General features: G+C 51.2%; 2 protein-coding genes across 2 annotated transcripts in view; both read right to left on the reverse strand.

Annotated features, from left to right (window-relative positions):
• LRRC58 (leucine rich repeat containing 58) overlaps nucleotides 1–1,366 on the reverse strand; it is a 12,879-nt gene extending 11,513 nt beyond the window's left edge. The window contains exon 1 of the mRNA XM_086622721.1: nucleotides 855–1,366. Coding sequence (XP_086478847.1) covers nucleotides 855–1,366 — 512 coding nt within the window. The remainder of the gene's footprint in view (nucleotides 1–854) is intronic.
• Nucleotides 1,367–8,912: 7,546 nt separating this feature from the next.
• Nucleotides 8,913–26,328, reverse strand: FSTL1 (follistatin like 1). The gene is made up of 10 exons (XM_086622733.1): nucleotides 26,314–26,328; nucleotides 22,946–23,050; nucleotides 21,578–21,707; nucleotides 19,980–20,012; nucleotides 18,280–18,410; nucleotides 15,351–15,469; nucleotides 13,552–13,664; nucleotides 11,017–11,127; nucleotides 9,206–9,303; nucleotides 8,913–8,957 (listed from the first exon to the last, which is right to left on the reverse strand). The coding sequence occupies exons 1-10, from the start codon at nucleotides 26,326–26,328 to the stop codon at nucleotides 8,913–8,915; spliced, it is 900 nt and encodes a 299-aa protein (XP_086478859.1).
• Between the last annotated feature and the right edge of the window lie 44,722 nt (nucleotides 26,329–71,050).

A 71,050-nucleotide genomic window follows, 5' to 3' on the forward strand; every position in this document is an offset into this window, starting at 1 on the left:
CCTCAGAAGCACCTATCTCAGGTCAATGCGGGCGGTCAACACCCGATCCCACCTGAGATGTGCTCCCGCCCCACCAATGTTCCTAACTGCCATGATTCAGCCATAGGTTCCTACGCCATCAGTCTGCCGTGGTTTGGGCCAGCCCCAGGGCCGGACGCACCACTGCACGCGAGCACAGCCTATACTCCACGCTTCAGGAGATCCCTCGGCTGATCTGTCAGATCTACATGAGCCGGATGGGTGGAGAGAAACACTACAGAAACCCAACCATGCCAGCAAGCACCCTGATGAGACTGGAGCTGTATCAGCAGAAAGGCCCTATTGTTTGCAGAAGCCACAACCAGATCCTTATTCTCCTGTGCAGTCCCTCGTGCCGCTGGGAGCTGCATGAGACCAGGGGTTTATTTTGTTCTCTCCTAGAGATCTGTATCAAAGCAAAGCCATGGAGCGCCTCTGCACCTCCACACTCCTGCCAACCACGCGGTCACTGGCAGAGCCTCCCCTGCGCCACGGCAGCCCAAGGACTAGGAAAATCCTGAAAGAGTCGCCCGTTTTGCCAGCCCAGAAGGCCCATCGGCTGCTCAAGAAGCGACTTTGGAGTTTCAACAACTCAACCTGAGGAAGAGGAAGAGACGCGTTGGCAGCAGCGGTGCTTAGAGACGTCTGAGTCCGGACAGAACTCACTCCCCCGGTGGGAGCGGGACACGCGGCGCTGCCGGCGGAAAATTCTGCCAGCCGGAAAATCCGGCTGGGTTCGCCTGGCAGCCGCCGGGGCTCTTCCCGTGCCCTCCGGGCACCGGCCCGGCCCCGGCGGCGCGGGAGGCGCGTCCGGCCCGGCCCGGCCCTGCCCTCACCTGCGGAGCTCCTGGATGTCGGGCGGGATGCCGTGGAGGCGGTTGCCGCCGAGGCTGAGGCTCTGCAGCCCGCGGAGCCCCAGCAGGGCGGGCGGCACCTCGGCGAAGCGGTTCCCGCTGAGGTTGAGGACGCGGAGGGAGCGGCCGAGCGGGGCCTCCCCCAGCGCCTTGGGCAGCGAGCCGGGCCCGCCCAGCCGGTTGTTCTTGGCCAGCAGCGTGTGCAGGTGCGGCAGCGCCAGCAGCTCCGCGCCCAGCTCCGCCAGCCCCGTCCCGCTCACGTCCAGCACCTCCAGCGCCGGGAACCACTGCGACAGCCCGGCGGGCAGCGGGCCCGACAGCCGCCGCGGCGACAGCACCAGCCGCCGCGCCTCCGCGCTGCGCCGCGCCGCCAGCTCCGCCGCCAGCTCCGCCTCCGCTTCGCCCTCCGCCGCCGGGCCGCGCCGCGGCGGCTCCGGCTCCGGCTCCGGCTCCGGCTCCAGCTCCAGCTCCGGGGCCGCGTCACCCGCCGCCATCCCGCTCGGACCGACCGGCGCCACCGCCCGTGCGTCACCCCGGGGACTCCCCCGCCCCGCCCCGGAATCTGAATAACGCCTCCGCCCCCCCGCGGCCGCAGCGGGGCGAGCGCTCTTATGCAGGTTGCGGGGCGCCTGCGGGCTGGCGGCGGGGAGAGAGCGAGCCGCGCCGAGGCCCCGGAACGAGCATGGGAGGGCGGGGCGGAGGCGGGCTGGGGGGGCGGCTCGTACCGCCCGTACCGGGCGGGGGAGGGCACCGTTACTGCCCCGCGGGGCCGTTACCCTCACCCTGGCTGTGCCGTATACGAACAGGCAGCTGGAGATTCGCGATTCCAGTTCGTCGCCCGTTGGACACAGACGAGGAGCGTTGTGATCGGGAATTGCGCCTTGGAAGAGCGGTGTGATCGGGAATTGCCCGTTGGAAGAGCAGTGTGATCAGGAATTGCCCCTTGGAAGAGCAGTGTGATCAGGAATTGCCCCTTGGAAGAGCGGTGTGATCAGGAATTGCCCCTTGGATGAGCGGTGTGATCGGGAATTGCCCCTTGGATGAGCGGTGTGATCGGGAATTGCCCGTTGGAAGAGCAGTGTGATCAGGAGTTGCCCCTTGGAAGAGCGGTGTGATCAGGAATTGCCCGTTGGAAGAGCAGTGTGATCAGGAATTGCCCGTTGGAAGAGCGGTGTGATCAGGAAGAGCGGTGTGATCAGGAATTGCCCCTTGGAAGAAGCGGCAGCCGCGTGCGGTGACAATGAGAAGATGTGCAGCCAAGGGGAACGTTTGCACTGGCAAAGTCCGGGCTTAAGAAACAGACTTGCTTCCTTGTGATGCCTAGAGGAACCAAAAGAAGGGAATGGCAATCTCCCACTTGCTCAAACCACTTCTTGTACACAAAAGTCTCTCATCTTAGAGTGGAAGAAGCACAAACAAACCACGGTTGTTGGCTACTACCAGCCCAGAGTTTAAAAACAATGCACGAAGCAGCTGAGTGGGAAGGTGTCCAGAAACCCATGGTCCACTTGTCCTTCCTTTGGTGTTCCAATGAACTCTGGATTATTTTACCACTACAAATATTTTGAAGTGACAGCTCCCGTTCCCTGTGCACAGCTTTCAAGAAAGCGTGTGCCGTAGTGGGTGGGAATGAACAGGTCACCTTCCAATGGACTTGTTTCATCTGTTTTGTAAGTCCCTGAGGATTCACACGTGCAACCCAATGTGAACTCAGAGGTGGCTGCACAAGAGCAGACACCGCAGAAGTGCAGTTATTACTTTCAATATAGTTATTTCTTTTCAATATAATTCTGCCCAATCTATAAAGGTTGTGCTGTTTCAGCTGGATCAGGATAGTTTGTGGGAGGGTTGATGTTGGCACAAGAGTAAAGTCGTCTGGATTTTGCTCTTGCCTCCTGCAGTGCTTTAAGCCTGTGTTCTCCCAAAGTTCTGTGAACTAGTTCAGTTTTTTTCAGGAACTGAGTTGTCTTACGGAGCAGTTTGCTCCTGTCTTCAGAATGGGAGCTAATAAATACCTCACAAATGCAGTTCAGAGTCTTATCGACCACTTAAACAGCATATTTCCCAGTTTGAAGCTCAACAGTGCTGGAGAGTTGTGAAGTAGTGAAGTGTACGTAGCCGTAGTGAGCAACTCGCTAATACTCCAGTGTGCTTAACTCCACGAATGGACAGGTCGGAGTTTTTGCCAGGCCTCTGCTAGCAGTGGCCAACAGACTCTTTGCTTTTCCTCTCTCCCACCTCAGAATTTCTCTTCAGTAAGCACACATGATGCACAGGCAAAGCATTCATAGTGCCATCTAGCTAAATCTGTAGCCGACACTTCCTCTCATTCCTTCCTAAAATCTTGGGAAATTCTAGCGGTAGAAATTAAAGTAATAAAGCAGACCCACGTGGCATCTGAGCAGTGAATGGGCACGGAATGCCACAGTTAATGCTGCTTACACAGCAGCTGGTACAGAGCTGCTACCGAGGCCAGTTGGTGTGAAAAGTAACATGTAAGAGGTAATGTTTGTTTCATTTGCTTTTTTTGGGGTTTTTTGGTTAACAGCTTTGTTAAAAAAAAAAAAAAAAGTCACGTAAAACAGTCACCCAGCCTTCTCTTCTGCTGAACTGTCGTTTGCACAGAAGAGCTCATAGTAGTAGAAGCTGCCAGGCCCAGTAGGGTTATGGGGAGAGATCAATGGCAAGACATTATCCTCATGTTGTAGGACACCACTAAAGGCCATTTCATCGTTCAGTCCAGCAAAGGTGACATGAGCCATTCAGCCCTGTCGTCATAAGGTCATACCAGAAACAGAAGGGACCTCAGGAGTCTCATGAGCCTGTTCTCCCAGCTTAGGGTAGGACCAGCTATACCTTCCATTCCTGATAGCTGTTACTCTAGTGTGTTCTTAAAATCCGTATGTCGGGGGAGTTCCTGGCTGCTACATGGGAAGCACCTGTGCCTTGTCGAGACAAGTGCTGCGAGTCACGGTGGTCAGCCGGAGACCACATGACCTATGGGAGGCTTAAAGACGGGGCACTCCCAAGAGGGAGTGGGGCAGTTTCCTCCTGGAGACTGGAGTGGTAGGAGCTCCTGAGAGAGTGTGAGTTGGAGCTCTCTGTTGGATTGAGATAGCAGCGAGTTTGGATCAGCCTTCTGATTGTGAGATATGTCGTGGTCGCAACAGCTGTTTGGTTGTGACCCACTGTAAGAAGATACAGGCAGTCCGTGACATCCATACAGGGAGGAAGTCTGTGGAATATCATAGAAGCGTCTCCCATATCTTTGCTAACCATGGCATTCAAAAGCATTTCCTAATACCTCATTTTGATCTGCCTTGACTGCCAGAACTGAAGCTAATGTCCCAACCACCACAGCGAGACGGGTATGTTCCATCTCAGGGGTCGGTATCATGTCCAGTGCTATTTAACATCTTTGTCAGCGACATGGACAGTGGGATCGAGTGCACCCTCATCAAGTTTGCAGATGACACCAAGTTGTGTGGTGTTGCGGACATGCTGGAGGGAAGGGACCTTGACAGGCTGGAGAGGTGGGCCTGTGAGAACCTCATGAATTTCAACAAGGCCAAGTGCAAGGTCTTGCACATGGGTTGGGGCAATCCCAAGCACAAGTACAGGCTGGGTGGAGAATGGATTGAGAGCAGCCCTCAGGAGAAGGGCTTGGGAGTGCTGGTTGATGAGAAGCTCAACATGAGCCGGCAATGTGCGCTGGCAACCCAGAAAGCCAACCGTGTCCTGGGCTGCATCCAAAGCAGCGTGGGCAGCAGGTCGAGGGAGGGGATTCTGCCCCTCTACTCTGCTCTCGTGAGACCCCACCTGGAATACTGCGTTCAGCTCTGGAGTCCCCAGCACAAGAAGGACATGGAGCTGCTGGAGTGGGTCCAGAGGAGGCCACGCAGATGATCCAAGGGCTGAAGCACCTCTGCTATGGAGACAAGCTGAGAGAGTTGGGGTTGTTCAGCCTGGAGAAGAGAAGGCTCCAGGGAGACCTTCTAGCAGTTTTCCAGTACCTAAAGGGGCTACAGGAAAGCTGGAGAGGGACTTTTTACAAGGGCATGTAGTGATAGGACAAGGGGCAATGGCTTTAAACTGAAAGAGGGAAGATTTAGGTTAGATCTAAGGAAGAAATTTTTCACTCTGAGGGCGGTGAGGCACTGGAACAGGTTGCCCAGAGAAGTTGTGGCTGCCCCATCCCTGGAAGTGTTCAAGGCCAGGTTGGATGCAGCTTTGGGCAACCTGGTGTAGTGGAGGGTGTCCCTGCCCATGACAGGGGGGTTGGAACTGGATGATCTTTGAGGTCCCTTCCAGCCCCAACCATTCTATGATCTTGGTAGCAGTCTCCACCTGAAGACATACATTTAGAGCTTTCCTTAATTGTGCCTAAGGCTTATAATCTGTCCTTGTGAGTCACGTTTTCAAGGTGCCTTTTTACTTGCCTCTGGATTCTTTCCACCTGATCCATCCGTTTTGTGAAAGGCACTGTGCAAACCAGAAGGTACCCAGCTGAGGCTCCCCCTGATGCCACACAGGACAGAGCGATTGCCCTGTACTTCTGTGTCTCTCTATATTCTTCCCCTTCTACAATGGTTTGCCTTTCTTTCAGCAGCAAGACCCTAACTCGTGTTCACCTTGTGATCACATCACACATGGAGAGCTGCTAGGTTTTCCGTTCCCAACAGCACAGGTGGAGCGTGTGCTGGGGAAGCAAATGGGGAGTACCCAAAGGATCGTGGAGCAATCTCACCAAGAGCGCTGGGGCTGCAGGCTGCATCTCTGCCGCTTGCTTGCCACGTGTAAACGTACCAAAAGACAGCTGATTTTTTTTTTTTTTTGAAGAGGAAAACGAGGAACATGGCTTGTGAGAAAGAAAACAAAACACGTGTTATTTTTAAAATTTTGTTTCATTTATTTGGCAGTAATATCCAAACCCCCCTGCTTCAAAAAAATTACAAAATCAAGTAAAATAAGTGCACTAAGGAAACCTACAGAATACTGATAAATTTCACACACGTACAGGAGGGAATATAGAGGGAGGAGTGGGACTTTGTTGCTTAAATTTGGCTTTTGGGGAAGGAAAAAAAAAAAAAGCGCCTTCCCTGCCCCTTGCAGTCTGTACAGCAACTGTCCCAGAGAGCAACGGGTGGAATTTGGCACTTCCTTTCCCAGCAGCCGAGTCACCCAGCAGAAGCTGGCGAGTGGCCAGCCTGCTGCGGGGGGTACAGCCCAGGCATCGCTCACCCAATGGCTGCCCGTCCCCTCGGCGAGGGGAGGCGAGACGGTCTGGTCCCCTTTGGGGACTGTAGCCCTTAGAGCTGGGGTGCATTTTGCCTCCGGGGGCACGAGGAACAGACTGTGCAGGCGGCAGCTCTTTTCGTGGAGGCACATTCCCCGCTGCCCTGGCCCATCCTGGGAGATGTCGTATGGCTTGTCAGAGAGCTCAGCTCGCCTTGCCCGACACGGCAGCCCGTCCCTCTGCCCGCGGTGCAAGTGCAAGCTCCGTAAACCTCAGCTGCCAGCACCCATCTCTCCACCTCTCCACACATCCACAGGAGACAGGAGGGGACAACAGAAAGTATCACGCAATGCAGCCTACAGAAGCCCTTCAGCCATGGATTAGCCTCCCCTTCCTGCACATGCTCTGCTTCTCCCAGTTGGAGGTTTTCCTGACTGGACAGTAAGATGTTAATCCTCATCCAGGGAAAGCCGTTAAGGCAAGCTGTTATGTTTTCTCTAAGGCACTTCAATGATCCAGGCTGGAAGGAAGCGAGCTGGGAGGCACGAACTGCCTTTCAGAGCAGGGTCGGAATAAAGCAAAACATGTATTAACAATGTTCTTGTGATTCTAGATCCAGCACACAAAGCTGTTCTGCTCACGCTGTCGGAAGAGGAGCGAGGTTATGTCTAATGGGTGCTCCTGTTCCACCAACCACTTCCTCCAGTGCCACCAGAACACAAACAATGACTCCGTCCCTGCGTAGCATTGTCCACACTACCCTCAGCTCCTGTGGACTAATTCTCCTCACCTTCAGAGGTGACAGTGTCTCAAATCCGGACCCTCATGGGAAAAGAACCTGCCACCTTCTGTATTTATTATGCCAAAGCCTCTGAGCATGGTGGGGCAGATTACGATTCTCACTGGAAATGAGGCACCGTGCCAAAGTCAACGGAAGTCCTCTGGGTTCACATCAGGAAACCAGCTCAAAGACCAGACAGATTTTAACAAATCCAGCTCACAGGCAAGACCACAGGAAGGACCACGCTTTCTTCTTGTCCTACACGTGCTAGGTACCAGCTCATTCTTCCTCTCCAAGGAAAGCACTGTGCAAAAGGGGAAAGATTGGGACAGAAGTCCTGGTCATCTTCACTCAAGCAGAACATGCTTTTGCAGGTGCGAGTGGAGTTTCGTTTCAGTAAGCACTAGGGACTGCAAGACGCCTGGTGACAACTGCTGAAGTTGCTCACAAACAAGAAGATGGAAGTCACAAGCAGTCATCTCAACTTGGGGCAAGTGCAACTGCTTGGGATGCACAGCAGGGGCATGAAGGGAACGTGGAAACAGGATGGTCAGGTGTGTGAGAAGTGCGTTTGACAACTGCAGGAGAAAATCAGCTGGGCTTGAGGCTACAGAGGTGACTGTCAAGAAAACAGCTTTCATTTACATCCAGGACCAATGTTTTGAGGAACAGATCAGACAAAAATGATGCATGAAGGGATGTGAGGGTACTCAGAGATGGTCTGATCAGAGACGCTGTGAAATGTGTCAGTAATGAGGCTTTCGGCCCTGACTCCGAACCCAGACCTGGAATCAAATAATAATGCTGCTGCCTCACTCCAGAGGGAGACAGAAAGCCCAAGATGACGGCTAACAGCCCAGACTTCAATGTAGTTAAGCATTTTAAAATAGCCCACTAATGGGATTGCTTGGTCCCTCTGTCTCCAGGCTACTTGTCACTTCCCTCTGGCCAACTTAGAGAGGCCTAAGCACGGACTTTGAGCACACCGTTAATGGTAGCTAAGGGAGCAAGAGCTAGGGAGCTGCAGTGTCAATCCATGCCTGGTGAAACTAATTCCATCCAGCCCTGTCTCTTCTTCCCATGAGGGACATTGCTATCCCCAGGTGAGAAAGACCCTGTAGGGCAGGGCTCACGAGTTGCTTGTGGTGCTTGCGGTGATGGAGCGCAGCGCGATACGAACTGTGCACGGGCATTACAGCACTGTCAATAACAAAAACCCACCAGCTGGGTTTTCTTGAAAGATCTAGAGCTACAAAGCATATAAAAGCTGAATTACTAACATAAGGAAATAAAGTAATTTAAAAAAAAAAACACAAACAGAACAAAAGGGGGAGTCAGCATGTGAATGTGATAAGAAAAACTATATGATAGCACCTCTAAGGAGGGGGCAGGGAGAGTTAGAGTGAGATGAGGTCAAAAGGAACCGCATTGTGTTGGAGCCTACAATGTACTGGAGGAGCTGCTGGGGACAGTCCAGTGGAAAGCAAGGAGGAATGTGCTGGACTCACGCCAGCAGCATGGCACCACGACTTCCAGGTGTCACACCAGGCTGACCAGCTTTGAGGCGCTCGAATCAAAAGGAGAGGGTGAACAGGGCAAGGTCCTTGGCTAAGGATGCCCTGCAGCACATGTGCTCCGCCACGAAACTGTCGGGCCTGGATTTCTGCAGCCAAGGCTGTGCTGACAATTGTTATTGGTTGAAAACCCCCTTTTCTATCCAGCACTGACCTCCGTCCTTTCCCCAGATCCAGGGGAACAAGAAATCCCTGTAAGCTCTTGGGGGGAGCAGCTGTCTGCTCTGGGAACAAGGCCCCAGCAACGAAGCTCCCTGAACAGGTGGGCTCTGCTCCCCTTTCCCGGCCCCATTCTCTGTGTATTACAAAACAAATAACCCATCGCTATACAACGTAAATATCTGTGACTGGGCAACTGTAGCAGACACTTGTGCATACTGAGATCGGCACTGGAGGACAGGGCGGCATGTTGGGCCCATCCTCCCGGGCTCCTCCGGTGTGGAGGTCCCTTACATCTCCTTGGTGCTCATTCTCTTGGTCTTCTCAGCCGTCTCCTAGAGAAAGAGAGCACGAAAGTGAAGCTCTGCACTGACGCAGGAGCTGGCAGTGCCACAAAGCCTTTGGTCCATCCATGAGCATTATATCTCAAAGCCCCACACCTGTATTTGTCCCCACAGGCAACAGGGATCCCCCTTTACTCTGCTCCCCCTTCTACCAGAAGTCTCCAAGTGACAGAAGCAGAGGGAACCCCTTTAGCAACGAGAGACTTAGTGCAAATAGACCTTCCCAGCCTGCTGCTAACCTGGTGCTTCTGCAGTTCCTGAACATATCTAGCCAGCTCCTCCTCAGTCAAGTCTTGGTCAGGTCGCTGTCTACGAGCAGACACTTTCTCATTCTTCCCTGCAAACAAAAACAGAGTTCAGCATTATCATCAACGGGGGATGCAAGTTGTAGAGGCTGAACCACGTGGAACAAAAAGAGGCAGGTTGGCCACAGCACACCTCAAGCTTAGGAAGGCTCTGCTGGGGTAAAGTGTGGGATGGCTTCTTAGAAAGATAATGGGCCTTGTGGCTGCTCAGGACTCCAGAACCTAGGTATCCCGTCTGTCCCCATCTCTCCCTCCCATGTGATAAAAAAATAAAACCACAAGGAAGAAGCTAAATATTATTTAAAAGAAGCACCTATAATTATTTCAAACATCTTGGCCTCTTGTACAGAATAAACGGAAGCTCCGTGCTATCCAAGCACAATAACTGATGCCTAATGAAGAGGTAATTTCGCTCAGTGGAGATGAAACTTGCTGATGTATCTGATCTCATTCTGTGGTTTCATTATCCTTCTAACAATAGCCTCTAACCCCTCTGCTGCTCTGACATGGGCAGAAAGTCAAGGAATGGTCCCATTGCATGCTTCTGCCATGGATGCAGGGAACTAAGTAGGCAGCAAGACTGGGTTTTGCATCACAACTTTGCAAGTTGTTTCTGGGGAGGCAGCAAAAAGTCCCTCATTTGGTTGCTTAACCTCTGACACCTGCTCACAGCTCCTCTGGCAGCTCTACGAGTATTACAGTTATCTTTTCTGAGGTGAGTTCCTGCTGCCACAGCCAAGCCTAACTGAGGTGATCTCGAAGCCTCTGCTGCAGAAGGCCAGATAATCATGAAAGAAACTCTATACATACTCGTTGCTGTTCCCCTCTCTCCTACTCTGCCCAAGCTACTGGCTGTGGATCTGAACTAACATACTGCTGACAGCTCCCACACAGTGCTGGAAACAAAGGTCTGGTTTCTAGGGAAGAATGTCAGAAAAAAGCAGCGCAGTCCTGAGAGAGTGGACATGGCTCCTTGAAAAGGACAGATGCTTTTCCCAAGGCAGGGGAAAGCTGGCTTTCCACTGGCCCTGGACCATCTGTGAGAAGGCAAAATGGAGAGCTGTTGTTCACAACCCCACTACGACTTCTCACAACTGTAACATGGCTGTGAAAGTTTAAAAAGGGCCTTCTGGAGGAAGAACAGACAGACCAACAACTCTGCCTTACAATGAACACCACCTTCCTTCATCTCCATCACCATTATTTTCTTCTGTTTCTACAGTTTTGATGGCAAGAAGCTAAAGTGCTTCCTTGGCATTACTGGATGAAGCCTCCTATCTCCCCTCTGGAGCAAGACAGGACCCTGGCTCCTGTTTTATGGATACGGTGAATACGGACACAGTGAGGACACTGACACACATACGGGAAAGCTGACTTGCTCACACCTACACGTGTGGTTGCAGACAGTGACCTATTTGGTCTGTGCACGACCCAAGCCAGCTGGATGCAGAGTGGCTCTGGTCTGGAAGGTTTATTGCTGAATTTTCATGACTCCAAATCCAAACTACAAACCCCAGCAGCATTGGCCCCAACACACTTACACACTTCCTGACCTCCAGAACAGAACAAGCTTGGGTTTGGCCAACACGGAGCATGGGAGGGTGATGCAGAAGCCACCCATAGAGAAGCGGAGGAAAAGCTGGAGAGAGAAGAAATCTGGATAGCTGGTACCCTCAGAAAGATAGGGAGAAAAAATCCCTTGTGTACAAAACCAAACACAGTAATTGTCTGGAGAGCGTACGGACCCTCGCAGGTCATTGCAGTGCACACCCAGTTCCCACAGGCACAGACGCAGCGATTGCACTCCACCTCGGTCTCTGCTCCGTCCTCATAGGTTTCATCTTCCAGGGCACACTCTGGAGAGGTACAACACAAGGGCAGTGGTTATGAGATAGCAAGCAGACTAAAGACAACATACTTCGGAGATGACTTCAGAGAGAAGAGGTACAAAGTTTAGGAGGAGGCCATCCTTCCACTAACCACCACAAGTTTCACCATGACTAAAATATTCATGCTGAATTTGGTGTGTGAAATCAGCCAAAAAATAATTTGGGAAAGTCAAACACTTCATTTTCCTTCCTCAAAAGAACACATTTCAATTTCTCAGTTCCAAATGAAATTTCAATATTGGATTTGTTTGAATTTCCTAATCTGTTATACATAGAAGAGAACTCCCAAAGTGAAAGTTTTGGTTACACTGAAACAATTCCTCTTCCAAGCAGGGAGAAGATGAGGAAATGATTCGTGTGTTTGCTGTTGCCCCGAAAGGGAAGGAAAAAATGACTTCTCATTTCAGCTCGCATTTCTTCTCAAAGCCCTATTATATGTTTAAGTCAGGGCCCTCAAAGCATCCAAGGGCCCGGATGGTGTTAAGTGAAAACCAGCTGATCGTGTTTTCCAGGGGAGGTGCAGCATCCCTAGCTTCCCACTGAAACAGGCAACAAATGGTTCAACCTAATATTCCCTAAGAAGCACAGCCTCTGTCTGCTCCTCGGTGCCACTGCAGTGGGATGAAAATCCAGCACCTCTGGACTGGCAGCCCCTGAGGAGACAATTCAATGAATGGCTTGGCAGGCCTGATCAGCAGAACATGAAGCTGCTTCCACATGAACTGCAGCACTAAGCAGGATTTGGAAGGACAGCAAACTTTGAGATGTTCATCAGGGAGGGCTCCGTGTGAAAGGCAGAGCATAGCAGGACTTTGGTCTGGTCTGACTGTCATGGTTTGATGTGGCGGGGGGTGGGGGTTCTGGTGGCAGGAGAGGGGCTTTGCTCCCTGTGACCTCCCTGGTTTTGGAACCGGGTTAGACCTGGTTCTGGCCACCAGATCCGACTGCCATCCCCCTCGGGGTTGAGCCAATCAGCGCCTCTGCGAATTGCCCTATTTAAGTCGGGACAAAGGAATCAGAAAAGGTGCTTTGCCCAGGAGTGAGGAGAGAAGGGAGGAGGGCACTGCCCCCGCTCCCTGGCTCCCGGCCGGGCAGCTGCCTGAATCAGGCCGGCGCCGCCTACTGAGGATGGTGGCGGCGGAGCCAGCTGGCGAACTTGGGGAGCGCCCCACTCCCAGGGTGCCCACTGGGCTGAGTTCACCCAGAGAGGACTGAGATCTGAGAGAAACGGCCGCATCGACAGCAGGTCAGTGAGGATGGAGCGGGAGGAGGTGCCGGAGCTAAGTCTCCCCCTGCAGCTGGTGGTGAGACAGCAGGCGGCCCCCCTGCAACCAGGACGGCCTCGGTGGAGTAGAGACCCACTCACAGCCCGTGGAGAGGAGATGCCTGAGCCTGAGGATGGTCACGCTGGGACGCACGACAAGGCAGAGAGGCATCTGGAGTCTGCGTGACGAGTGTAGCTGGAGCGAGTGGCTACAACTCCCTAAGTATCCGAGACTGTGGTAAAGCCCACACCGGAGCAATCTGTGGGGAAGGATTGTTTCCTGTGGGCTGGACTCACGCTGGAGAAGTTTGTGGATTTTTCCTCGTGAGTAGGGGATCCATTGGAGCAGGGGAAAAAGGTGTAAGGACTCCTTCTCCTTTAAGAAAGAAGCAGCAGTAACAGCACGGAATGAACTGACCTGCACCCCCCTAGTCCCTGCCCCCTGCGCCGCTGGGGGGAGGAGGTAGAGCCGGGAGGAAAAGGAAAAGGGGGGGGGGCGGCGGCGGGAAGGAAGGTGTTGGTTTTAAGATCTGGCTTTGTTTCTTTTTATCCTCTCATGTAACCGGTTTTGTTTCCCTTTGTCCTTTTAAGTAACCATCAATAAATTGTTTTGCTTTTAAGAAAGCCCAGTCTGTTTTGCCCGGGACCATGGTTGGTGGGTGCTCCCTCTGTTCTTGTCTCGACCCTCAGTCCCTTTATTATATTTTTTTCCTCTCCATTTTACTGGAGAAGGAGAGACTGTGTGAGTTTTAGTTGGTGGATCAGCCTAAAACCATGACACTGACTTTCCTAAGTTATGCAGACGTGAACTCCTCACATGATTTATCTCCGCACTGTTAAGTACACATCTTAACCTTCCGAGCACACCATATCCATTGGACCTACACTCTGGCTTCTAAAATCAAAACCTTTTTCATCATGAGAGCTGTGGGAGCTCTAGGACAGAAAGAGTAGCACTTTCAACAACGCAGGGACAAGGGGTGCTGTCGGATGGGGGGTCGGTGTATATCAACATTATCTCTGGGTGAGGAGTTACAGCATCTGATGTCCGGCCCAAAGCTGGTGTCTTTTCTTTCCTCCCTTCCCAGGACCCCTCTGGTTCCCCAATATAAGTGAGGAGTTCTTACTTTTCTCTGGTGGGTTGAAGGATGGGCTGAGGCACTTGAGAAATTCATTGAAGCTGAGCTTCCAGTCAGCATTTTCATCTGACAGCTCAATGAGGGCATCTACGCAGAGTCCCCTGAAAGGAAACACAGAGGCATGTTCTGCACAGGGTTGCACCAGGCAGGTCCCTGCTCTACTGGCTTCAGAGCACAGAGGAGTAAAACCAGTACTAACTAGGAAGGCTCCGAGATGCCTGGCAGAAGTGGCTTCTCTAAGGAAACTTCACTGCATACAGACCAAAGAAAACCAGACATAGAATCATAGAATCATAGGATGGTTAGGGCTGGAAGGGACCTTCAAAGGTCATCTAGTCCAACACCCCTGCAAGGAACAGGGATATCTCCAACTAGATCAGGTTGCTCAGGGCCTCATCCAACTGGGCCTTGAACGTCTCCAGGGATGGAGCATCCACCACCTCTCTGGGCAACCTGTTCCAGTGTTCTACAACTCTCATGGTAAAAAATTTTTTCCTAATATCCAACCTGAATCTACCTCCCTCTATTTTAAAACCATTACCCCTTGTCCTATCACAACAGGCCCTCCTGAACAGCCTCTCCCCATCTTTCTTGTAGGCCCCCTTGAGGTACTGGAAGACCACTATAAGGTCACCCCGGAGCCTCCTCTTCTCCAGGCTGAACAGCCCCAACTCTTTCAGCCTGTCCTCATAGGAAAGGTGCTCCAGCCCTCTTATCATCTTCGTGGCACTCCTCTGGACCCTCTCCAACTGGTCCATGTCCTTCTTATGTTGGGGACTCCAGAACTGGACGCAATACTCCAGGTGAGGTCTCACGAGGGCAGAGTAGAGGGGGAGAATCACCTCCCTCGACCTGCTGCCCACGCTCCTCTTGATGCAGCCCAGGACGCGGTTGGCCTTCTGGGCCGCAAGAGCACATTGCCGGCTCATATTGAGCTTCTTGTCCACCAGTACTCCCAAGTCCTCTCCTCAGGGCTGCTCTCGATCCATTCTCCGCCCAGTCTGTATTTGTGCCTGGGATTGCCACGACACAGATGTAGGACCTTGCACTTGGCCTGGTTGAACTTCATGAGGCTGGCATGGGCCCACCTCTCCAGCCTGTCGAGGTCCCTCTGGATGGCATCCCTCCCTTCCAACGTGTCGACGGCACCACACAGCTTGGTGTCATCGGCGAACTTAAACATGAAACACTCCCTTGGCTGGCGAAGGTCTGGGAAGCGAGGAGATACTCTGAACAGCAGGAATAGGACCCTGTTGACATTTACACGCTGTCACACAAGTACAGATGGAAGCACAAGCAGCCTGTTCTCCTCATTGCTTCACACACAGTGGCACACACACGGAAAAAGGGAAACTTCTCAAAAACTACATTTTCAGACGGTGCTTGCACCAGCTCTAACTGCAGGGTGCCCATGAGCTGTCATTTCCCACCATCTTCCTTGCACTGGATCTAGTTACCAGGCAAAAAGTGAGTAAAGTCCACTGGAAAGCTGATTTGTTAGGAAATAAAAAAGATAACACATTTTCTGCCACCCAACTCACCTTCTGGCTGCATACCTACTAGATTTAAGGCAAAAGGGAGATGGAGTACATGCCTAACGTGAAGGGTAGGGGTGGGACTGCTCCTTTTGGTGGCATTCACACGTAATTAAGTGAGAAGCCGCTTCACACATAGTTACCTTTGTTAGTGCAAACCCTAACTGATATTTTCTGTGAATCTATTTTAATGTCCCCTTCTACCACATCTGCCTCCCTGGCCCTCCTTCTGGCATCCCATCCACTGCCCACCTGAGCAGCTTGTTGGTCTCCTGGTCCATGTAGGTGGTGATGTTGACAGCAGTCTCATTCTGCTCCACAAATTTCAGGAATTCAGTGGAGTCCAAGCGAGAATCGCCATCGTCAAAGCTCTGCAGGGAAAGATGGGAAGATGTGAGGGGGTCTGATTTATCAGTTCAGGGTACCCCTCTTCCTTCTCCCTCTCTCATACGTACTCAGCATTTTTGAAGCTTTAGTGAAACGGGTTACATCATCCCTGTTTTGCACAAAGAACAGAGGCTCGGAGAAAAGCAGGAACATATCCATACTAGCACCAGAACTGGGAGACACCTTGTGCTCACCAATAAGATACACCGCCTCTCATTCGCCTCCCGCTGCTTTATTTATGGCTCTGACCCCGTTTCTTCTCTTTGTTGCAGCCATCTCTTAGCCTTCTTATATCCCTCCTGCCTTAAAGCAGACCAGTTGCATCCAAGGAGGCATCAGCTTTCCAATACGTGTAAATCCAAAGCTGTGCCTGGACTCTTGACAGTGACAAAAGGGAAAATCACAGGAAGCAATTTTCCGCTGATCTCAAAGAAGGAACAATTTAATGCAACGGCGCAACGCCTCGCCACCAACTTCTTAAGGTCCTGGCAGGACTCCTGGCACTGAAGAGCAGGATTTTGAGCCCCAACATCCTAGCTATACTCCCAAAGAAGTAACTGCATTTTGCCTTCCTGCGTGGAGATGTCATATCACAGCGCTGGGCACTCGGCAGGAACTGCTGGGCCCCCTCGGAGACAGCTGCACTGCAGTGAGGGGAAAACGAATTCTGGAGACAGACTGCTGCTGGCTAATTTCTGCTGTGACTGGGGGCAGGTCACCGTGCCTCCTCGTGCAGTGCTTCCAGGAATGCTCAGAGACACTGCCTGCTGCTACCTCAGTGGGGTTCAGGAGAAGCCTGCAGGGCTAAGGAAAATTACTCTGCCTGCTGTAGCCCTGTATAACTGCTCCACTAATGTGTTTCAATTTCTGCTGGACTTTGGAGAAGTCCAAAGTCCCCTACTCTCCCCCTACTTCTTGTGAAAGGAGCCACAGTTCTCTTAATGACCCAAACTCTAGTTTTCTTGCCTTTCCACGCTATGGTCTGCATTTACGTCTTCCCCCAGACACCCTCCAAAGCAGAGCAGCTTCCCACTATTGGCCTCACTCCTTTTGAAATAATGTCCTTCAAGGTCATGGCCTGCCTGACAAACAACCCCACATCCCAGCGATCCACACAAGTCAGTCCTCCAGGAGGTAAACAGCTTAATGCCACATCTACAAACCTCTCCATCAAGGAGAAAAGCAAAAAGCTTCATGACATCTTTGTCTCCAGTGCTTATTACCTGCAGGGCAGGAAGCAGGCCCTTTGCAGGGTGGGTATGTGGAGTCCCAGGGCTGAGCATGGCAGAATTCCTCTAGCAAAAACAGACCCTCTTTGGTGAAACAAATTTGAGTATGTTTGAACCCATTTAGTTTGCTTTGCTTGGATTTGTCCCAAGCTGTTCCAAGCTCTGAATTCTGCCTTGAAAGTATTTCAAAGCTTTAAGGGTTGCTGATACAGTGAATTACCACCTGACGGAGAAGGAAATTCTCACTTTGGCCCGAGAAAAGGTATGGCTTTTGTAATGGAACCTTTCACCTACTTGTATCTGGGCTCAGTCCTCCAGAAAAAGGGGGACAACAAAGAGAACATGAGGCTGGCTGCCTCTGAGCTGCAGCCATGGGATTTCCCCAGCACCCCGAGAGGCGTGGGGCCAGCGGGGGTGACCGGGTGTGCGGTGGCAATGGAGCGAGCCTGCGACTGGCTCATGCGTTTCAGCAAGCCTGTGGCCTGGGGAGAAGGGGGCTGGCAAGGGGGCTGGGAACAGCACGTTTGCAGGGGGAGGGACTGGGCAGCTCCACTCTGCAGGACGCTACCGCCTTCAGGTGCTGGCGGGGGTGCCCGAGACAGCGGGCCACAAGTGGGTTTCCACAGACGGAGCAGCATTAATGGCTACAAAGGCGAAAACGCTCTCTGGAGCGCGGGGATCAGCTCCTCAGGCTCACCAGAGGGTGCCATTGCCATGGCAAATTTCCTTGCAGCACTAACTCCTGTCAGGCATCATTAATCTCTTGCTGTCAACAGCTTATGATTTAAACACTCTCCGCCTTTCCCCACCTGCTCCTCCAGCTCCATGCTGAATGCTTTGAAGTCTTTATCCTGAACCCGGCTCGAGGCAGAGGGAAGCGGCAGTGCATGCGGCAGGAGCATGGGGGAAGCGTGTGATCTGCTGGTTACGAGGGGGTGGGGATGGGCTGAGGGACAGACTGACAGCCAGGAGGGGAGCGGAAGGGGATTATTGCAGGGCCCAAGACTCATGGATGGCTCCTCTCTCTGCAGAGCACCAGGGAACTGCCAGCTCTCGGCCACAGATGGACCATACTCTACAAGCAAATATTCCCCTCAAAGCCCTTCAGCGTCCCCTGTCCCCACTTCAACATGGCCTTAGGACTGTCTGGAATAAAGGCTCAGCAGCTCCTGCCCTGGCTCCCTGCTCCTTCTACCTCCATTTCCAGCACTTTCACCCCTTTACTCCTCTGGCTGTCTTTTGTCCCCTGAGATCAAGTTCTTCTCCACTACAGGTACACTTGGTCTGCCCTCCTCCATTTTCCCAGGGCAGGGCAGGTCCCCAGGGATGCTCGAGGCCTGGGCTCTCCAGGCCTGGGCTGTCACGTAGCTGTGTCCGTGGCTCTGTCAGCAGCTGCTGCAGGCAGCCCGTAACACATCCCACTGTAGGACATACCAGACCTCCCTCGCCCCCAGCTCAACAGGCCCATGGCACACTGGAGCCTCTTGGGTGGGGCATGGCAGCTGCTTGCAGCGACAGGGCAAGAAATATTCTCTGGCCTCTGAGGCAGGTGCTGCTCTACTTGCCTTGAAATACTTGTCCAGGACTTCGCTGTAGTTGCTACCCTTGGAAAACCAGCCGTCTGGGATAATCTCAGCTTCCAGCCACTGGATGACGCGGCGACGCAACTCATCTCTGTCTGACTGGTAGCAGACGACTGTCACGGGAGAAGGTGTAGCAGGAGAAAAAGCAAGGATGAGAGAAACGAAGTTGGCAGGGAGACCACAGAGAGACGACTGGAAACAAAAACCAGCCAGCCCTGGTGGCAGTCTGCGGGGCCCTTGGTCCTTGGAGATGCACCAGGGCCAGACCAAAGCAAAGGTGCCATGTGCTGTGGGTGACACCATGCGGCAAGGCCAGAAAACGACACTCCTCCCAAACCCCTTCTGCCTTCCCGTTCTGAAGCTGGTGAAAGAGCAACCCGGGGCTGACTCATCTCGGTGTGAACAGTCCCCAGATCCAGGGAGGAAACCAACTGAGTGTGTCCCCAGGCTTCCCGACGCCACGCAGGACAGGCTGTTAGCCCTCAAGTACCGAAACCTCAATCCTCTGCAAGGGTGAAGACTAAACTGAGCAAGCCTTTCCACCACGCTCTCCCCAGGACTTGAATTTCGGGGCATAGTATCTCAGGAGATTTGGTTTCTTCAGAGCCCTGACTTGCCCACTCTGATTGGAAACAAGAGGAGGTCAAGTTGGGCTTGTTTGCAGTGCTCTCCAGAGTCACAGGTTTCTCTAGGTGGGTATCACCTTGTGTGCTAATACCAAACTATATATTTTGAGGCAAAACTGAAAGCCTCGATCTTCTGGCTTCTGTAAGTTGTCACACCTGCCCAGAGGCCAATGGAGCCAGAAGGGGAATCAGTGTGCATTTGTGTCGCTCACACACACTAAGGATCTCCTTCTGAATCCAGTGACTACAATCACGACCGGACGGACCGTTTCTGCATGTTTAATTCTGAACTTCCTTGAAACTGCTTTGAGGTGGTGGCCATGCCCAGAACACGTTCCTTTCCGTTAAGTTTGTGCAAGGGTTTGCTCTTATGTCCTAGGAAGCTGAAGTTGACATTTATACAGCTGCAACACTTAGAGGCCATAGATGGAAAAGGGTCTCCTGATAAAGCGCAGGCTATGCGCTCCATAGTCTCTGTACACATGGCAATGCGTAAGGGGAGGAAACAGGCACAGGGAATCAAAGAGACTTGTTAGCTGATGGGAGAGGTGGTTCGGCTACACCTCCTGGCTCCCCAGACAATGCCCCATTCATTACGTAGTGCCACCTCTGCGCCCATCAGTTAATCACTCCTGAAGCAATGTCTCCTTTCAAAAGAGTGCTCTGACAGTTGGGGACAACAGCTCCACAGTTACTGCGTCTTAGATCCCCCACGAGCCATGCAAGAGAGTGTCTCTTCCCTCAGCCTGGGTGACGAACACAGCTTATGTCCCTAGGAGCAAAGTGGGTTTCTTTGCACCTTGCACATGCTCCAAGTCCCCGAGACGTCCCAGCACAGCGAAGAACCCAGGAGATGTATGAACTCTGAAAGGTCACCCCAGGAGGAAAGGGCTGAGCAATCGTATTTCAGCTGATTTACCAACTCAGACTGCGACAGCCAGTGCAGAGGTATCACTTCTACACAGAGCTGTTCAACTCCCTCAGCAGAACTTCCTCCCCACCTCTTTTTCCAAACACATACAGAGGCCCCAGCCATGCAAGGAGAGGGCTTCTCACCTGGACTTGCAGCTGGATTCTCAGACTTCTTCTCTGTTAATGGAAAGACAGAAGAGGATATTTCTGACACAACACGAAGCAATACAAATCTCTTCCCACCCTTGGTGCCACTTGGGCAAGAGCAGAGGAAGCTGGGAGCCTTGGAAACACAAGGGCCACATGTACGATTAAGGGACTGGAACATGTGTCACCGGAGGGGAGGCTGAGCATTGTTTAGCCTGAAGAAGAGAAGGCTTAGGTGTGATATCACCAATGTTTATGAATCTGATGGGAGGGAAAGAAGATTGAGCCAGACTCTTCTCCGTAGTGTCCACTGACAGGGCAAGAGGCACATGTTTAAACACAGGAAATTCCATCTGAACATAAGGAAACACTTTTTTACATTTTTTTTTTCTGGTTAAACATTGGAACAGGATGGCCAGAGGTCATGGAGTCTCCATCCTTGGAGGTACTCAAAACCCTGGCCTAGACACATTTCTGGGTAACCCACACCAAGTGACCCTGCTTGAGCAGGGAGGCTGGACTAGATGATCTCAGGAGAGGAGCTCCCTTCCTACCTCAATGATCCTGTGGTTCTGAGTTACTTCCTAGCAACAGGCTACACATGGTTCTGGCATGGGTTTCACTCAAGCAGCAAATGAGGTCAGGCAGTTTGGCCTGTGCTACTCTTCCCTTGTCACTTTTTCACTCTTAGAACAGGTCTTTTCACAGAGGTTCCTCTCATTCAGGAGAGATGGGCACGTGCAAGGCTGGGAGCCAAGGTGTGGGGGTGAGTTAAACAGCCCCACCATGGAGGCAAAATTCTTGCTCCTAAAGCTCTTGAGGTCTCTCATGAACTTGGATGGCAGTACAGGCTTTGGGGGTTTATCCTGAGACTCTGAACTTTCCTCAGCAGGTAGACTGAGAGACCTGCCTGGCTGAACACACGAGCTCAGAGAGAGGCAGGCAGGAGGAAGAAGCTGCCCTGCTCTCCTGAATGCCCCTCTCCCACCAACCCAGGGAGACAACAGCTCCAAGATCCCACCACAGCCAAGGTGTCAGGGCCCCGAGCGCACTAATGAGGGCCTTACTGGCCCTGCCAACCTCACCTAGGGCCTCCACCCACACTCTCTATCCACGAGCCCATTTCAGCTGACGCCTGGGCCCTTAGTCCTTGCCTGGGATTATGCTGTAGGTATGCCTGTCTCCAGCTCTGTTGCAACCATTCCTGTATTTGCCATAGACCCTGTTGATCTAGGCCCTGACCTGGTGACTGTCTTCCCACCTGTATCTCAGATTGCTATAGACTGCATCACTGTGGACTTGTCTGGCAATCACAGGCCTGTGCCTGATCCTGGTTACCATCACTGGACCTGATCCTGATTTGATTTCATGGCTTGATTTCAGGCCTACTTCATCACCACAAACTTGCCTGGTGATCTGGACTCTTGGTTGAACCTGGCTACTGTTCCCAGGCTTGCCCTGTTAGCCTGCCTAGCAACTGTGGAACAAGGTCCTGGTCGGCAAGACCACTGCCTCACCTTGTTATCACGCTTGGCTCCCAGCTCTCCCTCCCTTAGAGGGCAGCCAGCCCTCATCACTCCACGGTACAGGGTTACCTTTACAGTGGCCATCGTAATCCACCTGGATCTTGGAGCCAGTGAGGCAGGCATCACGGTGCAGCTCACAGTGGTTCAGGTACGTCTTGCCATTGCTACCGCACACAGGCCTCTTGTGAGGTTTGCATTTCTGTGAGAGAGCCAGAGTAGACAGAATTTTACCTGCTTCTTTGGGACAGCTAGAGGGAAGCAGATGAGCCTCAGCATCAGCCCAGCTCAGCAGAAGCTCTTGGAACAGCTCCCTTGGCCCAAAAGGTATTTGGAGCAGGCTGAATCCACCCATCACCATCTCAGAAAAACCTGCACAGAGAAGTCTGTGGGTGTGGGTTCGAAGGCCTCCATCACCACGACCACCACCATGACAGGAGCCTTCCTGAAAGCACAGCCCAGCAGAGAAATCAGTGCCGAGCATAAATACTGAGCATAATCCTGCAACTGCTGCTCTGTGTGCCACGGACGTGCCTGCCCAGTGGTGTTTCTATGAATCTCTTCTGTGCACCTCAGCTGTTACATCTCTTTGTAGAGTCTGCTCCACCTTTCTGCAACCGAATGTAGAATAAACCATCAGCCACAAGCAAACAGCAGAGCCTACAGCAGAGGGAGAGTTCACCAGTGCCACTGTTGAGGCACTGGGCTTCTTTCTCGTGTCCTGCTCAGTCTGCCCAAGCCTACCCAAAGTGACAGAGTCTCTTTGTGAGAGAGGGTGTTTCACTCTCCAGTGCCCAGGCTGGCCGCGTCACAGCTGCAGGCTCTGAGGGAAGTGGGAACAAAGAGCCACATGCCCATTTCCAGGAGCCAGGTAGGAAGGGTTTGAAAGCACGGGGCAGAGCAGAGTAGGGAGGCACTGTCTCTCTATGGCTGGGAAAGGCTCTTCTAATCATCTCTGGCTCCCTGCTGGATGAAGATATTCGTCCTCACAGCACTCTATCACAATTATTTCCATTTCACAAAAGCTAATTTTTAGTAGGGTGCTTGTAACCTCCAGAAATGAGACGCCAGTGAGGGCAGGCTGCCTCGGAGCTTGCAGACTACTCCTTATAGTGTCCTCCAAAGCCAGCTGCATACCAATACCCTACTGGGCTATCCCAACAAAAGACCTCCAGCCAAGTCTCCTGTGCCTGTAAAGACCCTAGGCAGTTGTGCACGTAGCACAGCTGAAAGTCCCAGCCAATATCCACCCTACAGGGCTCTTTCCCCACACAGCACTGGGAAAGGCCCTGCTGTTTGAAGAGCCACTGTGAATTTGCAGCTGCTCCAAAAGAGCCGTAGCCTCATCCCATCACGGTCTCCTTCCAGTGACCGAAACCCAGCCGGGGGATGGTGATGGTGACACCTGTCCCCGATGCAGAAGCTGTGCTGCTCCCCTACCTCAATGCAGAGGCAGGTTGGCTCTCCCTTCTCGGTCACTGCACACTCCCGCCCAGCTCCACAGAAAACATTGGCACAGATCTTGGATTTGCTCCTTGGCTCTTCCTGCAAGATACAAAGTAAGAGACATAAAATACATCAAGTTACCCAAAACAGCAGCAACCCAGCTTTAAAAAAATAACACATTTAACTTCTAGACCAGACTGAAGAGCACCAAGGTGGTAAAGCATGTACCACAGAACAAGAGAGACATGACTGCGATAGGTGGGACAGCTCGGACAATAACCAGGAGCAGACACAAGAGCCACGGCTACAGCCTCAGCAAGAGAGGGCTTCCTTGAGGTCATTCCCGGAAAATCACCTAGGAGAACTGAAGCGAATATAAGCAAGAGAAAATCTAGCACGAATGGCCAGAATAATTTTCTCGTGTCAAGGAATGCCATCTTCAAAATTTTTTTCCATGGAGGGGCTTTGCTTGAGACGTTTAAGAAGGTGAGCACAATCCTGGAGAAAGGTGTGATACCAAACAGGCAGAAGAAATCACCATCAGGTACCAGATAATGCCCGTCACAAAAAAACTTCACAGAACTACATGACCCAGTATCTTTCCTCCACTGGTCAAGATTAAACACTGCAGAGCAAGAAACACTGTCACAGGTAATTACACAGTAACCTCCTCACAGAGAAAAGTTCTTCCTGGTCCCTGGCAGCCAGCGGTTGATTTATGCCCTGCAGCACGATTTACATGCTTTATAGTTTTCTCCTAGCCCAAGCCATCCCAAGTATTCTTGTTGTTCACGTAACTGTCAAATCCTTTTTTATTGCGTCCCACTGCATTCCCAAACTGGTGACACCTAGCAGGGAAGATTTCCACAGGTTAATCATGTTTTCAATCAAACCACCATTTACTTTTATCAGTTTAATGCTTTTTTTTTTTTTTCCTTAGACTTTTAAAAGAGAAGAGGGTTCCAGGGGTTCAGACTTTGGAGACTCTGGTTTAATTCCCTGCTTTGTTATTAATTTCCTCTGTGACTCTCATTTCATCCAATATTTTCCACCTGTTCATTAAGTACCTGGTTCAGGCTTGCCAACTGGCTTCCTCAACAGTTTTGTACCAGAGACAGAAGATTGAGGAATGTAAAATAATCAGTGAGACAGGTCAATCTCATCTGCTGTGATTCTTCTCTCTAATACACACCAAGTTTTTTCTTACCTTTCCATCTTAGTATTATTCTTAACCTCTGCTCATCTGTGGTATCTTTGTACCTCCATCATATACTTTTGAAGGCAAGTGATCAAAAAGGAGCAGAATTTGCCCAAGGAGCAAGCATTATTGATACATTTAATAACAAATGCTGATTGTATTTTTTTCTCCCATTGCTTCTTTATCCTAACTTTCTTTGTTTGTCTTGCTTTTAAACCACAATTTCACAGTGAGCTGTTGTCTTTACTGAACAGCCCACAGTGACAACTAAACCATTTTCTGAATGACCCTGCAGGATTCCCTCTCCAGGTTCACATGGCGACAAACACCTTTCCTACTTTCTGCAAATGTTCCTACCTCATTGCTTATCCTGTAAACCAAAAATATAGTGTTCAGACACACCAGTCTTAGCTCAGAAACATACACTGTCCCAGACTGCTCACCCTAAGAAGACAGTCTGTTATCTGCCCTCTACCCCTTTGTCTTCCTTTCACATATTGTTTCTGAGCTATGAAAAACTCTGCCCCTTCTGCTGCATCCACGTCTCCTTAGCTATCTTCTCGTGGAGGGCTGGGGTAAATGATTTAGGCGCTTCTGGGGTGGGAAGGAGCAACATGAGTGCTTCACCACACAAAGCAACCTCACACAACTTAGGGCAAGAAAGGAAGAACAACTCATTTTGCAAAAAGCACTAGGAAAACCCAAATTCTCCCAGGCTGGAGTCTGGCCAGGGCATTCCCACACCTACAACGCACTGTAGATATCTAAGGGCTGATGTATTTGAAGGGTTTCAAACAATGTGCCCACCCCTTCGTTTTGACAAAGACCATGAAAAAAACAGCTAGACACAGGTTTGAACCAGGGTCTGTGATCCTGGCAATAGATGGCCGTAGTCTGGCTCTCCTCACCCATGGCCAGCTAGGACTGCCAGCAGCAAGCTCCTGGCCGTGCCAACCGATGCCAAATCTGGCTCTTGCCTCCTGGCCTGAGACTTATGGCACCGCTACAACCGCAGCTGGCCTTGGCAGGTGTCCACAGGGACCGACTCGCATTGCAAGACTCCTCTTCCCTCGCCACCTCACTGGAAACCAGGACAACGACGTGGCTGTCCTGGCCACAGCTCCCTCCCCTGTAGTGCCAGAGCCCAGGAGCCATCCCACAGCTCTCCCAACTGGGATCCGGGGCGGGGACGCTGGCAGGGTGACACCACTAGAACAGCCTCTGAGGACAACCTGCCTCCTGCCAGGCTAGAGAGCCATGCTAGTCTGATTTTTCTTATTAATCAAAGCAAGATGGTTGGTGGTTGCTTCTTTGTTGTTGTTCGAAGCTGTCCTAGGCTGGCAGTGGGTCGGAGCTGGCTGCCACATCCCGGCACGGCTGTCTCCACCCTCAGGCTTTGCCAGAGCAAGAAAGGAATCAAGCTGCTCGGCCTGCCTGCCCTCTTGCACAGGGTTCTCAGACACAGCTTGCTCATCCTCCCTCCCAGCAGCAGCAGCCATGGCAGGAGCTACCAGGCTGGGTGCTCGCTCCACCTTCAGTGAAAGCAGCTCTCGGTTTCCAATCCAGTTCCTTCAGCTCTCTGTGCCCCCACACCCTTGCAATGCTCACCCCACAAACCATACTTTCTCCATCTACAACCTGCCAACCATAGCCCCTTCTACACAAATGCTCCCCTCTCAAAATCCCCCGAGAACCTCACCCCCTTCCTTCACCAGACATCACCTCTCCTACCCTACATCTATCCCACCCTGCACCTACAACCTGACCCAGCGTAGCTGCTTTGCAGGCCGAGGTGGGTTCCTCTGCCAGATGCCAGCAGCTGCTGCTGCAGATCCTGCCTCCACCTCCTGCAAGAGCCACAGAACACTTCCTCTGCCAGCCTGCAGGCAGTTGAAGTCAGCAGTCACCACCGCGACCGCTTGGTATGGCCACATAGCTCTAAGGTGGTTCACAGCATACCACAGGATAGGAGCTCTCTCTGGTGGCTCCCGACCACCTTCCTGGCAAACGCCCCAGGGAGCATAACGGAGGTGCTGGTGGATGAACGGACGAGTATGGTGGGCATCTGCAAATGAGGCTTTATAATCTTCACTCCTGATTCTCTGGTGACCTCTCAGGTGCTACCAGCCAAACTAGTTTCTTATGACAGGTATTCTGATCTTACCTTGGACCTCATCATGCTTGCTCTTTATAAAGCTCCATCTGCTGGAGTCATGTAAGTAAGCAGGGATGGCAGCTGCCACTTCAGTATTAAATAGCTCATCCTCACACCTACCACATAAAAGCCGGAAAACATGAACTGCAAAGGTCCAAATGCAAGCTCACACACACAGAAAAAGACTCCACAGTGTTTCAATGTTATTTCCCTTAAATTAATTAATCCAGGATTTAGGGGCTGGAATCATGGTTTTTACACTGCTTCCTGCCTGTGAGCTGCCGTTGCCTTTTCTGTCACGGTGGGCTCAGGAAGCGTCACTCGTCCCTGTGCACAGTGCGCTTGGGCAGGCGGAAGGGAAAGAGCAGAGAGTCGTTATTAATGGCTGCATGGTGGCATTTTACACTACAAGCCATGACAAGGCAGTTCCCCTCTTCTGCCTCGGGTGAGATGCCCATTCGGGCAACGCTTTTAATTACTCCTCTGCTGCCCAGAGTGAAACGGGGAAGGTGTGAAAGCAGCGAGCACGAAGCCAAGGTAGGAGCGTCCGGACTCCGGAGCATCTGCCACAGCACAGGGACACTCTGGACTCTTCACCCCACAGCCTCCACGGGGGCACAATCTCCAAAGACATCTTTTTGGGCAAAGACCATGGAAAGAGTTGTTTGCCACAGCTCATGGGCCAGAAACTCAGGGCAGACGGGCAGCGCTGGCATCACGTACGCAGAGACCAGACCGTCTGCCGAATGGGGACGGGAACGCACGCAGCTTTTGGGGGGCTGGGAAGCGTAACCCCATGGATGAAGGGTTCTTGCAAGAAAAAGATCTGAACAGACAGTATGGCGAGCCACATGCACTGCTTCTGCCTCAGCTGTCGCTTCCTGGGGAGCAAGGAGGAAAAAGAGACATTTCCAAGGCACTCGCGGGTGAGAAAGCCAGCGGCAGCACTGCTGGTGAGGAATCACCATGGCAACCGGCAATGCAGGGCCTCAAGGTGGAGAGCTAAATTAGGCACCAGGAAGGGCTGTTTCTCATCTCCAGCAGCAATCGGCGTGGAGAAGCTGGACCCTCAACACAGCGTAAACACCGATGTCGGGAGTGCTTCCAAGCCCCTGCATGCGCCTGGCTGCCGGGGACCCAGTGTGGCTTGACGCGCCAAAACACGGTGCCATGTGCGGGTCTGCACGGGGTCCCAAGGTCCTGCGAGCTACTGCGCCTGCTCCGCGCTGGAGTGACTGCACGGAAACAGCGCGGTGTCTGCAGCAATCCATATGAGTGACCACATGCACGAAGGGAAAGAGGCACCATGGCTCCTTGGCTTTGCAAGGGAGCTGCTCCCTGCAGCTCTCCCTTGGCCGCTTCCTCCCCTGGTTCATGCTGAGCCACAACAGCCTGGTGTCACTCGGTGGCAACGGAGGCTTTCCCCAACCAGCCTGTGAAAGATGAAACCATTAAGAACCAGCTTCCACCCGCAGAGAAGAGCTGTGCAAACAGCTGCAGGTCCACGGTGCCCCACTGCCCGAAGGGAGCAGCAGGGACTTCTGCCATCATGCATCGGAAACGAGCCGGGAGACTGCCCCGCTGTGAAGTGGGGAGTTAACGCGCTTGAAAACAACCCCTCAGATCGCTTTTTGGCTTCCTGCACGTCTTTTCACACAAAATCTCCTCTTGGAGATCTCGAGAGTCTTTTTCTCAGCAGCCAATGCTGTGCTGGAGAACTACTATCCGCCATCCTGCGTCCTTTTATGAGTAAAAAGCTTTCCTGCTATCAGCAGTGACTGTAGGTCTTTTTCCTCTTTTGGCATCGGTTTGTGGGAATCCATAAAATGACTTGACCCCTCCCATGATGCTCTGTGCTGTTTGCTGTAACAATCACGGCTTTGCATTTTTGCCCTGCCTGATGTGCAAGGAAATCAAAGTGCTCTAGAGCTTCAGCACTGCAAGCTCCTCCAGGAGGCAATCCCATGTGTTACACAAACTCAAGTACTAGACAGATAAGGCAAAACTGAAGGGCACCGGAACGATGTCTGGGGTTGCAAAGCTTGCGCGGATTCTCATGCCACAAGGAAGGCAGCAGCAAAAGCTGGGAGGAAGTTTTCAGATATAACCAGTACAATTCACAACAGACTCCCTCCACGCAGACAAGGAGCAATGAGCAATGCAACTACATATCTCAGCCAGCCCTCCCCTATGTCTTCCCGTCCACATCCCTCTTGTCTGTTCCCTGCCATGACTGACAAAGAGGTAGGGATATAAGGAGCCTCCAAATGCAGCAAGGTGCCACCTGTAAACAGCACTGCCTGCACAATTTCTACACCAACTCAACATCCAGTAACGAAACCTTCAGCTGTTGTCTTGGCAGTGTTTTCTTCTCAACACACAAAGACTTGGAGACACAAGGTGCCAGGTCAACGACACAGAAAGCTGAGACAAGAAGCCATGTCTCCTGACTCCCAAATCTCTCTCCTCTCCTGTTGCAGGGCTGGGAGGGGAGAAGCGCTGCGATATCCAAAAAGAGAGGACTGGGCAGCAGAGCAGCTCAGGAAAACTTAGCTCCTGTACAGCGATGGCACTGAGAAAGCATTTGGCTCCTGCATTTCATTCCATTACCCAAGCACGCCTCCGGGTAAAACAGCTCTTTCCGGCAGCGTGCTCTCCTGCAGAGCTCCACGGAGAGCAGATCCCACGTTCGCTGGAGGACACGCACGGGCAGGCAGCCTGTCACCTCCGGCCATTTGTGCCACTGGCTCTGGCAGCACGTTTGTCCCGTTCCTCTGGTCCGTGACTAACAAGCAAAGCGCTCGTTCCTCCCCGCAAACCTGACCTAATTCCTGTGGCATCTCCCTGGATCCTTTAATACACTGGTGTGACGGGGCGGAAATCTGGCAGCGGCGTAATGGAGCAGATTAGCGTGAATCAAGCACTCCTGACGTTACGAGTTTGCCATAAATAGACAGGTAAGGCAAACGTTGTAATTTCTATTCCTCAGGGCTGTCACCTCAGGACATCTGCAGACTCTGGAAGAAATCCCACACAAATGACTTTTAAGTCTGACTTAGAAGGTTTGGCTTTCAGTTGTCAAAGATAAGATGGAGATAAGCCCAGTGTGTGGGGACTGAACCACATCTGATTCCCAGTTCAGCTCGCCAATAAAACCTACCTCCCAGGACATCATCCCTATTAGGACGGAACAGTGGGCCGTGGAGTGATCCGTATCCCCTACTTTGGAAGGAAACCTGCTATCAGAGATTGCTGAACACACTGGTGCAGGGTTATCAGCGGCACCCTTCCTCAGGTCTGGTGTCTCCCAGTCGCAAAGCGGTTAACCCTCTGGAGTTAACCCCTGCTTCCCCCCACACCAGAAGCTCTCCCTCCCCTTGTCTCTGGGAGGCTCCTGGTACCTATCCTGCGGCTCAGACCAGCAAAGGTGTCGACGGGCAGCTCGGCAGGCTCAAAAACAGGCTGTCCCCAAGCTGGTTAGTTAAAAAGGAAAAGAGAAGATGTTTGTCAGGCAAAGTCCAGACCAGTGCTGACTCCCCAGGGGACTGTGACCAGACGTGTTTGACAATGTTCCCAATGCTAACAATATCCTGTCTGAAGGGTGTCAGCATGATGTCTGCGCTGGATGCAAAGAAGTCCAGTGCCATTACAACTTCAGGATTTCTCCTCCCCAGATCCTAAAGCCATCCTGCAAGCAGCAAAGCTAACGAAGCCCAGCTTCCAACAGCTCTGTCTGCACGGTCTGTCAGCTACTTACAGGGCAGCGTATGGACTCCTTCCTCGGGGACAGGGGTCTCCGCAGGCCCCTCTCATTAAGCCAGCCACCCAGAGTCACGAAACCAGCTGGATCCCATTACCTCCACCGCTTTATCAGCCGTGGCGGAAACAGGCCAATAGATTCAAGACTCAGTGGAGGCCAGAGACAGCCAGGCAGGCACGGCCAGCCTGCTGACACAGCTTTGCTTCCTTAGGGAACCAGGCCGTAATTCCTTTGCGAAACCCCACAAAACACCTCTCTGGCTCAGCCTCTCATCTCAGCAGGCTCAACACCGCCGCTGCCCTGGGGCCACGTCTTCACTCCACCTCCCCTGCCATGACTCCAGCCCCTCTCCAGTCCCACTCACTCTGACCCTTTTGCTCCCTTCCCAATGTTTTCCTTGCGTTGGAGGACAGATCTCATCTCTCTTCTGCTTTCCCCTGTCCCTCAGAGCTTCCACTGCTAAGGTATTTCAGCCAGCAGCAATCCAGGGCTGCGAACAGCCATCTGGATGCAGCGCCGGGAGATGCTGCTGCTCTCCCTGCAGGATGCCTGTCATGGAGGAGCACGTGCCCCAGTCCATCAATCCACCCACCCAGTCACCATCACCTCCCACCTTCCCAAATCTTTCCCAGTATCTCTCCCTGTTCTCGGCTGACATCAGGACTGGCTCACTAAATACATCACACAAGAAATTGCAACCCGTTAAAGGGTTTTGGATGCTTAATAGATGAATATTTAATGGCTGCTGGCTTTTGCTAACAGGAAACAAGACAGAGCACGCATCTCTGCCCATGCTGGGAATCGGGGCATGTTCCCAGAAAACCTGGATGCAGAGCCAAACAGGCAAGAGAGGAAGGGGTCTGCAACTCACGGAGCTCAGAGGAGGGTCCCTCTCTGCAAAACCTGTATCTTACCCACTTGTGTGCAAACCTTCCCACCTTGCTGGCTGCTTGGTCCGCGATCCATGAACCAGCCATGTCCATCATATCAGAGCACTGAGCAGGAGAGCGGCTGAGGTTCTAACTGACCTTTGTGACAAAGGGGGCCCATCAGGTCAGGGACCTCTGCATGGGGCCATGGAAGAATAGCATTGGTCATGGAAGGCTGCTTGTGGGAATTCGTCCATGGCTGTATCAAGGAGACGGTGGTGAAGATGTCTGATGCTACTGCTGCTACAAAAAAAGACTCCCTGGGCAGTGCTGCCTTGCAGAGATCGGCAGGGTGGATATAACTGACCCCAGTGGGTACATGGCCTGGCCCCCTGACAGGGACCGCAGCCCTGACACACCAGCCACAGCTTCCTCACGTGCCACAGCATGCAGGCAGAAGCTGGTGCCTGCAAGGAAAGGGAGGCAGGAATCAGGAGGAAGGAGGCTTTTCTACCCACAACCTAATCAAGAGGAGGACGGCATCTGCCAAACAGCCGGTTTCTCCTACAGCACGATGCCACCGGTGGTTACGGAGCCAGGCACACCTCTCTCGGGGACTCCCACCGCGTGAGGACTCTGTTTTCCCTCTCCATCTAGAAGGAATGTCTGTGCTCCGGCCCCCACAATCTCATATTTTCCACCACGAGGCAATGACCGGTGAGGCCCCATAAGGGGAACAATGACACGAGAGTCTGGGGGAGAGAAAATCTCTACCCAAACAAGTCTGGAAAAGGGTTGCTGGAAGGAAGAGAGCTCGTGTCTGGCAGCGCTCTCCCTGCCACAGCCGCGCGCCGCTGCTCACGCTGAAACCCCTCTCGCACTCACGGCCTCAAAACCGTAACGGCCCCAAACTGCAGCCCCTTAGCGTCCTTCCCTCCACCCATCCCTGCAGCACATCTGGAAGAAGGGGCTGGATTCCCTCCGGCTGCATCGCGTGGTGAAACTGCCAACTCCTCCGCAGCCACCAGGAACTTTCTGCCTTGCGCTGGCTCCCGGTGAGGCACGGAGGCAGGAGATCAGAGCCCGATTTGTGTGTGCTAAGCCAGCTGGAGAGCCTTCAGTTGTGAGCAGGGCAGTCGGTCCCAGGGGAGGAGAGGAGGTGCTGCTTCTGCTGTGACGTGGTTCTCAGAGGGAGGAATCCAGTTAGCCACTTGGGTTTTGGAGAAGAAAATAACCCTCACACACTGGGAAGGATCTCAGTGGACATGCGATGTCCTAAATGAAGTTAGTCCCACAGGACCTGTGGGATGAGACTGGTATTGTCCTCCTCATGTGACAGACTGGAAAAGAAAGGCCTGAGGGAGGGATTGGCTCAAGAACTAGCAGAAGGCAGCAGCTCAGCTCCCTTTGCTCCCTGGTCCGGGGCCAGGACCACTCGCAATCTGATACGCAAGTCACAGTCCCTGTTGGGGCACAGCTCTCCTTCCCAGACCCCCAGTGCCCTGGGCCAGGCTCTGTTTTGCCACGGCTGGGCTTCTGGGAACCGCAAATCTCCATCAGGTTTTGTTTAAAACATAAAAACACGACCAGCATTGACTCGTGAATTTCAACAGGAGGAGGCTGTTTTGTACACGAGCAGCACAGGAGACAAGTCACGGTGCCTTAGGAGTGGTCAGAGGAAGCCCTTGCCAACAGGAGGGTGAGGAGGATGAGGAGTTCCTCCTCGGGGCAGGCAAGCAGAGGTGGCACATTGTCCCAGACTTGAGCAGAGCTGTGGATCACAGACTCCTCCTAGCTATTAAACACAGATCCCATCACCTCTCTCCTTTTCCAAGCACACTCAGGCTCAGCCATAAGAGGAAGGTTTCTCTGCCAGCTGGCATCTTCCCAAAGGCACACTCCTTCCCCTGCAAGACAGAAGAAGTCCAAGTCCATGGAGCCCAGTACCAGAGCCCTGAGATCATTTTGGGATGCACTCACTCAGCAGCACCCCGTCCCATTACCCAGTCTGAGGAGATTTTTGTGCCATATACAACCTCAAATGTTCCTTTTCAACCTCTAAATCCGTGGTGACCCACAGCTCACTCTGTGTCATGGCAGTCCCTCTTTTTCCATCCTTCATCCCCTTAATTTCCCACACTCAGAAGTCCTGCAGATTTTACTGGTCCTGCCAATAAGTTTTGTTCCTTTTTTTTTCTGGCCAGCTGGGGTGATTTATTTCTGAATGGGATCCAAGTCTGACACATTTCTCAGCCATTACCTGGTTCCAATGGAGGGAAGGGAAGAGCAAGTGAAGTAGCTGGAGGCAAGTTAGGATTTACAACCCTATGGCATCTCCTCACCTCTTCCAGTAACTGGATACACAAGAGGAATGTGGAGTGCAGGAAATGCTGAGGTTTACCAGCAGCCTCCGGCTTCTTGCACAAGAGACCTCAGTAGTTTTGTTCCCATCACTAATGCAATGAATTTGATGATCCCTCTTCCCAGCTCCACGCTTTGGTCCTTCTTTACCCACCTTCTACCACAGTACAACTCAAAAAAGCAACAGAAATCCCTGTGCGACTGGAGGGAAGCACTGAGTCAGCCTCAGTATGGGAGGGAGAGTGAGAACGGAATTGGAAATAAGCTACTTTTGCACTTCTTATCTTCTAGCCTTGGTCAAGGACTTGCTCAGCTCCCTGTTAATGCAGAGCAGCTTCAGGGCTGCTCCACTCAGCTGCTCTGCTGGAGATGGCTCTGCAAGAGCGCATCCCACTGAGAATGAGGAGCAGGCCTATTGTTCCTGCCTAACGAGGGGGCAACTGCTGCTGCTTACAGCTCGTTGGACAGGACTGAAGTGCTCCACCTGATCAGGGAGTCATGGTGGCTTCTCAGAGGAGAATTGTGCTTTCTGCACCCACTCGAAGGGATATTGGTGTTCAGGTCACAGGCTGTGAGGAATGTCATAGCCTTTCCCTGGTAGCTGGGAGCAATCCTGAGGATGGCTGTGTGAGGTGCGAGCAGGTTGATGACCTGCTAAACCGGGTGGTGCAGCTCCAGGATGAAGTGTTGGAGCTCAGGGAGGAGGTGAGTAGGTTAAGAAAAATTAGGGAAAGCGAGAGGGAAATTGACAACTTCCATAATCTGGTTGTGGCAGAGCTGAAAGAAGAAGTGGAGAGGTTAGAGGGTATCAGGGAATGTGAGGAATTAGGGGACAGGGGGCAATGGCACAAGGTCCCTGCTCGGCCTGGTAAGCCTAACCGCCTGGCAATTCCCCCACCTCCCCAGCTGTCCTTGCATAACAGGTACAGCGCTCTGCAAGGCGAACTGGGTAACAGTGAGGATGATGGTTCTCCCTGCTTGGAGGTGTCACCAAAGCCTAGTTGGACTGCCGTCGGCATCAAAACCTCATCAGTAAGCAATAAAAGATGGGTCATTGTCATTGGTGACTCAGTGCTTAAGGGAACAGAAGGCCCGATATGCAGACCGGACCCACTGCACAGGGAGGTCTGTTGCCTCCCAGGGGTCAGAGTTAAAGATGTCAGGAGGAAGCTTCCTTCCCTAGTATGGCCCTCAGACTATTACCCCCTTTTGTTGTTTCAGGTAGGCAGTGAGGAATTAGGAAGAACCACTCCAAGGACAATGAAGAAGGACTTCAGAGCCTTGGGGTGCCTGGTCAAGGGATCAGGAGTACAGGTTGTGTTCTCCTCTATCCTTCCAGCTGTGCGCAATGATGAGGGATTAGGCAGGAAGTACCAGAAGATTAATACCTGACTCCGAGACTGGTGTGTCCAGCAGGGGTTTGGGGTTTTTTGACAGCAGCTGGATCTGCAAGAGGCCATGTCTGTTAGAAAGGCATGGTAATAGCCTGTTCCACAGAGGGAGAAGAGTTTTGGGAAGGGAGTTGGCAGGGTTCATAGACAGAGCTTTAAACTAGGTATGAAAGGGGGTGGGGGTGAAATCAGGATCACTAGAAGGGAGCCGGAATGCAGTATGCCAGTGCTTGTGGGGGAGGAATGCACTAGCAAGATCGTGGAGTCTTGTGAATTAGCAAGGGATCAAGGTGTCATGCCAGGTTGCAGACAGAGCACAGGGGTCGTTGACGGGTTGGTTACTGTGGAAACATTGAGCATCATCAGGGGCCTCCAGGCACCTCATGAGGGACCCAACTCAAATGCCTCTATATGAATGCCTGCAGCTTGGGCAATAAACAAGAGGAGCTGGAGATGCTTGTAAGCCTGCAGCGTTATGACCTGATTGGCATCACAGAGACATGGTGGAATGACTCCTGCAATTGGTGTGTTGGACTAGAGGGGTATAAACTGTTCAGGAAGGACAGGCAGGGGAGACGAGGAGGGGATGTTGCCCTCTATGTCAATGAACAGCTAGAATGCATGGAGCTCCACCTGGCAAGTGATGATGATAGAACCGAGTGCCTGTGGGCCAGGGTGAAAGGAAGGGAAGGAGACTTTACAGTGGGAGTGTGCTGCAGACCACTCAATCAGGAGGACCAAGTGGATGAGGCCCTACATAGGCAGATAGGAGTTGCTGCTCGTTCACAAGCCCTGGTCCTCATGGGGGATTTTAACCACCCTGATATCAGTTGGAAAAACAACATGGCGGGGAACAAGCAATCCAGGGGAATCCTGGAATGCATTAATGATAACTTCCTTATCCAAGTGATAGAGGAACCAACGAGGAGAGGTGCCATGTTAGACCTCGTTCTCGTCAATAGGGAAGAGCTGGTAGGTAATGTTGAACTCAAGGGTAGCCTTGGCTGCAGTGACCATGAGATGGTGGAGTTTGAGATCCTAAGGGCAGCTAAGAGGGGGAAGCTCAGCAAGCTTGAAACCCTCGATTTCAGAAGAGCTGACTTTTGCCACTTCAGGAACCTCCTTGGTAGTGTGCCATGGGATAAAGCCCTGGAAGGACTGGGAGCCCAAGATTGCTGGTTGACTTTCAAGGATCATCTCCTCCAAGTTCAAAGGCATTGCATCCCTAAAAGGAAGAAATCAGGCAAAAACACCAGGAGACCTATATGGATAAACAAAGAACACCTGGCTAAAATCAAATACAAAAGGGGATTACACAAAGCGTGGAAGCAGGGACTGGTAACCTGGGATGAGTACAAGGAAGTTGCTCATGTACTCAGAGACTAGGTTAGAAAAGCTAAGGTCCTGACAGAGACAAATCTGGCCAGCGATATTAAAAATAACAGAAAAGGATTTTATAGGTATGTGAGAGAAAAAAGAAAAATGAGAGAGAATGTGGGACCCCTCCGGAAAGATACGGGTGACCTGGTTGCTGAGGACATGGAGAAGGCTGAAATATTCAACAACTTTTTTGCCTCAGTCTTCACTGGCAACCACTCGAACCACACCACCCAAATCACAGAGGATGCTGGCTGGGTCAGGGAAAGTGAAGAACCACCCAGGGTAGGAGCAGATCAGGCCCGGGAACACCTAGAGAACCTGAAGGTGCACAAGTCCATGGGACTTGATGAGATACAGCCACGGGTCCTGAAGGAGCGGGCAGCTGAAGTTGCTAGGCCACTAGCCATCATATTTGAGAGGTCCTGGCAGTCTGGTGAGGTTCCCACAGATTGGAAAAGGGCAAACGTAACCCCCATCTTTAAAAAACGGACCAAGGACAACCCGGGAAACTACAGATCAGTCAGCCTTACCTCTGTGCCAAGTAAAATCATGGAACAGATTCTCCTGGTTGCTGTACTAAGGCACATAAAAAATAACCAAGTGGTTGGTGACAGCCAACATGGCTTCACTAGGGGCAAGTCGTGCCTGACTAATTTAGTGGCCTTCTACGACAAAGCTACAGTGCTGGTTGACGTGGGTAAAGCAACGGATGTCGTTTTCCTGGACTTGTGCAAGGCGTTTGACACTGTCCCACATGACATCCTTGTCTCTAAAATGGAGAGACATGGATTTGACTGATGGACCACTCGGTTGGCTGGATGGTCGCACTCAAAGAGTTGTGGTCAATGGTGCGATGTCTACATGGAGACCAGTGTCAAGTGGTGTCCCTCAGGGGTCTGTTCTGGGTCCAGTGCTGTTCAACATCTTTGTCAGCGACATGGATGATGGCATTGAGTGCACCCTCAGTAAGTCTGCCGATGACACCAAGTTGTGCGATGCCGTGGACTCACTTGAGGGAAGAGGGACCTTGATAGGCTTGAGAATTGGGCCAGTGCTAACTGCATGAGCTTCAACAAGTCAAAATGCAAGGTCCTTCATCTGGGTCGGGCCAATCCTAGGCACAAATACAAACTGGGCACAGAGTGGGTTGAGAGTAGCCCTGAAGAGAAGGATTTGGGGGTGTTTATAGATGAGAAGCTCAACATGAGCCGGCAGTGCACTCATGCAGCCCAGAATGCCAACTGCATCCTGGGATGTATCAAGAGAAGCGTGGTCAGCAGGTCAAGAGAGGTGATTCTCCCCCTCTACTCTGCTCTTGTGAGACCCCACCTCCAATACTGCGTCCAGTTCTGGTGTCCCCACCATAAGAGAGACATAGATTTGTTGGAGCGTGTTCAGAGGAGGGCCACAAAGATGATCCAGGGGCTGGAGCACCTCTGCTACGAGGACAGGTTGCGGGAGCTGGGATTGTTCAGCCTTGAAAAGAGAAGACTTTGGGGGGACCTAATAGCTGCCTTCCAATACCTGAAGGGAACCTACAGGAAGGCTGGGGAGGGACTTTTTACAAGAGTGTCCACTGATAGGACAAGGGGAAATGAGTTTAAGTTGAAGGAGAACAGATTTAGATTAGATCTCTAGGAAGAAATTCTTCAGTACGAGGGTGGTAAGACTTTGGAATAAATTGCCCAGAGAAGTTGCGGATGCCCCCTCTCTGGAGGTGTTCAAGGCCAGGTTGGACAGTGCCTTGAGTAGCCTGGTCTAGTTGAGAGGCATCCCTGCCCATGACAGGGAGGTTGGATTAGATGATCTCTGAGGTCCCTTCCAGCCTATGCCATTCTATGATTCTATGATCCCCAGGACACAGGGCTCTCCGCCACAGTCACTCCTAACCTTTGAAGCTTCTTTACCACATGAAAAGTCACGAGATCCCCTTTACACAGTGGGAACAGTGAGAATAAACCCCATTATTATGCATTATTTTGTCTAGACAACTTTTCTTGGCCCATGGTCTTGACAGCGCATCCCCTTCCTGAAACCATACAGTCAGGAATAGTTGTCAGACTAATGGGAAAATCTGAAAACGCAAGCCAGGTAGAACAAACCTGCAAGAGGGGAGAAGTTTGGGAAGGCTGGGGAACTAACCTTCAGTTATCAGTGTACGTACTTATCAGTGGTACATCTGCCAAATAGCCACAGGTCCATAAAGGCTAAACTGTGTCCGTGTAGCCAGAGGGAGCTGAAGGCAAGTCTGCCAAGGCTTTGCCACATTACGACCTTCAAAATGCAAACTAGGCTTTCAGGAGGTGGGCAGATGCAAAGAAAGTTCTCCAGGTTCTTCTAACCTCATCTTTTACTGCTGAAGGCCTGACAACTGGCAGAAGGGGCACGCGTCTACTCGTTTGTATTGGAAAGAGGAGAGGAAAAGCATTGCTGTAAAAACTAAGCGAGCATCCTTGCTGCAAGAGGAACACGGGGAGGACTGCACAAGCATATAGACTACAGGGAGAGACGTGCATGTAGTTTTCCCTGCTCTCAGCAACATCACATCAGCAACGAGCAAACCCCCTTAAACTGCAAAGGCAGCTACCTCGCAGCCCCACACCAGGACCACAGAGTAGCAGTGTTGGGCCATTTGTGACCCAGTGCAAGGCAAACTGTGACCCCTGAGTTATCACCAGAAGTCATTATGACTTCTTTTCAACTCCTGCTGCCCCTGTTGTCCCCCAGGAAGTGTCCAGCCCAGGCACCAGCACCTGAAAGTGTTCCTGTGCAGAGCTAACACCATTTCATACCTACCATGAAGAGGCTTCTCTCTGCGACCGGGAAAGCGCTGTAAGTCTCTCCGACTCGTGCTTAATGGCTGACCTCTTCACTGACACAGCCAAGAGGAAGCTCTGATGAGGCGAGAAGGCCATGAGAAAATTGGTAGCATTGCTATGAAATACGCTATCACCTCCAGTCACTATGGCAACTGCCACAGCTGGCAGGAAAGAAGAAAACTTCCAAAGCCCGAGGGTTCCCAGCCTTCCCCTGGATGTGCCAAGGACGGGTGTCACCCGGGCTATTGGCACCACAGCCACCTGCAGCCCCTCTGCCCCTGCAGCTCATGCTGACCCCATTCTTGCTCAGGATGCTTGGCCAAACACCAAGGCTTCTTCTTAGGCAACCTGCTTGTGCTCTCACTGGTGTGTCCTTGTGGGTCCCCTGCCTCATTCCTGAATAAACCCAGCATAAACAGAAGGGGAACGGGAGATAAACTGTTCTGTGTGGGCTATCAGAGAGGAAGATGGATGGTGTTTCCCTGACACCCCCTGACCTGTTAGCTTACAACCTACTGCTCTCACGATTTACCTGTCACAACTGCGTTCCCTCTCAGGGCAGCAGAGCAGTACATAAAATGAAGGGTGAACATAACCGAGCACTGAATAACCTCACCTCTGCTGTGCCCTCACCTCTGCTGTGCCCTCACCTCTGCACACCCCATACCCACATGTGTAGTCTCAGGGAAGCAGACTGTCACCCCTTATCACCCATGGCCCCTGTGCCAGGCCGACAGCACAGACTCGCCAGCATTCACAGGCCGAAGGCAATTCTGTGACTGAGAAACAACAGAAGTGATTATTGATTTTCTGTAATTCCTGAATAAGGCTGGGTAATGTTTTTCAGACAGAGAGCTAATTCACTGGAAAATGCAATTTGAGGTTGACCAAAACTATTCGGAAATTTGTGCCTAGTTCAGGGAATAGCTTCGATTCCAAAATTGAAGATGAAGTGAACTATTTTTCCTCTTTTATTTTGAAACATATTTCATGAAGTGTTGTATGTAAACTTGAAGGTCAAAGGGAGCAAAATAAAAACATGTTTTGATAAGCTTAGCAACTTTCTGTTTGGTCAGTTCTTTTTTTCTGTTGAGAATAAAAGATGGATTTCAGCTGACCTGAAATGAAATTTCTGGTTTGACTCCCCGATTCAGCTAGGGAATTTAAAAAAAAACAAAAACCACAACCAAAAACATTCCCATGGCTTTATTCCTAAAACATTGTTATTTGGTGTCTAAAGCAACCTATTCTTTTCATTCTTTCATCTCCTTCCATCTGGCTCTTTGTGACTGTGTCTGGAAATAACGAAGAACTGTTGCAGACATCTCTCTCCCCCTCTCTCTGCAATCATGGAATTTTTCCCTGTCTAGTTGGGAAGACTGTTGATGCCGGCTCCTGTGGCTTGACTTTAAAAAATAAACAAACAGAAAAATAAAGCTGCAGCTCCATTTGATGATTATGATAATCCAGATAGACGTTGCTCCAGGGAAAGCATCCTCTCCTCTGAGTCACTCCAGCAAAGCAAACAGCCCTGGTTTCATCAGGCAGCTCCCAGTCTGAATCGTACTGGGGCTGCAAACACCTTTCTTCATTCCCGCTCTGCTCCAGTCCCCTCTCCAATGCTCAGTCCTACCCATCACTTCCCAGCCCTCAGACGCTGAGGAGCCCGTGCCTGTCTCCCTGCTGGGATGCCCCATTCTCAGCAGAGAGGAATATTTTTCCCGCTGCAGGCACCAGCCAAACCCAGCTGGAGAACTAATGGGTGTCAGGTTTGTGTGCAGAAGCTCAGAAGGGAGGTTGATACCTGCACTACAGAGTGGCACATTGATGCTGAGGCTCGCCTTGAGAAGCAGAGAGTGACCAGGACTCACACAGAGACAACGTGGCCCTGCCTGCAGCTGGGGAGCAGAGTGCCTGGGTCCTCTTCCGAGCTCTCTCGTTCCCTGATGGGGCATTTCAAGAGATTTCACTGTCATTGCCTGTACACACACACAGAGGTGAATCAACTTGCAGAGACAGAAAGGACCTGAGCACATCCCTGCAGTCACTTAAAAACAGGGTTTTTAAACTCCAGTAGCCTATCTAGCCCCAAACCAGTAAGGGCAGGCAACCAGTGCCAGCCAGATGCAACGACGACGACCCAAGCGCCAGCCTGTCTCTCGTTTCTCACTGCTCCACAGACAGCAACGAGACGTTAGGACTTGCTGTGAACTTCAGTACTGCCCTGGGCTAGAGGGAGAGGGCTCCGAACCCTGCTAGTGGCCCTAAGGCTCTCCAACCCTCCCACAGCCCGAGTTCCTAGAAGAGGGATCACTGCTTGAATCACCTCCAAAAGCACCAGCTATTCTCTAATACTTCTTGAGCTCTTCCCAGGATGTTTTGCTTTCTGCCCCGTGGCCCGGCCGGCCGAGTTTCAGAGATGAAAGGCCGTGAGCACACAAGAGACATCAGCATCCTTACGCATTCCTGGCTCGAAGGCTTTTCTCGAGGCAGCTGCGGGCACGCTGCCGGGGAGGAGGAGCTGCCTCCCAACCCGGAGAGAGGGCTGCCACTCTGCGGGCTGGCAAACTCCTGCTTGCCGGGTATGCTGCGAGCTCCTGGCAGAGAACCCTCTGCTCTGGGGCCAGCAGCGACCCCCCCGGGGTCTCCAACCAGCCCAGCAGAAAAAAGGCAGCTCTCCTGCTTCTCCTAAGGGTACCACAGCCTTTAGGAGACATGGTGCAAAATGTAGAGGCCATGATGCTATCGGCACACAAACCTGCTTAATAACAGCACGTTTCTCAGCTCTTTCGTCCCCACGGCTACCGGAGCACATCAACCATCACTGCCCACCACTGGGACACACATGCTATAAGGAGGAAACCCAAAGAGTGCTTGAGGTCTTGGGCATAAACTCCAGGATTTGTGCAACACCACAGAGGCAGGAGCTCGAGGGGCTGCAATGCAGGCAGTCATCTGCTTGCACCCCATTTCCCCTGCCCAGCTCCGGCACAAGCCAAAGCAGATTTCTGACCTCAAAAACTGGAGGGAAGCTCGCTCGCGGTCTGCCAGTGGTCTGGCAGGATTTCAGCCCAACACACTGCCCCTGTCAGCCATTCCCACTTAAATTCTGGCACCAGCCTTCACTCTCACAACCAGCAAGAGAAAGGGCCGCCCTGCACCCCCTCCAAATGTATCCCTTCCCTCTGGCAGAGTGAAGCTGGCACAGCTCAGGGGAGCCGAAGGCGGCTCTGGAGGACGACTTTGGCCGGTGGCACAGGCTGCTGGCAGAGATAAGCTCAGAGCCTGGCTGGTGGCTGCAGCCCTCGCTGGCTCACACACCAAGACAAGGCATTAGAAACACCTCCCTGTCAAAAAAAAACGCCAGCAAACTACTACCAGAGGGTTGAAGAGAAACTCCCAAACCAGATGGATCCAAAAGGAGAAATCTTGGCCTCGTTGAAACGAGAGGTGGAACTCTCCCTGTCTTGGGGGGACCTATATGTCCTCATTGTCCTCACCACCATTGCTTCATGCCAGCAAACCAGTCATGCCAACAGGCTCGGAGCAGGGATAGCTCAGGAACCCATACGACTCCCTTAGCTGGCCACCATGTCCTTTTCTTTGTGCAAAGGAGCTGCTGTTGCTGGGGCTGGCCTGCTCCCGTCATGAACGCCCTGACAAGCAACGCACTCGCAGTTGGCATCATACGGTTCAAGTCAAGCGCTCTCCTATTCCCCTCCACTGTCGTGACTTGAGGTGGGCTGAATTAACTGCACGCACTTTCTCTGTGAGTGTGCAGACTGCAGCACTGCCATATGCACACAAGACAGGTGATAGTAAAGATGGAGTAAAGAAGTGGCTCTTTTTGGGCATCCTCTTTAGACGAGTCCTTTCCCCCATGTTTCCCTGAGACAATTATCGTTCTTGTTTCACGCCACACGGGCAGTCCAACAGCTCCCTTCCGCACCACCTCACAGGAACTGCAGTGCAGGAAAACGTGGCTTTGCATCACCCACCTGATCACCAACACCACTCACGGCTGCCAGAGGAGCTGTGGCTGGCACCGGCATCTCGGCACTGACTCCTCCTCCCACCATCCTTCCCACCCACAGCCGTGGTCCGGGCGAGGGTCACCAGCCGGAGGGGAAATCTGTTGCATTGCCTTCACACCACCACTGCGGCATCGTGGTTTCAGTAAAGGTGCTCCTGGTAACAAACTCCATCCTCCGGGGTGCCTCTCTGCTACACCTTTCCTGCTGTCCACCGCCTGTTTAACGTCTCCCTTGAGCACTGGACCTTCTGTTCCTTAGCACAGAACTTCCTCCAGCTGCCAGCAGCTCCCCTTGCTCCGCCCTGTCAAACTGCAGGCTGCTTTTCCCGCCCACTTGATTGATTTTTACTCCTGTAATTTTGCACTGGTGGAGCCTTCAAGTTTTCTCAAGGGCATTTGGGCAGTCATGGCCTTTGAATCCTTTCTAATGATTTGGTGTAAGAATTTGGGTTTTGGCTCTTTTGGTCAAAAACAAACTTAAATTGGATGTCCTCTATTTTTGAGCAACGACCACTTGGACATCATGCTCACATTCTCTCAATGGAGTTGGGAATAAAAGCTTTAACCTTGTTTGCTGTTCAGTAGTCTACCTGCAGACTGAGAAAAGATCTTCATGAGACCCGAGTGGCAGGACTTGCTGGTGAAACACAAGGCACAGAGACAGGTCTCACCGTGTCCTGCCTCCCTGTCAAGCTCCGTCTCCCCACTCCCTGCCCGTCCAGATGACATTCCTTGCCTCCCTTCCCAAGACACTGGTCCTACTGCCCTCCACCAACACTCTCCATCCCAAATGCCTGCCTTTGAGTGACAGACTCGCGGCAAAGCTCCCAACAGGATCACACAAACGTAGGAAGCACACAGGGCTGGGAGTCACCAAGTCCAACTCCATGCTACCAGTGCTCACTCTGCGTACAATCCCATTTACATGATCCTGATTCAAAGATGTTATTCTTGCCTGTCTCACATCCATTGGAAGCCTGGTCTCAAAACCCTCTGACGGTTACGAGCCTTCCCCGAACATCAAGACCGACCGTATTCGTGGCCAACTCATACCTATTTATTCGTATTGGCACAGGAATAAACTCTATGCTTTAACTTAAAGCATATGAATGCTACACTTCAACAGCGTATTTCCCTCTCTGGCATGTCATTCCCTTGTCCTGCCCAGCATAAGGGAAGAAAATAGATAGCAACAGCAGATGTCTGTCTTAATAAATAATGCTCTTCTGTAAGAGTAACCTTTGATTTGATTGTTATCAACAACAATATTAAAGAAGCATGAGATGAAAAAAAATCTTCCATTGCAGTGGAAATCTGGGGGACAGGCAAAATCAGGGGTGAAAATATGCAGTTTAACCCCATTTTATGGCCAGAAGAGGGCAAAGGGAAGTTTAAAATTGAATTTAATATTTTTGCTACAGTGCAAGCGCAAGCTTAGCCAAGATTCTAATCGGGACGAGAAGTCATGACCGCCAAGTTCCTGTTCCTTCCAGGGAAAAAGAATCCTCCATACAACAAGACGTGACATGCGAGATTAGGGTTGGAGAAAGAAAATAGAAGGGATTTGCTCTTATTGCATTAGCCCAGGAACGAACAAAACAGCAGCTCCTAAAGAGGCAGCTTTAGCTGTGTTTCAGAGCGGGAGCGGCCTCCTCCAGCACCTACAGTTTAGGAGGTGATGGCCATTATCAGCCATGCTGTTATCTCAATGGGCAGCTGGAAGGAAAAAAGGCAGGATTTTCCCTACATTGTAAACCCTCTCTAATAAACCAAGATCATGCATCCTGCCGGCAATGTGCCCTTGCAGCCCAGAAAGCCAACCCTATCCTGGGCTGCATCCAAATAATCGTCGGCAGCAGGTCCAGGGAGGTGATTCTGCCCCTCTACTCTGCTCTTGTGAGTGCTGCATTCAGCTCTGGAGTCCCCAGCACAAGAAGGACATGGAGCTGCTGGAGCAGAGGAGGCCATGAAGATGATCCGAGGGCTGGAGCACCTCTGCTATGGAGACAGGCTGAGAGAGTTGGGGCTGTTCAGCCTGGAGAAGAGAAGGCTCCGGGGTGATCTTATTGCAGCCTTCCAGTACTTAAAGGGGCTACAGGAAAGCTGGAGAGGGACTTTTCACAAGGGCATGTAGTGACAAGACAAGGGGCAATGGGCAACAGCTTTAAACTGAAAGAGGGGAGATTTAGATTGGATATAAGGAAGAAATTTTTCACTCAGAGGCTGATGAGGCACTGGCACGGGTTGCCCAGAGAAGCTGTGGCTGCCCCATCCCTAGGAAGTGTTCAAGGCCAGGCTGGATGAGGCTTCGAGCAACCTGGTGCAGTGGAGGGTGTCCCTGCCCATGGCAGGGGGGTTGGAACTGGATGACCTTTGAGGTCCCTTCCAACCCAAACCATTCTATGATGAAATCCACTAGGCTACAGGCAACGATTGCCACAGAGGCCTGGGATCTCTTCATGTACCTAAGCACCTGTGCCACCACAGAAGGAGCGTGTGGAGGGCTCCGGAACAACTCCTTGGAGAGAGGGAGGAAGAGGAGGGTAGAGATGCTGCCACAGACTGCCTCACATCTGGCTCTCCCACCTTCTTCCCCTAGCTTTATCTCCCACGGGAAGAAACAATTCTTTTTGTGCAGCCTTTCGCAAAATCTCTTCAATAGGATCACACATTCCTCCTCCTCATTCCTCAACAGCCCTTGTGGCCCCGCTTCCAAGAAGGTTGGTTAAGCATGGACGGGCTCAGACACCCACACCAGCCCTTCACCTCCCACAGTCTGGGAGGGCGTCCCACATTCCTTCCCAGCACGGAGACCTGGCCCTGAGGAGTTGGTGGCCTCCAGCAAATCTTCTGTCTCTGCTGGCATCTGACAGAAGGCAGCAGACCACACAGACTGGGTTGTCCTCTCCCTGACGAGTAATGATCCCTTCAGGACAAACTTGAGGCTGGTCTCTGGAATGCAGGAGGGATGCACAGGATGGAGGAGAGAAGAAAGGAGGGAGGCTGCATGTTTTCTCTCCACTGTTGGCTGCTCTTTGGGTAAACAATAGACGTCTGTCTCCAGGGCTGCTAATCAGCTCTACTTGCCCTCAAAGAAAGCAAACAGCACAATAAGAAAGCCCAGAAATAAATCCATTTTATTATAAATTCATTTTGTTTTCATTCCATTTTTCTTGCTAGTAAAAAATTTAGGTTAAGCTATGCACTTTCCTTTCCCAGCAATCTCCATTGGCTGTCGGCTAATGCAACAGAAAGCTAAGCTTTTGACAGTGTAATGGCTTTGTTGTGAAAAAAATACAATTATATTATTTCCCAAGCCAAATTCTACCGTATTAAAACGTCCGAGCAATGCAGCATTGCCCTTGAAGCTGTTGCTGGTGAAAGAACTTTACATGGAGAGATAGGAGGACAAGAGCTTTCACGGGAGATGTGTTCTACTGCAGAGATCTCCACTGCTCAGAAATACAGAGGAGATTTTGTAGCAGAGACACAACTCATACACCAGATAACTGAGTCACACAAGCTTTTACCTTTATGCTACTTGCAGTTGTGGCAACCGTAACTAGAAATCACAACTGTCTGAAGACTCCTCCGTGGCATGCACCAAAATATGTCACTTCATCAGCATCACTTCCTACTGCTGTTTCTAACAAACTCATTAGCCACAGCTAAGACTACTAATTTGGGAGGAAGGAGGAACAGTTTAGAGTACTAAATGGAGTGAATTCGTAACAGACATCACAGATATTTCAGTAACCCTCCACGTCTAGGCTAATTTCAGCAAAGCTGCTTGAACTTTAGCTGATGACAGGAATACCGCCCCAGGCAGCGGGAGAAGCCACCAATGCTGACTGAGATCAACCCCCTCCTGAACATCACCCAGAAACAGAAAAAAAAAAAAAAAATCAAGGGAACTGGGTGGTTCTGGGATGGGCACCAAGCGCCAAGGCTGAGGAGCCCATGTCTACCCTGGGCATTTCAAGAGAGCCGGGCACCGGAGCTCAAAGGCCTGTGCTGTCGAAGCGTGAGCAGGACTACTGGTGTGGTCGGCAGGTTCTCAGACACGGTTTAGGGGTCAGGACAGAACACTGGTAACCAAGACGTAACTCACACACAGCCACCCTCATTAGGAGACAAGACAGTTTAACAGTGTAGATGTGGGCCGTTGTGTCTCACAGTCAAACAGCCCCGTGCCTGTTCAATTTCTTAATGCAGACGTTGCCAAAGCCATGGCAGAATCTCTGCCACTCCTCTACGAGGCGTTGAGCACTATGACTGGAAACCTAGTAACAGCCAAGACAAAGGCATCATTTCCCATGCATCTGGTATTTGCAAGACATCCTTGTGGCTGGAAAAAAAAACAAGGCACGCCGAGCTCTGTATCTGAAACAGCAGCTCTGATCCACCTCCAACTTTTCTTGGGTTCGTACTCCACGGCCTGACCTCCTCTGAAGGTCCTCAGAGGAATGGAAAGCAGTTGAGCCATCTGATTCACAGAAGCCGAGGTGTCACCACCCCACATTATGGGTGGAAGAGGTAGCAACCCAACACTTGAAAGGAGCCTGGCACTTCCCCTTATGAAGCCATCTTTTCTGGTGCCAAGAGCTTTGCCATCACCGAACTGCTCAGGCTGAAATTTTCCATGTCAGGTGTTTGCCTCAGGCTGACTTTTCCTTTTTGAAGTGACAACAGAAAAAGGTCAGTGGTTTCTGAGAACAAGATTAAGGAAGTTGTTTTGCCTGTGTTCGAGGAATTGTTGTGCTCAGAAGGTAGAACAGTCCTCAGCGCCTCTGCACGACCCTGAATTTGGCGGGAGAGTCACTCCGGTGCCTCTTGCTTGCGGGGAGCCACCCACATCTCCCAAAGACTGGAGCAAGCGTGTTTGTGGAAATCACCAGTTTGTACACAGCCAGTGACCTCTCCAGCATCTGATTCCTCTTGAAACTTCAGTCCCTGCTAAGAACAATCCTTCCCCTTACGGCTCACAGACCCTGATCACGTCGCCCAACGCTAGCTGAACGCGATGACCAAAGAAGCTCTCTTTTGGGACTGCGGCATTTCACAGGCAGCTGCTGCCTGGGGTACAGTGCGGAGCGATGAAATGAAAGGCATCTCCCTTGCAGGTCATCAACCATTACAGCCAGCAGGACTGATGCCAAAAGAAAACAGTAATTTAGGACAAATAGTACAAGGATGGAGAACTGAATCAGCAGATGTTTTGCATAGAAGAGGCAGGCTCAGGATGTGACTGAGACTAGAGAGAAGAGGGCAGGGCAGGTAGGACATGACCATCCACTGGAGCTAGAGCCCGATGTGGCACCTGGATCCTGCGGCAGCAGGTGCCAGTGTGTGTTCTATGCTCCCTCGCTAAGCCAGCCATGTGATGAGATCCAGCTCAGAGCCTGGATGAGCACAGCCCCAGCCTGATGCACAGCTACTACCTAGCTTTTGCCTGGGAAGATGGCTGAGCTACTGCTGATCCACTGACGAATCCACTATCCCTCTCAGTCACTCGGTAAGCAAGTGCTGCGAATCTAAGAGCCAAGCACACAGACAGCTCACACCTCATCTCTGACCTTCCACTGTGTTTTTCTTCATTTTTTCCTCGAAAGAGAAGCACAGACCTATGCTCTTAGTGGTATGGAGTCAACGGTTGCCACCACATCTCTAGACAGAGCATGAAGACCACCTGAGGTGATGGCTTCATCTGCTCGTTTTTATCTGCAGTAAGACAGATGTAGTAACAGCCTACTTTCCAGAGGTGTGATGGCAGCTTAGGCAATTAACCAGCAAATGCTCTAATGGGCTGAAATAGACGATGCAGCAGAAGGCAAAATATAATTACAAATGCTCTGTACCCCAGGGGCAAACGGTGTTGAGGAATGCCACACCAACTGCAGCCACAGCTCAGCACCGCCGATCTCAGGTCTCTTTTCCACAATCAGAATAGCAACCCCCTGCAGCACCCACTCCTAGAGGGTCCTTCTGGGAAGCCGGGTCTTGTCAACACAAGGCACTGCCTCCAAGTGCCATTCGCCCTGATCGCACAAGAAGCAGCCACCCAAGCAGCACATATCTCCCAACCAAAATGAATTTTTCACGGTAGCTGGAGCTGCAACTCAGCGGATTTATGCCCTGGAGCTCAGGAACATGGGATGGGGGCATCTGAGGCAAAATAAAGGTGGTGGAGCAAGATAAATGACAAGGCAGTGGCCCACACAGAAGAAAATGGTACCTGCACAGGAGTCATTCCTCCCTGACCAGTGAAGGTGATTGTGCCAGACCTTGGGAAACATCCCAGAAACCTTTAAGTTTATAGCAGCAGCAGAAGCCAAGATCTCTGCGCAGACAACAGATCTCCAATTACCAAAGCCAGCTCAGTTGGTTTGAGGACAGGTTATTTCCATGGTGGTTTTTTTTTGCTTGCTCATTTTACGACTGCATTTTTTGTGCGTTATCTTTTTTCTCATAGAACAGCAAGAAACCAGATATCAGAAAATTTTGCTAGGCCTCCCTAATCCGAGGGAGTTTCTGTGATGCAACTTGCAAACACAACCCTACCAATGCTTTGGGGTTCCCGTGTACCACATCTCCTTGAATCCAAGGTGACCCTGCTGATCATCTGAGGTCGGCTTCCCGGCCTCCTGGGAACTCTGCTACAAGACTGGTGTTCTCCTGTTCACCTTTTGCATCCAGCCCTGCATGCCTCTCTCTAACCTCCTCCCCTAAAGAAAAAAACCATCAGATCTGCTTTGGTTGTCTGCCAGGGCAGAACGTTCTCCCAAACAGCCTGATGTTCACAGATGCTGGAAACGCTTAGCGATATGGAAGGGAAACAAAAGCCTTCAGCCTCACTGGAAACTCAGCCTAACACTGTCTGAAAATATCCTCTCTGATCTGGGGTGCCCAGCTCTGCAGAAAGAGGGCAGCAGCCATGCTCACCCTTCACTAGCAACAACCTAGACACGGCTGAGTTAGTGTTTCTCTGAAAATCCCCTTGTTCGTGGAACTGTATAGACAACACAGACACATCTGTGGCAGGCTGAAACTTGGTGTTTCACATGCTTTATGTCAAAATTAAATCAAAGACAGGGAGAGCACACTGACTTTGGACATATTTTAAGTTAAACAAGCATAAAATATTTGGCAAGTTTCCCTTGCTCAATGCAGTATAAACAATTCTGGTATTCGACAGAGAAAATTTCCCATTTAATGAGCGTGGCAAGTAACTGAAAAGAAAGTCACGTTATTTTTGCAGTTTCAATTAAGCACAGGACAGCCCCAGCTTCTGCTGCACCATTAGCAAAGTCTGTGTGAGAGGTTAAGCGGCTCTTCTGCAGCTGGGGGTGCGCTGGGGAGGTGAGAGGAGATACTCCTGCGGGACAGTAGGTTCTTCTGCAGAACCCAGGGAAGGTAAGTAGGCTTTTGCCATTACTTTCAGAGGGGGAAAAAAAACAACTCCGACAGACATAAAACTGAGGCAGACCAAGGGTTTCAGAAGGTGGCCTCTGGCAAATCCAGCCGCAGCAGCTTAAGACGTCAGCTTGCACAGCTGCCTGCCAGCCTTGGCCATCCACCTTGTCGGCCAGCCAGAATTTATTGCTCCTCTAACAAAGGCAGCAGAAAGAAACACATGCTTGTGCCTCAGCCACTACAGTTCACAGCCTGGTGTATCGGACTGAGCTGCTGCTGATCGTTGGTTTTCAGTCAGATCGCAGGCTTGCAGCTTGTGTATCGAAGGAGGAGAAAAGCAGACAAGAACAGGACAAAATGTCTCCCCAGCTGTGAACTTGAAGAGACTTGAAAGAAAAAGGGCAAATAAAGGGCCTAAACAACATATGAAAGATGTTTATTCTACAGAAGTTGCTGCGGCATACGTCTTTGGCATCCTTTGCTGTTGGCAAGACTGGCGTGGCAATCTACTGCTCGCTTCAGCGGGAAGGGAGCTGTAGGTGCAGAAGATAAAGGTCTGCAGGAGTTGCCACCACTGCTCATGCCCCCACTAGCCCAGAGCCTACTGTCAGAGTAGGAGCATTGTCCACCACTTCCAGCTAGAACGAGATATCACAAAGCCGAGAGCTCTCCTGGCCCTAAGGCCCGCACTTCCGACACTGCCCTCCCCTCTCCGGGGCTCAGCTCCAGGAATGGCATCGCCTGAATGTATAAGCAGTTTAGTTTTACAATTCCTAATGTAAACGGACCCTCTTCTCCTATGCAGAGGAGAGGTTTCAGTGGTAAAGTGGCATTTGCCGAAAGAAATTAAAATAGGAAACTCAGAAGGGACAACTGGTTTTCATTTTCAACAAAGATTTAAGAAAATCCAGGAAATTTACGCACCCAAAGCATCCATTAAAATGTGTTCCTAGAGCGGACTTGACTCAAGCACGCCAGGAAATCAGTGGAAACCTTTTGAATACTGAGAACAAATCGCTTAAGTACGTATCATTGTGTATGTGCAGACATGATTCTCACGCACTGGATGTCACGCTTGCCTTGCTGAACAAAGCTACATGAGATGCTACCTGTGCAAACGTGTAGGACATACACATCACAACATCTGTCTCACCCCACATGTGATATTAAAGCAACGTACTGAGCCACAATAAACAGCTGTAGGGTGCTGCAGGCCACTGTGAGGTTTTGCAATTATTGAAAGTCTAACACCACACAAGGAAAAGTTCGGTAACACACCACGACGTTTCAGCTTTTGAGTAAAATCTCTTTGTTTGTTTTTCAAAGAAAACAAACCTTACTTTTTGAGTCCCAAATAATTTGGGTTGGCTCAGTTTGAAACAAATAAAAAACAAACAAAAAAAACCAACTACCCAAAGAAGTCTCAAAAGCTCCTTGTTGCAGGTCTAACAGCCTTCCTAATAAAAAACTTGCCAAGCTTGCCCCACTCTTTCCCTGCCAAATGCCCAGACTCTGTGACAGTCTAGAGATTTCAGATCAGACACATGTAAGATACCACCTCTAGAAAGTTATCTCACTGAGCTGAAGGAATGGTATGCGTGTGCTCCTTTAGCCTATGGCAAAAGTAAGATAAGGAAAATAATCTCAGCCTGCAATGAAAGATTTACTGGAATCACAACATCTAACATCTTTATCATAGCCTATGTAAATCAGCTCCTGGGTCTTATGTCCCTCCTGGCACTGTAAGTGCTCTAGCAGTTGTAAGACCCGAGTCATTTTAGTGTGCTAACTCAGAAGAAAACAGCCCTGACCAAAGAGAGAATAAGGATCTTACAGTGAACACGAGTGTCTACCACATCTGTGCTGATCTGTAAGAGCTTTTCTCTCATGGGGACTTGACGCCGATTCTCACTTACCATATGAACCACAAAATCCTTCCTCATGCAAATATTACTCGCTCCTGCACTTGGTACCCTTGACTCTGTGAAACCTCTATGTAAACACAGCCTAGTCCCAGCAGTGATCATTTACACAAGAAGCTTTTGGTGTTGCAGTCAGCAACATCAAGTCCAGGGTGCAGATGAAAACCAAGTACATGCTCACTCTACAGCAAAGGTATCCACACAGGTTGTGAAGCAGTTCCTCACTGCTTCATCCACCACAGCAAAGCTGACCCCAGTTCAGTTGTCAACGCACACTGTGCCATAGGCAGTTCAGGACATGCTTTATGATCTGTCTTCCCCTGCTGTGTGATGGCAATTTCAGCCAAAGAGTGAAGCAGATGTCCACGGTCACAAAGTACTTCAGCTGCTCAAGTTTAATGCTGCAAGTTCTTTGTTACAGCAAACAAAGCCTCATTTTGTGAGCCTCATATCCTCCAAAACACAAGGATGTCAGCACAGCCCTGCCATAGAGGCCCTGTTCCTTCAGTCACATCAATGTCCCACTAAATGCTGTCACTTCTTTCCCTTCTCATGTGTCATCAAACACACTGAGCAACAATCCGTGAGACACACGCTTTACTTCTGCATGCTCCATGCATCATGCACTTCACTGCATTTCTTCATCTTACCCGAGTTTTGTATCTTCATTTGAGCCAAGATATTGCAATCTTCCCCCTCCTCCCTTCCCTGTCAGAAAACATGCAACTGCTGAGATCAGACTACACTAATACTGGGACAGGAGCCAGCAGTACGCGGTGTGCGTGGCTTTTAACAGCTAAATCCTATCAAAAATAATGATGCAAATATGGGCAGTCCTCCCCAAGACATCCTAATGCTTTCAACGACCTCTTAGGAACACATAATGCTGCTAGATGGGACAGAGGCCAAAAAGAACAGATTTGGGACTCCTGGTACTTACTCTGCGAACACCTGCTGGCTAAAGGAACAGCCCTGGGTCTGAAAGTCGAGATAGCTGTAGGCACGGTTCTCCACTGCTGTAAGAGACAGCTGCTTCCTGAGGGCAGGTGTGAACTGCACCACATTATCACCTAAATGCAGTCACAGGGTGGAAAGCTCTCCTTTAGGAATCTCATGCACTGAAGCAGGACCAGGAAAACTGTTGGGTGACACCGAAACACCCACCTTGAAGTACTCGGGACGAAATCCCTATCACTATTTAGGAGACTAACTCCCCTATTCCCCATGAACCTTAGATACATTACCCGTCTTCAGCACGCTGGGTTTCAGCAGCTTATGCAGTACATAGGAAGTCTGTGGGAAGCAAATCCAGGCCTTGCAAGTCTTGCCAGGTAAGCCCATCCCCACCCCTCCGCCAACAACTGCAGCTGGTCCATGACACTACTCTGTCCACGCGCTGCATGAGCAAGGACACAAAGCCTCCTCTCATGCAGAATTAAGCTGATGGATGCAGAAGCATCCTCCGGCTGTGGTACCCCGTGTCCTTAAGTACATCACCTGCTGATCTCCAGAGTCTGTCTCTGCAATAAATGAGTGCTTGACAACTCTCCCATCCCGGCAGGTGAAGCACCCCATGTGTGAAGACCGTTTGGGGAGGTGGAAATTGTGACCCTGCTGCTCTACATCGCTGGAGGAGAGGAGGGAAAGGCCTCGCCAGGCCCCATCACAGTCCCTGCCAAAGGGCTCTGGCAGCCTCTCGCTCTGCTGACAGCAGGGAAGCACGTCAGGGATGGGCGAGCGATCCCTGGGCCGCGTCCAGCACAAGCTGTGGCACGGCTCCAGGCCATGCCGGCCACACTCCTCGCCTTCCCCGCTGGACCCCAGCACCCACCGGCCAGGTCCTGATCTCCCAGCTGCTAAAGCTGCTGAAGCCTTCCCAAGCCCGCTCCCCTATTCCACGGTGCTCCCTCTGGCAGAGTGGGCGCTGGAGGAAGAGCCTGCCTGGCTACGCTCCTTCATCCTGATGATGCACAGTGACTCCCACAGGTTTTGTATGAGAAGAACGATGGGGACAGGCCACAGCTGCTCTAGGAAGGTATTAACATGCTCCTGCATCTAAAAAAACTGAGCAGGCAGCAAAGGGGCTTCTCTCGCAGGGGCCATGGTCAGCAGCGGGGACAAGACGGGGCACAGGGGGAGGCGCCTCCTTTCCCTTCCTCGCGTTCTGCTTTCCCACATTTTCTCTCATACATATGCAAAGATAAAAAATGAAAAGCTATGTCCCCCCCTCCTCCCCATCAACCAGGGTTTTTTGGAAGCAGACTTCAGTTTCCAGCTGCATGGAGGCAGATGTGGAAGGAGAGGGAGCACAAAGAGAAAGCAGCATGGGAGTTGCTCACCTTTCTCCATGGCAGCTCCCGGGCAGAGCAGCTCGCCCCGCTCCGAAACCGCTCCTTTAGATGCGCGTTGCAAGGAAGTCTGGCTATGAGTTTAACAATTGCAGCCCCGAGGAACACAGGGTTTTGCTGCCTCTTGCCAGACTTTCCTTTTAAAAAATGAGTTTGGAGCTCGTGGCAGAACACAGGGTGAAAACGTCGCCTCAGGAGAGGGAATCGCCTCCTCTCACCTCTCAGTGACCAAAAAAAAGGACTTCCAACCAGTCTGCCCACAGAAATAGTGCACAATCTGTCTTTAATTGAATGCCTCTGCTATCCAGCTAAGGCTGCCTTGCAGGAAAGTGCCTTAAAGCTATGAAAGCACAAACCTGCAGCCTAGCCCACTTGGTCTTCCCAAGGTGTGAACTGGAAGGGACCCGAGAACAAGAAATGCAGAGAGCCTTCTCTGAGAGAAGGAAAAACTCCCAGACATCCCAAGACATCTTGTCTTTGTCCCAAGAAAAAGTTGGACATGGAAAGAGAAACAAAAAAGGGGTATGTAATAACCCCTGAATCTTTATTATGCATTTTCAGTACAGAAGCTCCTCAAGGTCCAAATCAAGATCCATCCCAGCCTGTGACAAACTCTGTACAAAGATATCTCAGAAGAGAGTCAGTGCCCTTGGGACAGCAAGCAAGATTTGTTCTTGGAAGAAATTCCTGTATTGTTACGAATTCCTGTGTTGTTATTCGGTTAGAAACAGATTGTTTGAGAAGGGTGGAGTGAACAGCAAGAAATCTGGCTCTGCCAGAGCAGACCGCCTTAGCTGCTCTCCCCACCCCGGGAAGCCGGTGCACTCAAGACCCACCCACGAGCCCGTCGGCCCTGGGTCTGACAGGAAGGGCCCTGCGAGAGTGGAGCGCTCCGGGCACCGTCGGGAGTGCGGCAGCTCTCGCGGGGCTCCACTGAAGCTGCCCAACAGATACTGGTTTTGTCTTTCTTCTTTTTACAACTTACATTGCCCAAGGCTGTATGGATTCCCAGCAAAGGCACGTGGAGGGCCACGAAGATGATCCAAGGGCTGGAGCACCTCTGCTATGGAGACACGCTGAGAGAGTTGGGGCTGTTCTGCCTGGAGAAGAGAAGGCTCCGGGGTGATCTTATTGCAGCCTTCCAGTACTTAAAGGGGGCCTACAGGAAAGCTGGAGAGGGACTTTTTACAAGAGCATGTAGTGACAGGACACAGGGTAATGGCCTTAAACTGAAAGAGGGCAGATTTCAATCAGATTTAAGGAAGAAATTTTTCACTCTGAGGGTGCTGAGGCACTGGAACAGGTTGCCCAGAGAAGTTGTGGATGCCCCATCCCTAAGTGTTTAAGGCTGGGTTGGACGAGGCTTTGAGCAACCTGGTGTAGTGGAAGGCATCCCTGCCCATGGCAGTGGAGTTGAAATTAGATGATCTTTGAGGTCCCTTCCAACCCAAACCATTCTATGATTCTATGATATGCCCCGACATCACGCGGCGAGGGAGAGCTAACAGACTGGGAGAGGGGACGCAATGTGTGGAGATCCAGTACTGAGCACAGGATTAGGAGACATACCTTACCAGGGGACAGCTTGAGGAGCTCAGACTGTTTAGTTTACCGAAAATAAGACTGGGAGCAGACTACAGTTACAATGGTGGGGAATAGGCGCGTGGTACTAGAATCATAGAATCATAGAATCATTAGGGCTGGAAGGGACCTTCAAAGGCCATCTAGTCCAACCCCCCTGCAAGGAACAGGGATATCTCCAACTAGATCAGGTTGCTCAGGGCCTCATCCAACCTGGCCTTGAACGTCTCCAGGGATGGAGCATCCACCACCTCTCTGGGCAACCTGTTCCAGTGTTCTACAACTCTCATGGTAAAAAATTTTTTCCTAATATCCAACCTGAATCTACCTCCCTCTATTTTAAAACCATTACCCCTTGTCCTATCACAACTGGCCCTCCTGAACAGCCTCTCCCCATCTTTCTTGTAGGCCCCCTTGAGGTACTGGAAGACCGCTATAAGGTCACCCCGGAGCCTCCTCTTCTCCAGGCTGAACAGCCCCAACTCTTTCAGCCTGTCCTCATAGGAAAGGTGCTCCAGCCCTCTTATCATCTTCGTGGCACTCCTCTGGACCCTCTCCAACTGGTCCATGTCCTCCTTATGTTGGGGACTCCAGAACTGGACGCAATACTCCAAGTGAGGTCTCACGAGGGCAGAGTAGAGGGGGAGAATCACCTCCCTCGACCTGCTGGCCACGCTCCTCTTGATGCAGCCCAGGACGCGGTTGGCCTTCTGGGCCGCAAGAGCACATTGCCGGCTCATATTGAGCTTCTCGTCCACCAGTACTCCCAAGTCCTCTCCTCAGGGCTGCTCTCGATCCATTCTCCGCCCAGTCTGTATTTGTGCCTGGGATTGCCACGACCCAGATGTAGGACCTTGCACTTGGCCTGGTTAAACTTCATGAGGTTGGTACGGGCCCACCTCTCCAGTCTGTCGAGGTCCCTCTGGATGGCATCCCTCCCTTCCAGCGTGTCGACGGCACCACACAGCTTGGTGTCATCGGCGAACTTGCTGAGGGTGCACTCCATGCCACTGTCCACGTCACCGACAAAGATGTTGAAGAGGGCCGGGCCCAACACGGTCCCCTGAGGGACGCCACTCGTGACCGGTCTCCACTTGGACATCGAGCCATTGACCACTACTCTCTGAGTGCGGCCATTGAGCCAATTCCTTATCCACCGAGTGGTCCATCCATCAAACCCATGCCTCTCTAGTTTAGAGAGAAGAATGTCGTGCGGGACAGTGTCAAAAGCTTTGCACAAGTCCAGGTAGATGACATCCGTTGGTCGACCCTTGTCCACCGATGCTGTCACCCCATCGTAAAAGGCCACCAAGTTGGTCAGGCACGATCTGCCTTTGGTGAAGCCATGTTGGCTGTCACCCACCACCTCCTTGCTCTCCATGTGCCTTAGCATGGTTCCCAGGAGAATCTGCTCCATGACCTTGCCAGGCACAGAGGTGAGGCTGACCGGCAGTTTAGAGGCCACTTGTTTAGCAGATTAAACACAGGATTCGGTATCCGGAGATCAAAACTGGACAAATGCAAGCCAGAAATGAGGTGTAAAAGCATGTGCGTAATTAACCACTGCAGCAACATACCAAACGCAGTGGTATTTTCCATTTGTGGCAATTACCTAATCAAGACTAGATGTTTTTCAAGACACACTTTAGAGTCCAGAGCAAACGGAATTAATCAGAGCTGGATATACGGGCTGTATTATGCAAGAGGGCAAAAGAAATAAAGCACAAGAGCTCCTTCTGGCCTCACCATCTACTAATCTATGCCCCTTTTAGTGTCAGTGGAGCTGGTAGATGGCCATATTTTTAGCGACAAGACATGCCGCTCTTTACATGAAATAAGTCATAACAATACATGTGTTTCACCCACACCTCTAATCTGGAATTCTTTGAGCTTTTCCTGTCACTGTGTCAGTAAGCCTGGCAACTCACTGGCTGATAAATTGCCATTATCATCCCTCTTTCAACCAGCGTGATCTTTGTTTCAAAGTAGGTAATCCTCTGCTTTCCCATTTACATGGGAAACTCTCAAGCTACCTGTGATCTTCAGCACCTACTTTTAAGCCTCTTAGTGAGAAAACGTTCACGCAGATGCCTTGCAGAAGGTGTCAGGGCAGGAAGTGGCTCAGCACACAGAACTACCCAGCAGCTGCCTACTCCAGATGCTCACCCCCAGTACATGCCTTACAGCACTCAAAAAAAGTCTAGTAACAATGTACTTTTTAACACCCGAAGGCAGCAGTTAAAATGTTAAAGAGAGACAGAGAATGTTTCCTAGCTGTTTTAACAAACATCTTCACATAGGACAGACAGACACAAAAAAGTAATGTCCATTAGTTACCATGGCAACCAATGAAAATCACTAACCCATCTTCTCTCCATTGTCAACCTCTGGCAGACCTGTCAGGGAAAGCAGGCAACTACGCCCCATGTTAGGATTCTCTGCTTAACTACAACACACAGCTCACAGGGAAATGTACGCTGTCACACTGTCAGGTGCTCCCCTTACAGCACATCTCCAGTTTGTCTCCTCTGAGCCACAAACGGATGGAGAGACGCGTGCTGCTCCTCTCCGAGAGCAAACACTCCAGAAATGCAACTCCACTGCGAGACAACCCAGCTCTCCCACCTTATGTCCTTCCTCTCCCTCTGGCTCCATAAAAACATTCCACGATCTCTTCCTTCCCACCCATGAGCCATTGGCTCACTTTTTAAATGTGGCCCGTACATGCCCTTTTTGCACATCTTTACTGCCTGGCAAGGAATTGCTGTATCACACAGCAATTCTGGTCCACGTTTTATCTGTTTTCCTTACTACTGTCGTTGTTGTTGATAAGGATAATGATCTTCTGCAGTGCCTGCTGCACTTTCCACACGAGGGCTTTTGAACTTTTCTTAACAGGAATGCGTTCAGCTTCATGAATCCTTCTGAGAGGCATGGCATCATCATTATCCTTATTTTACAGACGTGAACACTGCAGCTTAGAGGAATTAGGTGCCTTGCTCAAAGCCTGCATATAAATCATGGCACAATGCTAAGAGGGACAACAAACAGCTCTGGAGACAAGTCTGTGTGCATTTTCTTAATGCCTATAGGCTCTGAAGTTGTTTGAACCATGTATGCTCAGTACTCTTTAGTCCCTTCAACCTGCCAAAACCTGACAGCAAATAAATCTAAACCTGAAAAAAAAACAACAAAACAAAACAACAAAAGCAAAAACACTAACAAACAAACAAGAAACAAGAGTTGTCTCTGTTTAATGCTGGTTGACCTTGCATCTGCAGCCAGGACGGCCTAATTCACCCCAGCATTCGGATGCATGCTGCTGCACTGCAGAAGAGCTTAGCAGTGATTTGTGAAGACATATTAATGCCCAGCTGTTCTCCCATCTCCTTCAGTTTTCCCATGCACAAAGTCAGGAGTGGCCCAGGCACGCTGCACAGACACCGTGCATTTTCAGACTCTTCATACACCACAGCAAGATCCAACACTCACCCAGGAGGATCCGAAACCCCCAGATAATCCGTATCGATTGCAAATTTTGCTGCGCTCCCTTCCGCTCCCCCATCCCAGGTCTGGGTTGTGGGAGTTACCAGCAAGTTACTCCACAGCAGGGCTGAGTAAGGTGGCTCTGTGCGTGTCTGTGCGTGCACACGAGGGGTAACGAATCACATTTTTTGCCCTGTGATTAAGCATGCTTTGGCTGAGTTTCGTCCACAACATCCTCCTGGGGGACTGCACACAGCTCTGAGCACCAAGGAGGGAAGGGCAAACCATAAAACTTGAAGTCAAACAACAACAAGCCGTTCTAAAAGCTGCTTCCCACAGATTCCTGTCTTGAGACTGATCACGTTTGGTGGCTACGAAGGTGCCAGCTATGATCAAAGGGGAATATTCATAAAATGCTTCTCTGGTCTGTAGTAAAAGCTGATCTCACGCTGGAGCTTTTCCCTCAGGTAGGGCAGTAACTACTGCACCACAGTGTCTATTTTTACAAAACTTAGAGGAACACAGTATCTCGTAGGAAATAAATATACTTTGCTAAACATGGCTGAAACTGGCTGTTGGGTTTAAAAGTTATTCCAGGAGGTTCAAAGGTACCAACAAACAGAGAATAAGATCACATAAAGCTCCGTTTCATTAGGCAGCCAGGGAAAAATGTTCTGCTTTGACAGGAAGGGAGCTCCAGGAGATTAGAAGAGGTGGTTTAAGCACACTGCTGAGGGGCACCATAAACTGGCTACATGTACAAGGTGGAGATAACTGCATGGGGGAGGCACTGAATATCACTGAACACAGGGGCGTAATTAGCACTGTTGGGACAGAATAAAAAGATTAATGGTCTGCTTGTTCATAGAAGAGGATCATGAAGATAAACTTACTGACTTTTGAGATACTCCAGAGCACGGTATCTTTTTTCACAGAACAGGAAGGGGGCATCAGTTATCGGGGATGTGTAAAACTGGATTTGACAAGACACTAATGGCTACAGTTTGTAAAAGTAGCTACTAATCCCAGGGCACGCAGCGATACCTTCTAGAAGAAATAGTCTGTTTTTCTAAAGGCGGATGCCTTGACAGATCTCGAAAAAGCATTATCCCATTTGTCACTAGCCCCTTTGAAAACCTTGGTGAAACACACGGGCTTCAGGGATCATCCTGCAAATGTACACACATCTTCTTGCTTCGGGGAATCATCCTGCAAATGTGTACACATCTTCTTGCGTCTACTTCTCATGTGACCAAAGCCTGAGGATATGCCTCTAACCCTCCTGAAAGTGCTCCTTATTAGCTCGGCAGGGCTGGTCACATCACCCCATCCGTAGCTCAGCAGCTGATATGACCAAGGAGGCACTGTGAGCAGCCACCGATATGTGCCACAGGCCACACTGCAGCTCCAACCCTGCAGCAGGTCAGACATGGGAATGCTCCTTGCCAAGGACAGCACTGCCCACCCACCCAGCCATGGTCATGGCAAGGGCAATGAGCTGTTTGCTGAGCAAAGCTCAGTGCATGAGCAAGCCCAGATGCCAAGGCTTGCTCTTCAGCTGGACACTAGGCATCAATCGGGAAGTTAAAGAAAAAAAAATTTTTAAAAGTACTCCCTTACCCTTACACATCATCCTCTACTGATGGGTCTGGAACTCAGTCCTGGGCACATGAGAAACGGAGCTCCATGAGAAACGGAGCCTCTGCTGCAACTTGACTTCTCTGCCGCCTGCCCACAGGGCAACTGGAGAACGAGAGTGCTGCCTGAAGAAGATCAGGCACATACTACTCGTGTGGCATTTATTGTCTAGGGGCTGGAATACCCCAGAGCTTGCATCACATGGAGCAAACATGCCTTCCTCAGACGGGAATACCACAGCTTTTCTGCCAAATTGAAGGCAATGCCTTTGACATGAATGCTTGGGCCCCTGCCACCTTAATCTTCCAGAGCCCTGGGTTTGAATGCGTGAGCTGCAGACCGAAGCTGGGTCACAACCTTTTCGGTTATCCCTGTGGAATTTTACTCGCCCAGACAACGAAACGATCCAGACATAGCAAAAATTCCCTGAGGAAATATCTTCCTCCTACATATAGGAAACGAGACAACAATTCCAATCCCTCATACTTAAAGCTTCCTCAAACATAAACACGAAAAAGTGGCCAAAACACAGGAAGCGAAAGCAAGTCCCAGAGCAGCAAGGAGCACATATGCAAAGGGTTACGTCATGCACAAGGAAAGCTCTTGGCTTCAGGCTACAATTATCAGCGCTTAAACGGCAGGGGCCCGCTCCAGCAGGGATCGGGGGTCACTCCAGGCACCATCCTCCACATCGATTCATTGTTGGGAAAACAGGCAACAGACTCTGCCATCAAAACCATCCCCAGACAGTACGGTGCTGGAGGCCAAGCTGGCAGCCGGCCAGGGCCTGCCAAACGTTCCCTCTTCCATACGTCCTGGCGGATGGACACAAACTCCTTGTTCTGCCCCTCTGACGCTCAAGCCCCAAAATGCCTTGCCCCGGCAGCGGGGTGATGAGGAAAGAGCAGCCAAGGGCAGCGTTTCTGATGGCAGAAGGTGCACCCAGCCCACAGGCTCCTGCCTTAGGACAAGGTTCTCCAGTACATCTCTCTGTCAGAGGCAGGTACCTTTGCCAGCCCACCCCTGTCACCTGACTCTTGCTTCCCTCTTCGCCAAGATTCTAACATCCTCTTCTCCCCTCCCCTCACTTGGAAGACTCGAGAAGACAGTTTCAGGCTTGAGCTTTACTCCTGCCACAGGTACCTCTGCAGCAAGTCCTTCTAATATCTCCCTAGGTCTCCTCTCAGAAAAAGAAACAAAGAAGTTGTTTCCGGCTATAGATAATCTTTGAAGTTATCGATATTCCTTGAAAACTTTCATTGTGAGGAAAAAAGCTGATGAAGCATGGAAAGCTCCACCAGCATCCATATCACCAAGGCCTCTTGATCCTGTCTTGGGATGCTGAGAAGCAGGGATGGGATCAGGTGGAGCAGGTACTGGGTAGGGACAACCAGCAGTGGGTGATCAAGCCGTTCAACCGGTCCTTCTGTGCTTGGAGCATAAGGTGCACAAATCCTCCCCCCTACCAGTGAAACCCAGCTGCTTTGCCTTGGTGTTTTTATCTCTTGCTCTCCATTGTTCCTTCAAGCTGTGTCCTGGTTTCAGCTGGGACAGAGTTAGCTCTTCTTTTCAGCAGCTGGAAGAGCTCCGGTGTTTTGGTTTGAGTCTGAGGCTTGCTCTGAGAAGAATGTTGATAGGGCACTGATGTTTGTATTTGGCACTGAGGCCTCAAGGACTTTCCAGCTGCCATGTTCTTGCCAGTGTGCAGGAGCACAACAGGATAGGGGGGAGCATGGCCGGGACGGGGGGTCCACATCTCTCCTTGTGATTTGTACTTAGACTTAGGATTGAGGGCCAAACTGGCCAACTGGTATTCCATATCATGCAGCGTCATGCCCAGTATAAAAATGAGGGTCAGCCAGAATGAAGGGCCTTTGCTCTTCCAGGACTCTCACTCTCGGACTCTCGGAGTGCTCTCTCTGTCTCTCTATTTTCGAGCCTCTCTCTCCTTCAGGATTGCAGTATCAGGACTTATCTGTTTCAGGATTGTTAACTCGGGACGAGACGGGCCTTAGTCAAGGGGTGGTGAGCAATTACACCATACATCACTCATTTGTATATATTTATCATTGTACATATATGTATATATTTATATATAGTAGTAGTAGCATTAAATTGTTCTTATCTCAACCCATGGGTCTCTTTCCTTTTTCTCCTTTAATTCCCTTCCCCATCCCTGGGGGCTGGGGGAGGGTGAGCAAGCGGCTGTGTGGAGTTTAGTTGCTGGAGCGCCCTAAACCATGACAAGCTGGTTTGTTGCTCTTTGCATTGCCAGGCCCTCTACAGAGACACCATCAAGAAAAAAAAACAAATTCATACGCTTACAGCTTCACTGCTGTAGAACTAAACAAGGGAAGAATAAAGAAGGAACAACAAGAAAACCTGGTTCCTATGAGGTCCGTTACGCAGCGTTACAGTATTCAGAGGAAGTGGTCAGAAGTCCATCTCTGGGACAGCAGTTGACAGGCTACAGCCAAGGCAAACACGGTACAGAGAGCCACGCTGCCCATACAGAGATGAATGAGATGAGTTCTAACAAGTCTTTCCTTCTGTCCTCTCAACCCCCTGTTTTTCCTGGTGCATTGGGTATTTGCCTCAGAAGTACAGGAGAACTGGCACCTTCTCCCCAGTGAGACAAAAATCAGATTCCAGTCTTCAGTGTTTAGTTTCTTCTGCCAAAATATTTGCTGAGTTGTCAAACAGCGGAAAGGTGGAATCCACCTACAGCTGAGCTAACGAGATACCAAATCCCTCCCCAATCATCCACCTCAAACCCATTGTTCTTTCCAAATGTGTTGGTCTAAGAGAAGCCTCCAAATTGTTTCCAGGTTATGGACCTATCGATGTGCTCCAAGCAAGGTGCAGGTGTTTCAAGAAATTCCACATATGCAGACTGGAGCGTGAGCTTGGTTTTCTTCATCACCTCTCACAGGCAACCTACATGGAATCCACCACCCCAGGCAACCACAGGCCCAATGTCAAAACTGAGAGGTACAGAGTAATAAGTGAGAGAGCTAAGGCATAGAGCAGGTAGTAAGATTTCACAGGAACTTCTATGAACTTCCCTTCTGGGGAGCTGGTTTGCATAGCAGAGAAGGCACATAGTCATTTGTTACTGCTGGCTGGTCCCTTTGGCCCAGGTCAGAACTGGAGCACACTTGAGAGCAAGGAGCAAGAATATACCATGCTGTTGCTGCTCGTGCTGCAGCTACCTGCGCTTTAATACAGACAGAACAGAAACCTTCAGGCCTGTTTATCTGCCATTTGTTTATTTACTGCTGCAATGCCTAGGAACTGCAATTAGAGCCCCACAGTCAACAGTAAACAAGCCCCTGCTCTAACCAGCCCCCAGCACTCTACCGGTGGCAAAATCTACAGCCTCTGGAAAAGGTGAGGTGTATATAAAGCCATGCCTGTCCCCAGGTGCAGTTCTGGAAGAAGGCACACTGCACAGCATAAAGAGCAGCCTGCTCTTTTCTTCTGCTAAACTCAGAGACAACGCTGCAAGGGATAAATCTCTCTGCAGAAATGCTGGTATTCACAGAGACGTCGTAGGACGGCAGAAGCCAACCTCCCTGAGAAGACAGATGCAACCCAGCTAAATAAGGCATTTCTGGGAACCAATCTCATCCAGCTCACAGGATATGTGGCAAAAAACACAGCCTGGTTAACGGGAGTCTCATGAGCTGGGAAAGACACATCTGGCTGAGATTTGTGACAAACTCTCTTCTGCACAAAGACAAACATTCCCCAGCTCATGTAACACCACACAAGGAAGATCAAAGGTGCCCTGGTGCCTCCTGATGGGTAAGCAGCTGTACCAATAACAGCAGCTGGAAAATGCAACAGGAGACTCTCAGCCAGTCCTTTCCTCCTGTGCTGGGAGCAGAGCTGCCTCCCAGGCAGCCCCCAGCAGCAGCCCCCTGTTAACTACCAGCAAGGAATTTGCACTCTGGCAGATAAAGTCCTTCACTCAGCCCCAGCGCTTCTGCACAGAGCAGCTCGGATCTGACAGCATCTCCATCCCAGGAGCAGCATCGGGGTGCAGTATGACACCTCTTCTGTTTCATAGAATCATAGAATGGTTTGATTTGGAAGAGACCTCAAAGATCATCTAGTTCCAACCCCCCTGCAATGGGCAGGGACACCTTCCACTACACCAGGTTGCCCAAAGCCTCATCCAACCTGGCCTTGAACACTTCCAGGGATGGGGCATCCACAACTTCTCTGGGCAACCTGTTCCAGTTCCTGTTTCATAGCTTACGCCACGCACGCTGCTGCTCAGAGGTTATGGTCGCTTCAAAACAGCCGGGGAGGTTGTTTCAACACTTGTAGAGACGTTTTGCCTGTCATTTCAGCACAGCACGAGATGCCTCAGACAGAACCGCCTGGTTCATCTCCCAGACTGATCCTTGGAACCATCCGCAGTACAGCAGCTGCCTGACACCCCAGCACACACCTTAAAAACCAGGCTTTGCAGGGATGAGCCTTTGCTGGGTGCCCAGGACAGAATCACACTTTTTCCCCTGCCTCCTCATTTAAATTATACTTATCACGTTGAGGCAAACCTCCAGCAACGCCCAGTCTGGCACTCAAGGGCAGGATTTGAAGGAGGAAGATGCCCATCACTCCAAAACCAGTCAGAGGAATAAAATGGATGCAATTTTTCCTGCCACTGAAGACTGAAGATGTGCCTGCTAGACTAGACCTGGGAAGCTAGTTTTATTACTTTATTACATTAGTGGGTTACATGTGACTGCTGGGTTTTATTGCACAAAACCAGCGCATACTAACAACAGCCCAAATTACCCACGTGACTGGCACCATGGTGTCTTTTTTCTTTCCACTGCCATGGACAAAATATCAGGGAGAGGAGGACCGAACTACTACAAAGTCTCTATCACTAAATTTCAAAGGCAAATGGACCCTTCTTAAAACTATGGCTTCAGGGCCAAACATAGCTATGCAATTACATCAGGGTCTCAACTTTCATGTACTCAGTTTAATTTGTTAAGACAGCAGTTTTTAGTCTTCACCCTTGCAAAAACGTGGCAAAAGCTCAACCAAAGCAACCTGAGGATGCTGGTCAGACTCTGTGACCAGCCCAATGGGAGGAAGTACACCAGGCTTTTAGGCAGACCAGCTGAACTCCCAGCTCCATCTCCCCCAGGGCTCATGAGTACTGCCGGCAAAAGGGGCAGAAGACTTGGAAGAGTCTTGCCCTCCCTACGTGCAAAAGCAGTCAAGTCAGATCGAGAGGAAGCATTCAGGTGAGTTAAGAAAACAGAACTTAGCCAAAATCTTTGTCTTTCCTCTCCCCCGTAACATCCCTTCTTGGCTTTTCATGTGGAAAAATTATACTGAGGGAAAAGGAGGTGGGGTGAAAAGTATTAATCCCAGGGTTACAACAGACATAGACACTGCAAACACTGTGCTATGAGAAAAGGTTATAAATCTACCTCCAGATGCTTGTCATCGCCATGTTGCTTGGGGGTTATAGCCCCCTCAGATCTGTCAGCAGATCTCCTCGCAAGATGAGAGCCGCCAGCCCTCTTCCTCCAGCCCTCTTTAGCCAAAAGGAGACAAGTCAGATTGAACTGTTTACATAGATCTTTCCAAAGCCTGGCTCATTTGGCCAGAAATGGGTTAAGGATACCTCAGGAGAACAGCTACAGGTCCCAGGGATTAATCTGAACGGACAGAAAACTGGCAAGAAGCAGCGGGCAGGCCAGGGCAGTGACCTCTCCTCTTGGCAAGGCTGGATTCAGGAAAGGACTTCTGTCCACAGCCTGCACCAATATATTCATGCTGGCATGAGCCTCTTTGTTAACATCTCAAATCCATGGTAAAAATAACTTTCTTGATGGTTCTGAATCAGGTTTAAGCCATAATGAAAAAAAGAAAAACCTTCCCTTTTACTTTGAGGTAAGTATCCTGGTGGGACACGGTATAATTACAGTGGTACCACCAGCAGAACATCTACTGCACATCACCCTTCAGACCTCATGGACCCAGCCAAACAGCAACTGGACTCCTCTCCAGCATTAACTGGGTAACTTTCTCCGGCAGGATATGAACAACTGATTAACTTTTAATATGTTCATCAGACATTTCGAGCCTCTCCCTTTTCCTCTATCATGACAGATGCTTCCCAAAAGTCAGTCCATCTGCTTCGGAAAGCTCCAGCTGAGAACACAAGCAACTTCACCTCCGTGGCGTCCCTGTTCATACTAGCGAACGGCTGCCTCACTGAGAGTCTGACCCAGGAAGAAAGACAAAAAGGGCTGTCTGAAGCTGGTGGCTGGCTTCCATCTGAGAAGTACAGTTCACCGTCTATTGCTCCTGCGACTATTACTGAACCGGGCCAAGAAAAGCTCCCAAGTTTTGGCACGTCTCAGATTTTCCAGTCTGCACAAAGTCATGCCAGGAACATTTACTGAAGCAATTTCTTTCTTTCTTTAAAGACTCTAATTATGCACCTAACAATGTTGTAGAAATGAGCGTTGTACAAAAACCCCAGTACAGCTCAGATATAGCTTTGCCGACAAAAAGATTAGAAGCTTAAGGCTCGGTGTTAATATTCCAAACATACTGAACGGCACAAAGTGCAAACTGCAGCAGAAACAGAAGAAACAGAGAGGTTATCGCTTCCAAAATCTGGAAGAGGGAAAACCACACAGGAAAATGCCTAAGTGATCTCACTAAATGCCAGCGATGCAGGAGGGTGGTAAAAAGAAACATTTAGAAGGGGGTAACCATCAAAGCCCTCTCCGAAATACAAGCGGCTCACCTTAAGCACAGCCCACACCTTAGAAAATGAGAAAGTCTAGACAGCCCAGAGAGTGAGAATCCACCTGCAAGTGGACTGATGGTCACCACTCGGCAGCTACCAGCAACAAAGAATCAAACTGAACCCCAAAAGTTGTCTGAGGTCTCCATTTTCCCTGAAACCAGACCCAAACCTCAGTCACCACTCCCAAGTTTTGCTGAACTCAGACTGGAATTGAATCAAAATGTTCGCTGGTTTAACACCTGGACCACTACCCCTGAAAACAGGCAAATCATTCATTTATCTACTCAAGCATGAACTGGCCTTTAAAAATCAAGTTTTGAACACGATGGCTGTACCTTTTAGTTACTTTCCGTTTGCACATGAGGCACAGACATGACAGTACTTACACTTGGGAAGCATCCAGGTACTCCAAATTAGAGTACACCAGGCAAAAGGCAGGATTTAGCACTCTGACTGCGTCACCATAATGTTAGCAGCACCGGTGAAATCAGATATCAAGGGGCCAAACGCATCTTGGCTACGTTTCTCCGGGTCGCTGACTCCAAGAGGCTTTACTCAGACCACTGCCACCACAATTTAGCTGTTATTATCATTCGTCTTACGGATTCGCTGCCATGTATTTCCTTCCTACAGAGGTTTCTGGACTAGAGCCGGTTAAGGTTTGCTCAGGGTTCCTAAGAAAACAGACAAAAACCGTTCTGGCTTTTTCAGGACAGTGTTGGAGGGGATGCTGACTACGTAAGCGTGTCACGCCTCAGGAAGAAAGTGTATTACAATATTATCACGTACAGGCAGATGTGAAATGCCAGCCCATCTTACAGCTCGGTCCCACTGCCCTCGCTTGTCACGCCAGCTGCGATTAGAGCTAGCCTGACAGCACTGGCTCCCAACCGCCCCGTCTCACCTCTGCGCCTCGCGTGCCCAGCACTTACATCGCTCATCCCTTCCGTGAGTGGCTGGCAGCGGCGGGGAGTTCGCCCCAGAGCTTTGCCCCAGCGACAGAGCAACAGCAATGGGCTTCGCTCTAACCCCCCCTCTTTGCCATAACCTGGGCAGCACAGTCCACGGGTGGGAGGCAGAAAAAGAGGGAATCTTTGTAGGAAATCAGTTGTGTTTATGCATTTTTATCGTGCAGAGCCAAACTGCGATGCTCTAGGGTGGGGCTCGCCATCTGGGAGAAATATGTAGGGAGAAAAAATGCAGGCGGGGAGGACGAACCGCCCCCGGCCCCCTGAGCGGGACTGCTTCCCTCTGAAAGCAGGCTCGGCCTCCCTCCTCAGCCCAGCTTGAGCTCATTTTCCTCAAATCACTTCCACATTTCCCCTGCCGTAATTACCAAATATTTTGTTTCTGACCTCACTTTTAACGGAGGCCACCACAACCGGGAATTCAGGCACCGTTTATTTTCTGTCAGCAGAGCTGGGGGGTTGCGAGCCGGGGGCTTTCGATGTCATTGCAGCAAAAGAAGGGAAGAAAGAAGAGAGAGAGGGAAAGAAAGCGCGGGAGGGACGGGAAGGGGGCTGCCCGGGGAGCCCGGCCGGGCGGGGACGCGGCCCCCTCGCCCTCACGGAGGGGCCCGGCGCTCCCGCAACTTCCCTCCCGCCCCGGCTGCGACTGTCCCCCGTGCCGGTAGCTCCCCCTCCCTGCTCCGGGGTGCCGCCCGCGGCCCGGCGGCGCCGGGAAGAGGGACGCGGTGGAAAACTCCAGAAGGAGACCACCCCCCCACTCCCTGCCGCTCCCCCCCGACCCCCGCCCGCCTCAGCCCGCGCTCACCTCAGCTCGCAGGCGGGCGACGGCCAGCAGGGCGCAGAGCAGCGGGAGAGTTTTCCAGATCTGCAAGAGAGGGAGCGCGAGGGGGGCGGTGAGCGGCGAGCGCGGGCCGGGGCGAGCGGCGCCGGCAGCCGCCGCCGCCACCATCACCAAACTTCCCGCCAGGCGGCCCCGCTCACCATCCTGCGGGCGGCTGGCGGTACCGGCAGGGCAGGAAGAGTTGCGAAGGCGCCTTCCCCGGCTCCGGCTCGCTCGGGAAGGGGAGGGCTCCCCCTCACCCCGACCCGCCAGCCCACGGCTCCACCCCCGGCCCGACCCCCGGCCGCCTCCCCCGCCCCGGGGCCGGCTCCTCCCCGGCCCGCCGGGAGGGAGCGGACGCTTCCTGCCGCCCGCCGGCCCGCGGCGCTCCGCGGGGAACTTCGGCGGCCTTTGGGAGCCGTTGAAGGCTGAGGGGCGGCCAGGGGACTCGGTCTGCCGCCCCACACCCCCCGGCCTCACGCCCTCGGCCGAGCAGGTGGCTCCGGGGAGGCCGCCCGGAGCCCCACACTGCGGAGGGGCCAGGAGGAGCGCGGGCAGCCATGCCGGGGTACAGCTGCCCGCCAGCCCGGCCAGGAGCACCCTCCGAGGAGGCCGCAGCTGCACTTCACCTTGTCACAGAAAGGGGAAACTGAGGCACGGAGTGGCTTCTCCTCAGGCGGGGGACAGTGGAAACCCACTGCCACCATGTCCCAGCCTGGAGGCCACGCTGAAATCTCTGCGATGGCTACAGGTGCCGTTTGTGTTGGGGCGCAAAGAGGTTTAAAAATCAGGGTTTAAGCCCGTATTTGTTGGGATCCAAATGGCATTGGCTGAGTGGAACAGGTAGACGGTGTCGTGCCAGGAAAAGGGGCCTAAATCCCACCTGAAATGCCTGGTGGTGCTCATTAACATATAAATACCTGCAAGCCTCTTGTTTAATCTCTTCATCTCCGAACTTCAGAAGCTTCTGGTAGCTGGAAGGCAGGATCTGACAACACAGAGACTGATTGTCCTGAGCACATACAGAAATCTCTGTTACGGCAAGCAACACCATGAGACTAGTTGTCAAGGGCTTTTCCTCAAGCTTTGAGGTTGCCTGTAACCAAAAATGACACCACTGGCTTGGAAATCCTGTCTTGCTCTGTAACCGAGCATCCCCGTAAG

This window comes from Tauraco erythrolophus, chromosome 1, assembly GCF_009769465.1.
Source record: "Tauraco erythrolophus isolate bTauEry1 chromosome 1, bTauEry1.pri, whole genome shotgun sequence".
NCBI lineage: Eukaryota > Metazoa > Chordata > Aves > Musophagiformes > Musophagidae > Tauraco > Tauraco erythrolophus.

Excerpts from the sequence above, each read along its gene's own strand:
- FSTL1 (XM_086622733.1), bottom strand. Across the intron at positions 15,470-18,279 it reads TCCTGGACAAGTATTTCAAG|AGCTTTGACGATGGCGATTC; the intron begins GCAAGTAGAGCA and ends CTTTCCCTGCAG. Across the intron at positions 8,958-9,205 it reads AGGAACTGCAGAAGCACCAG|GAGACGGCTGAGAAGACCAA; the intron begins GTTAGCAGCAGG and ends CTCTTTCTCTAG.